This window comes from Beta vulgaris, chromosome 8 (assembly GCF_026745355.1).
Source record: "Beta vulgaris subsp. vulgaris cultivar EL10 chromosome 8, EL10.2, whole genome shotgun sequence".
NCBI classification, from domain to species: domain Eukaryota; kingdom Viridiplantae; phylum Streptophyta; class Magnoliopsida; order Caryophyllales; family Amaranthaceae; genus Beta; species Beta vulgaris.
This window is the reverse complement of record NC_079209.1, coordinates 10,249,312-10,312,103: the sequence shown is the minus strand read 5'-3', so window position 1 is coordinate 10,312,103 and position 62,792 is coordinate 10,249,312. Positions and strand designations below refer to the sequence as shown.

At 35.9% G+C, this 62,792-nt stretch overlaps 2 protein-coding genes and 1 non-coding gene across 4 annotated transcripts; 1 reads left to right on the top strand and 2 right to left on the bottom strand.

The window, feature by feature from the left end:
- Positions 1–18,132: 18,132 nt before the first annotated feature.
- LOC130589826 (uncharacterized mitochondrial protein AtMg00810-like) lies at positions 18,133–19,274 on the bottom strand. Its single transcript, XM_057391419.1, has 3 exons — positions 19,053–19,274; positions 18,807–18,996; positions 18,133–18,722 (listed from the first exon to the last, which is right to left on the bottom strand). The coding sequence occupies exons 1-3, from the start codon at positions 19,272–19,274 to the stop codon at positions 18,133–18,135; spliced, it is 1,002 nt and encodes a 333-aa protein (XP_057247402.1).
- Positions 19,275–38,000: 18,726 nt separating this feature from the next.
- LOC104900993 (starch synthase 3, chloroplastic/amyloplastic) lies at positions 38,001–55,202 on the top strand. 2 transcript variants are annotated; one of them, XM_010688535.4, is made up of 16 exons: positions 38,001–38,302; positions 39,058–39,121; positions 39,226–40,956; positions 44,564–44,778; positions 45,971–46,241; positions 46,873–47,048; positions 48,744–48,851; positions 48,996–49,105; positions 50,183–50,288; positions 51,209–51,379; positions 51,608–51,736; positions 52,797–52,979; positions 53,071–53,202; positions 53,304–53,415; positions 54,009–54,132; positions 54,831–55,202. In XM_010688535.4, the coding sequence occupies exons 1-16, from the start codon at positions 38,177–38,179 to the stop codon at positions 54,958–54,960; spliced, it is 3,888 nt and encodes a 1,295-aa protein (XP_010686837.1). In that variant the 5' UTR covers positions 38,001–38,176; the 3' UTR covers positions 54,961–55,202. The 2 variants fall into 2 exon arrangements, with proteins under 2 accessions (XP_010686837.1, XP_048490909.1); XM_048634952.2 differs by having other exon boundaries at positions 38,161–38,302; positions 39,204–40,956.
- Positions 55,203–55,937: 735 nt separating this feature from the next.
- Positions 55,938–56,011, bottom strand: TRNAI-AAU (transfer RNA isoleucine (anticodon AAU)). Its single transcript has one exon. It is a non-coding gene; the product is annotated as a tRNA-Ile (tRNA).
- Between the last annotated feature and the right edge of the window lie 6,781 nt (positions 56,012–62,792).

Here is a 62,792-nt window from a genome sequence, read left to right as displayed (position 1 = left end):
CCTGGCTTGATGACCTCGGTAACCCTGTAAGGGCCGTCCCAATTTGCCCCAACTTCCCTTTGAGATGGGAAAGTCCGGTGGCTTCGACCTTTCGACGACCCAGTCGCCAGATGATTGGCCGAGGCTTTACTCGCCTGTTAAAGTGCCTTGTGATTCTTTGCTTGTACCGGATGGCTTGTAGCAAAGCATTGCCTCGGGTTTCTGGCAACAGGTCTAAGTTGACGGGTTTTTCTTCTTATTTTGGTCGAACTCATAGAATGTCATCCGAGGGGAGGGTTCCCACCTCGACCGGAAGGACAGCTTCGCTTCCATAGACCAAGCCGAAAGGGAGTGCCCCGTGGCTTCTTTCACGTTGTTCGAGCCGACCAGAGTACTCCGGGTAGGTCGTCTACCCATGCCCTTTAGCTGCATCAAGGGATTTCTTGATACCCTTTAGGACAATTTTATTGGCGACTCGGCTTGCCCGTTGGTCTGAGGGCGGGAGACTGCCGAGAACCTTGTTTGAATGCCGAACCGGGCACAATACTCTCGAGTCGGCCCGCTGTTGAACTGTCGGCCATTGTCTGATACCAAGGCTCTTGGAATTCCGAACCGGGTAATGATATTCCTCCATATGAACAGCTGGACCTGTTTGTCAGTAATTGAGTGGCTCGGCTTCGGTCCACTTGGTGAAGTAATCAATAGCCACAATTAGGAACTTCCTTTGCCCGGAAGCTGGGGGAAAAGGTCCGAGCAGGTCCATGCCCCACTTGTCGAAGGGCAGGACTGCTTGAATGGTGGTGAGGGGAGTGGCAGGCGCCCTTGGTATGTCCGAGTGAATCTGGCAGGAGGGACACCGCGGACTAAGTCCGAGGCGTCAGCTTTCAAGTAGGCCAATAGTATCCTGCCCTTAGTGCCTTTCCGGCTATCGTTCGACCCCCTTGATGGCTTCCGCAGGCTCCTTGGTGTATTTCCCGGAGGACATAATTTCCTTCCTCGGGAGTTATACATTTAGGAGGGGATGAGTGAAGGACTTTTTATAGAGCTGCCTTTCATGCCAAAGGAACCAACCTGACTTATGCTTAATCCGGTCGGCTTCTTTGGATCACTGGGTAAGGTCCCGTCTCGCAAGTACTCACAATTTCACCCATCCAGTTTGAGGATCGATTGAGTACGAGCTGCTCTTTGGCATTTATGCTAGGCTCCTTCAATACTTCCCAAGTTATGGTTCTGGGGCCGACCCTTCAGCAGAACTAGCCATCCGAGCCAGTGCATCAGCTTGCTGATTTTCCGAGCGAGGAATGTGGTAATCCGGAATCCGGACAACCTTGCAATGACAGCTCGGGCTTTGGCCAAGTACATCCTCATGTTTCCTCTTTGGCCTCATAGTCTCCGGAAATCTGACCCACTATTAGCTGTGAGTCAGACTTGGCTATGATCGATGTTGCCCCGGCTAGGATGCAGAGCTGTATTCCGAGGATGAGGGCCTCATACTCGGCTTCATTGTTAGATCCGAGAAATTCGAACTTAACAGCATACAATTTTTTCTCCGACCGGGGTTTATGACCAGCCCGCTCCACAACCACTCTTTGTGGATGATCCATCAACAAGCAACTCCCACTCCTCTTGCGAACCGACCGGGGGTCGAGTTGCGCATTCAGTGATGAAGTCAGCGAGTGCTTGGGCCTTGATGGCTCTTCGGGGCTCGAACTCGAGCCCAAAATCTGCTAACTGGTCTGCCCAATCGCTCATCGACTCGAGTGATTTCTATTCTCAATAAGCTTTCGGAGCGGTTGTCCGGTAAGGACTTTGATGGGATGTGCTTGAAAATAGGGCTTGAGCTTCCGGCTCGCCATTACCAAGGCAAAGACCATTTTCTCAACATCGCTGTACTTCGCTTCGGCCCCCTATAGGCGTGGCTGATGAAGTAACAGGATGTTGCTTTCCTTCTCGCTCGGCTATTAGGACGGCGCTAAGAGCGTAGTCCGAGACAGCCAAGTAGATAAACAGGGGTTCCCCCGGCAAGGGGGAGATCAGTTTGGGCAAAGATGCCAAGTGATTCTTGAGGTCAGTGAAGGCTTGCTCGGCTTCGTCATCCCATGCGAACTCTTTTCGCTTCAGGGCCTTGAAGAACAACAAGCTCTTATCGGCCGACCGGGAGAGGAACCGACCGAGGGCCGCTAAGCAGCCGGTTAGGCGCTGTACTTCCCGAACTTCCGAGGCGATTTCATTTCTAAGACCGCTTTGATTTTGTCCGGGTTGGCCTCTATACCTCTCTCATCTACTAGAAATCCGAGGCACTTTCCCCTTTAACTCCGAAGACGCTTTTTTAGGGTTGAGCATCATTCGGTATTTCCTTAGGGTGCTCAGCGTTTCTTTCAGATCTGCAGGGTGATCCGACTGGGCCTTGCTTTTGACTATCATATCGTCAGATACCTCAATGTTCCGACCCAATTGGTCGCTGAAGATTTTGTTGACGTTGCTATATATGTTGCCCCGGCATTTTTGAGGCCGAACGGCATCATTTTGTAGCAGTAGACACCCTGAGGAGTGATGAATGCTGTATGAACCCTATCCTTCTCGGCCATGGGAATTTGATGATAGCCGGCATTTGCATCCATGAAGCTGAGAAGGGCGTGCCCTGCCGTTGAATCAGCTATCGATCTTTGGCAAGGGTGATTGTCTTTTGGGCAGGCTTTGTTTAAGTCGGTGAAGTCGACACACATTCGCCATGCCCCACTCGGCTTTTTGACCAAGTTGGCCAGCCACTCCGAGTATTGACATCTTCTATGAAACCCGCTTCGAGCAGCTTCTTGACTTCGCTGCTGCCGCGGCATTTCTTTCGGGACCTTGGTGCTGAGCTTGCTTGATTGGTCTGAACCCCTCTTTGATGTTAAGCTCATGACACATGATTTTCGGGTCGAGCCCCGGCATTTCTGTGGCCTCATAGGCGAAGACATCTTGGTACTCCGTGAGCACTTGGATGATATCTTGCCTTGTTTGGGGTCCATGGCCTTGCCACCCTGACAGTCCGACCGGGTCTATCGCGACTTCTTCGTCATCCTCGGCTGGCTGAGGACGCTGTATGCTTGGGGTTTTCAGTTATGTAACCCGAGGCTGGTTGAGGGCTGACCCCCTTCGTATTTTCTTTTTTTCGAGTCCTTTTGGACGTCGTTGTCCGAGTCCTTTTGGACGTCGTTATTTTTGAGGCTATTCACATAGCACTCTCTTGCGGCCTGTTGGTCGCCTTGAATTTTTCCTACCTTCCCGTCATCAGTCTCAAACTGCAAGAGGAGCTGGTAGGTGGAGATGGCGGCCTTGGCTTTTTTAGCATGGGCCTCCCCTTATTATGTTGTAAGGCAAAGGGATGTCTACCACCAAGAAGTCGATCGGTAGGCTTCTCCCCTTACCCTTTTCACCCATCCGAGTGGGTAATTTTATTGATCCGACCGGGTGGACAGAGTTGCCCCCGAAGCCTATGAGCGGCTGAGCCATGGGGGTAACATCCCGTTCGGTGTACTTCAACTTTTTGAGGCAGTCAGGGTGATTATATCAGCGGATGACCCACTATCCACCAATACCCTCTTCACCTTTGTATTGGCTACTTTGAGCTCGATGACTAGGGGGTCGTCGTGCGGAACGTGCAACGTCCGACTGGGTTCCCCGAAGTCATGACGGGGCCACTAGCTCGGGGAGCTGGACATCAAGCACCTGATGTTTAAGGTTTGAGGTGAGCTTGCGGCGCTCGGCCGGTTAGGCCTCCCGACGCGAATCCCCAGCGATGACACCAATGAATCCTTCGTGTCCCCACTGTTCGACTGACCCACCTTTTGCTTCCCTTTTCTTCGCTCGAACGCTTTAGGTAGGGTTGAGCTTCCCTGGTCGGCCAAACGTTCAAGGATTTCTTGAGCTCCGACATGTTGGTGGTGTGTCCACATTCCTTGTGGTAGTCACACCATAAACTCTTATCCCTCCGAGACGATGATGTCCGGATGGGCGTTGGCCTGGGAAGCCAATTTTTGTTCCGGATGTCAAAGTAGATTTCCTTCCGGTTTTTATTGAATCGGGGGTCGTTGCCATTATCGGTGAGCCGATCCCCTCGGCCCCCCTTCTTTGATGTTAGGCTGACCCAGTGACCTCCTTCATCCTTTCTTCTTCTTGCCACCCTCATCCGAGTAACGGCAGATGTCCGTTGCCTGGATGAATCTTTGGGCCCGAGCCATGGCTTCCGAGTAAGTTTTACTTCATTCTCGGCCAATGACCATCTGAGCCGACCCGGTTGGAGCCCGGACATAGGGCAGCGAAGCTACAGCGTCCTGTAGGTCGGTTATTTTGAGGATCCTCTTGAACCTCTTTATGTAGTCCGACAAGGATTCATTCTTGTCTTGCTTCACCCCCATGAGTGAAGGCTGGTTTTTCTTTGCCTCTTTCCAGCTACGAACTGGTGGATGAAGAGGTGTTCCAGTATGGCGAAGTCAGTGATGACCCCCGCCGGTAGTTCTTGGAACCAATTGAGAGCCAGACCTTTGAGAGTGGTAGGGAAGAAGCGGCACCAAGTGGCCTCGCAACTTGTCTGCACGCTCATTTGAGCCTTGTAACTAGCCATATGATCATCTGGGTCGGTTAGGCCCGCAAATGGCTCGATCAGGGGGGTTTTGATTTTCCCTGGGGGTTGGGTCCCTAGGATTTCTGCTGAAGGGGATCAGGAACTTGAGCCCTCCTCCAGTTAGCCTAGAGGCTGAGAATGAGCCGAGTCCCCTTGGCCCTCTCGGTCATTTGCTTCTTCCTGAGGAACTCCCGAGCGTCATAGCCTTGGCTGAGGCGCTTCTTGTTGTTAAGGAATTCTCGGGCATCTTGGGGTTTCCGACCCGCACCCCCCTTGGGGATTTAGATATATGGGTTCTCTGCATGCTGACGGGCCGACCCCTGTGCGCGACTTTCTCTTTCCCGGTGGCTCGGGTCTCTCGCATCGGACCGTGGCCGGCTAGGCTGCGGTCTCATTAGAACGAGAGTTGTCCCTCTGGAGCGGACGACCGTGCGCTCCCTGGGCTCATGCTGATTGAGCGGGACGACTTGTTGCGGCTGCCTCTGCTGGAGCATGGCCATCATGTCCATCATACCCTTTTGGAAAGTTTCCTGGAGCTGAGCCGTGATAAGGGCCAGGTCAGACGCAAAGAGCGGCTGAGGCTCCACATGCTGAATATGCTGGGAACCGACCGAGGGTCCAGAGTTTGGACGGTAGGTGACCTCGAGCCGGTGAGGGGTCCGCTCGGCTCTCCGGTTATGCGCAGGTGAGTGACCTCGCTCCGGTCGAGGGTTCGGGGGTCCCTATTGTGCGCGGGGAGTGGCCTCTTTCTGGCCGAGCCGACTGGTCAGAGGCTTGCTTACGCGAGTGTTTTTGTTGGTGCCATTGTCAATTGGCGTTCTGAGCTGAGTAGCTGAGTGAGTAAATCTGAGTGAGTGGTGGCGAAGTAACTTTTTGTACATCCCCACAGACGGCGCCAAACTGTTTCTGTCTAGAAATTAAGGGTCCGATTCCTTTGCTTAGGGAATACCGGGTCAGATTCGAATGTCCTGAGTCCAAAGTCCGTACGCCGGAATCCTGCAAAAGTAATGGTTAGACTGCCCCGGGGGTTGTTCCGGGATCGCCTCTCCGACGCTCAAGTCAGTATCAAGCTTAGAGAGATAAAGTCTAGAGAGAGATGCTCTGGTTTGTTAGGTAAGAATTCAATACCTTCTCATTGATGAGGGGGTTGAGTATTTATAGTGCTGGGGGTATCCCAACTGTAGGCCAGCTGGAGGGCACTGACAGCTGGGAGGCATTATCACAGGTGGGGCCCTCTGAAGGTTTAAGGCTTCATTGGGCTTAATTATCCCTGGTAGGCCTAACCCAGGAAATAAGCCCAAACAGGTATCTCAAATCGGAACTTAATTTTTTCTTTCTAAATTCATGAAGCTTAAGTAGTATAGTAAATGAACACATATTGAGTTGATCACTTGACCAAAACTAGCATGTTCTTCTCAAAAGTTGCAATAATGATTCTTAAGCTTATTCTTCTAGCACAAATATGAGTATTTGAGTAGTAAATTTGAAGCATATATTTCCCCTTCTAAGTACATACATTCATTCATTCTTCAATTTAGTTATATACTTATATGTTCATTCTTCTAGTATTCACGTGTTTAATTACTCAACTTAGAAGATCGGTTAATCAATCTATTTCCCATGACGGACTAATGGTTAACACAATGAGAAAAATCTAACTATAATATTAGCTCATCACAAGATTCACAACCCAAAACAAAATCTTTATTGCAGGTTTTAGTATGATTTTTGAGTAGTAAACTAGTATTTTGGCTCGGACAATACCCCGCGTCAGTTACAATTATCAAATATATTATTATTCAAAATTTTCATAATTGATTTTATTAGTTTTTCGTAATTTTCAATCTAGTGAAAATTGAAAATTGGACGTTATGGCATGATAATGTTTTTTAAAATAAGCGTCTTTTGAAGGGGATATAAAAACCAATTTCAATAGAATTAGGGTAAGAGCAGTGGTGGATCCACCTTAGAAGTAGGGGGCACTTGCACCCACTTGGCCGGAAAAAATCTCTAAAGCTTAATGAAAATAAATAAATCAATTAAAAATATCTGACATAGCAATATCTATAATGTTTGTCAGCAATATAAGTGACACAGCTATACGATCCAGATCCGTTATTTGTTAAGAGAATGTTATTACCTTAATAAAAGTATTCGAGATCAAAAACCTTGTGTATGTCTTAATAGTTTCATATAATTATAAAACTTTATTATGTTTTACTTTGAAAGATTAAACATTGAAATTGTAGTAATTTGGTGGTTAAACTCTGACATTCCATTTCAAAGGTCATGGGTTCGATTCTTAGTAGCTACACATTGTTAATATTTTTAATAAGATCATACATATGTGATATGTGGTACATAAGTTGGAGAGTGTCATGTGTCACTGTTCCTATGATAGAAACACCTTTTAATATATTTGTATAGATTTGAAGTATTGGTATCTATTTCTAAACACATAAGTTCATTGTCATACTCCCTTTGTTTCTTTTTAATTGTTACACATACACTTTTTACACACGTCAATACAAAATTTTGAGAATATATATCTCTAGTTTTGTACTTGTAAAAATTATAAAAAGTATATATATTAAAAATTAGGCCTGGCAAAAGCTGACCCAACCCGACAACCCGACCCGAACCCGACCTGAAAATAGTGGGTTTGGGTTGAGGTTTTCAACCCGATTAGTTAAATGGGTCGACCTGAACCCGACCTGAAAGTTAAATGGGTCAGGTTCAGGTCGAATTTTCTGACCTGAAAATGACCTGCCTGACCCGAATAATTGAACTAAGAAAAAAAATATTAATGTTTTGGCACTTTGCCCAGCCCAAAATATTTCCCCAGCCCAAATGATTTCCCTAGCCCAAAAACTAAATTTCTAACCCTAACTCTTTCACTCTCTCTAAGTCTCATAACCGGCTAACCCTAACTCCCTAAGTCTTTCACGCCTCTCACTCTCCTACCCTAATTTTCACGCCTCTCACTCTCTCTCTCTTCTCTGAGAGTGAAATCTCTCAATCTTTCACTCTCTCTCTCTCACAGTCTTCTTCTTCGGTGTTTTTCTTCAATATTTGATGTTCTTCGTCTCGCAAAGTCTCGCAATTTGGTCTCGCAAAGTCGCAAATTTGTTTCGCTTCTTCAACATTTGCTCTTCTTTGTCTCGGAAAGTCTAGCAATTTCGTCTTCGGCCATGCAATATCATAATATATTTTGCTCTTCTTCTACATCAGGTATTCTTCTTTTGTCATTTTTTTTTCTTCTTTTGTCCTTTATTTTCTTATTTTCTCATTTATTTGCTTTCGTTTTTTTCTCCTATTTTCTGTTACTTATGGGATTTTTGTATTTTGACCTTTTTTTCTTATTTTGTCATTTATTTTATGTTATTTATGTGATTTTCGTATTTTGTCATTTATTTTCTATTTTCTATGTTATTTTCTGTTTAATGTTTTGTTTTTTATTTGTTTAATTTTCTGTTTTTTTTTTTGGTTAATTTTCTATTTAATGTTATGTTATTTATTTTCTGTTTAATTTTTCTATGTTATTTTTCTGTTTGATTTTCTGATTAATGTTCTGTCATTTATTTTTTGTTTAAGATGTCTATGCTATTTTTCTGTTTAATGTTATTTTTCTCTATGTTATTTTCTATTTTTCCTACGAATTAGTATTAATATTTTGTCTTTTTTTCCTGTTTTCCTATCTTTTCTTGTTCTAGCAGATTGAGCTCTCATCAAGAGGAGAAGATTGACTTCACAAATGCTGTGAAACCAAAAAAAAGGAGAAAGTTGATCTTAATAAGCCTAGGGTGCTACATTAATGTTGTTTTGTAATTATTTTATAAAACTTTGTTGATTTGTTTTGTAATATTGCCAAGTATTAACTTGTTTAGCTAGAACTTTGTTGAAATTTCAAGGCCCAAGTGCCAATTATAGACTATGCAACTGTTTTGTAAAAAAAAAATCAGGTTATATGGGTCGGGTCAACCTGAAAAAATCGAGTTAAACAGGTTCAGGTTGACCCATTTATAACCCGTTTAAAAAAAATTCAGGTCAAACAGATCAGGTCAGGTTGACCCGATAACTTTCAGATCAGGTTAGGGTTGATGATATTGACCTGAAAATTTAAACAGATCAGGTTCAGGTTGGGGGTTTTCAACCCGATTTAACTTGACCCGAACACGAACCCGACCCAACCCGACCTGATTGACAGGCCTATTAAAAATGCATACTAAGACAATTCTAACAAGATTGCACATGATTGTGTTTTTATTCACGTATAACTTACAAACAATGGTCAAAGTGCAATTTGTGAATAGTGTAAAATGTCAAAGTGTAACAATTAAAATGAAATCGTGGTAATATTAACTAATTTTATAGTAAACATCTTTTAATTTAATTGAATGCTCAAGCTTATAGTGGTTGTTTAACTACCCAACCTAAAGATAGATTAGACGAAGTGTTATTTTCGTTATGGGACACAAATCAATACAAGGTCACAAAAAACTAACTGAAAATATATGCTCATCCCCAAAATGGAACAAGTCATAGTAAATTCTTCGATTATCACATAAAATACAAATTACTAAAGACCAATTACAAAGTCCATTGATTAAACCTTATATGACTTGAGGGGGAAAATGCATAATAAACACTAAATTAACAATTACTTCCACAATCTATCCCATTTCTCCGCCAAAATATGGTTATCCAGTGAAACTAAGAACAGTTTTTACTGATCATAATCTAAAGTGGAACTAATAAGTAGTAATAAGCACTCCATCTGTTTCTAAATTGGAGGTTGAATTTTGACTTCGCACTATTCATATATTCTACTTTGATCATATTTCTACACGTGTATAATCTCAATGTCAAGATGTTACTAAATTTGTGAATTAACAAAAGTGCAAGCCAAAATAGAACATCCATTTATAAACAAAGGGAGTAAGTAAATTCTTCATCTACGATGTATTCTAAGAGTAATTAGTAACAAAAAATACTTTTTATTAAGTGTAAATACTAAAGTCCATTGATTAGATCTATTATGACCTAAGAAAATACTAATGCACAATTAACATTTAAACACTAGATTTGCAACTACTCCGCAATCAATCCCATTTCTCAACCACATAAAATCTCAAAAATAACCAAAATTACAAGAAAGCTAAAAAAACCCTCAATTGCTACCATTTCATTATTATTATTCAACTCAAAATGAAACAGTTTAACAATCGATATAAAAAAATTACACCAATTCCATTATTGTAAACTCAAAGTCAACCAATTCTACTACATCAATGAACATTTCCCGTTGTACAATCTTCTTTCTCTAAACCCAAAATTCAGCCAAATTAAACAAAAAAAAAAACCCTAATAAAAAAATAATCAAGATTGAGAGGGGGTGAAAATAGGGGCAACAGCAGAAAGGTGTTTACGGCGAAGACAGCGAGTGCGATGAGGAGAGAGAGGGAAAAAAGGGGGAGCCACTTCCATCATCGCCATAGAAGGGTTAGAATCAAGTGTGGTTGTTTGTATGTGTGAGTTACTTAGTAGGAGGAGAGAGAAACAGATCTGTGACCTTCTCATGTTTGTTAGCTTTGAATCTCTCATCTGAGCTAGAGCTCCTGGTCTTAGATATCTACTGTATGATGTTGATGTTGATGTTGTTGATGATGATGGGGGTGATGATGATGATGTTGAATGGAAGAAGGTTCTGGATTTCATGTTGGGAAAGAGTGAGGAGAGAGACTAGAGAGAGAGAGAGATGGGGTGGGTGAGATTTGGGAGGAAGGAAAGAGGGGGTTTAAAGGTAGAAGAAGGAGGAGGAGGCGGGAAAATGGAGTGAAGAAAACAAAGGCGGGATTAGGGTTTTTAAGATTTAACTTTTGGTTATGGTTTTGGATTTATATGATTTTTAGTGTTTAATTAAGAGGTAAGATTCATGATGTATTCATAAGTGTTACAACTCATATTGTTATTTGCATGTGAGAGGAGGAATGGAGGATGATGGGTTCAAATCTTGATAGAAGCAAATTTTAATATTGTTGGGGTTGGGGGAGGGGAGTCTGGAGCTTGTTGGGTCTCTGGGAGAGTGGCCCTGTGTGAGGACAGTTTAGAGAAAATTCATTTTACCTTTTGAAATGAGTGTTCAAAAAAAAAATGTAAGAGGAGGAGTAGAGGACTTATATTTATGGCTTTTTTGTTTTTCTTTTGGGAAATAAAAATTATTAATTTAAGTGAGTTTAAAATGTATCCGTCTTTTCTTTTTAACTTATGTCTACCTCACGACCTGTTTGATTGTTAGTTGGTTATAAATGGTGGTAGTGGCAATGAATTTGTATGTAAAATTGTCAAGAAAATCATTGTTCATTCCCATGGTAATGCCTTGAATTTTCATTTCCATCCAATACCACCTTGTAGGTGGTAATGAGTGGTAATGAAAATTGTTTCCACTTGGAGAAAAAAATTCAAGCTTAGGGGTGAATTTGTTTTTCCATGTAGACAAAAACACAAATTTGGGGGTTGAAATTGTCTCTCATGGAGATATTAAAGGTATTTCCTTATAACATCACTTAAAATCCATTCACATATTGCTTCATTTATTAACGATTATCAAGCGAGTCGTTATTGTAGCAAGTCTAGCAAGTAGCAATAGTAAGAGATATCAAGGTAAGGAAGGGAGAGTGCGTGCAAGTGGATCCTTTTTGTTTATATAAAAAGGAGAAATAATATGGTTGTAAGAAAGTGTAGAATTATGTGGCTCCAACAAGTAAATAAAGTTGTGTGAATACCAAACAAAACTTTAGCAAATAAATAAAGAAGAAAGCAAAAGTGAGAAGAAATTAAAAGAGCGGGTGTAAACTAACAAGATTATGTATTATAATATATATATGTTCCTTTTGTATTTCTCTTTCAAAAAAATATATATGTTTTTTGTTTTGTAGTATTTGATGTACAATATTGACCTTTGATATCTATTAGAAGTTGATTTTGAGTTTTAGAAAATACATATTCAAATGGAAGATTATGTATCTCATACCAGTTAGTATTTCCTTCGTCCCACAATGTTGTTCCCCGTTTACTATTACCCAAAACCAAGGAATACAATTAAATAAATAAATTAAATAAGACCGAGTTACATGGCTATTTTATGAAGGAGAGAGATATAGAGAATGAGTATAAAGTATAAACTATAAAGTGGGACCAAATAATGGGGTAAGGAGGAGTAATAAGGGAACAAACCTTTGCCAACAATAAAGTAGAAATGAGAAGAATTCTATGGAACACCTTTTAACGGAAGGGAGAATTTGGTGGATAAAGGGTTTTCAAACACAAGCAAACAAGCAAAGACAACAACTGTTGAGGGTCTCATTTTTAAGGGGCCGCACCTATATATTTAATTTCTATGAGTTTATTAAATAGAAAAAAGTTTCTACATTTCTTATTTCATTGTTGCCCCGATCTATGTACTTATATATATATATATATATATATATATATATATATATATATATATATATATATATATATATATATATATATATATATATATATATATAATATATATATATATATATATATATATATATATATAATTTAATAATTTTTTCAACCATTTATAATTAAAAATTAAATTTAGCTATTAAATACATGGGATTGTGGATTATTTTTATATATTCCAGTAGGGCTCATGCTTAATGCCTAGTACAGAGCTCCGAAATTATCTGAGACGATTTCGTTTGTGGAACGAAAGGAATATGATTTAGTATGTCTATTAAAATTTTCTTAAATAAGAATAAATAAATCTCATGTGATAACATCTTTGTGTATTATACTGATAAAAAAATTTGGTTAACTATTGCTATATATATAACTCGCATGAGATCACCTCAAAAAAAAAAAATATAACTCGCATGAGATATTAATTAACAAAATTAATAGCTTACTATTTAGTAAAAATTTGACCATATTGAAAAAAAGGTGTGGATATTTAAAAGCAAAGGAATATTATTATATGCCATTTATCCCCACAAATGACAAAATAAAATTCATTCCTATTAAAAAAAAATCTTAAAGCTCACTAAACATGGCCTACAATGCCATGCAATGAGCACCCCCAAATCCCTCATTACCTAAAAACATGATCAAAAGGATATATTTCAGCAAAATCGATCCTTCTACAACTAGAATATTCCACTAGAAGCATTGGGGCTTCCATTTGAAATGGACACAAATTTTGGGAAAAAACAAACTTTTCATTTATACTCTATATACAAATAATTGGTATTTTTACTCATGCTGGCCTCGGGTCTATTATAATAAACGTCAATTGCAATAAGCAAATATGTTATTTTTCGTTTTTTTTTTTTGTCCAGTGAGAAATTGGAAAATTGACGTCATCACGTGATAAATAAAAAACCTTAAAGGTTTGGGTTTGAAAATAATTGCATAAAAGGAATTGGGGCAAAAGAATATGTCATCGCCAGTCTCTTTGAAGTACCGTATAAGAGTGTTAGATATCTAAATACTTGTTTAAGTCTTTTTAATTGAATGTAATTATTATAAGACTTTATCACATTTTATTTGAAACATTAGCAATAAAGTTTATAGTATATATATTAATGGTTAAATTCTCATTTTTTATTTCAAAGTTCATGTGTTCGATACCTTGTTGTTACACAATATGTATATTTTAAAATTGAGTAGTACACATGTACATAAAGCATTTGCATTATAAGTTTGAGTAGAGTATATATGTTTCCTTTGGAACTCCTTTTAATATATTTGTTTAGATATTAGGATGGTTGGTCATTGAGGTGGACGTCAGGTCGAGTAAACCCAAGCCATCTGATCCGGGACCAATAATTGGGTAGGCTTGGTGTCAAAGCGAATGACCCAACCCAATAAACCTAGTATGTGGAATATTGGATAATGTTTGAATCCACTTATTAGATCCAAACTAATGAGAGAGCTACAAAATCTTTATCCCCTGTAATTTTTGGCCATTACAAAAGATGTGTTCATTGGCAATATTGAATCAAACTAATAAAACTTATTGGCTTTCAACTCCTTCGAGACTGTTGAACCCATTGGCTTCTCGGGCAGCATCCTCATGTTATGGAATGAAGTCCTCCATTCTTTCACCTCCATAACCAAGGAATCGCGAGCAATTCACGGAATTATTGAGGTCCATAACTCTCCTCCTCTCTTTTTTTTCAACTCTTTATGCTAATGCTAAATATAATGGTAGAAAAATTATATGGGATAATCTCATTAATCATTCTAAAAATATTAACCTGCCATGGCTAGTGGTAGGCGATTTTAACGAAATTACGCAAGCTCGTGAAAAAATTGGGGGACCCCCCCCCCCCAAAGAATACAAGATGAGACACTACTGTGAGACTATGGAAACTTGTAATTTGTATGGTATAGGGTTTATTGGCAGCAAGTTCACTTGGTTTAACAAAAGAAAAGCGAATCTGATTTTTGTAAGATTAGATTGGTGTTGCGAATCTGACCCCCACAACTCCTTTCTCTTTGATCTCGAATTAGAACTCCAACACCTTTAAATACTATATTAGATCAAGAAGAAGTCTATTGGAAAATAAGAGTCGGAACTGATTGGATCTACAATGGAGATAGAAATACTAAAAATTTCCACCTAACTACTCTCCTCATAAGAAAAGTTAATAGAATTCTAATGCTACAAGACTAGGTGGGTAATGATTAATGAATCACTACGGAGGAGGGGATTGAAGCTAACATCCTCGAATATTTCAATTCTCTGCTCTCTATTCACCTTAGACCAACTTCCCCTTCCCCTTCCCCTTCCCCTTCCCCCCTAATATCTCTTCCCTCCAAAGCATTGATTGTAATGACATACCAACTATAATCGAGATTAAAGAAGCAACCTTTCTATTAGGTCTTCTAAAGCGGCATGGGATGATGAGTTCCATGCAATGTTTTACCATCATTTTTGGGAGTCCATCAAAGAAGATTGCTATTACTTCGTAAGAAATGTGTTTGAGTCTAAATTAAATGTGTTCACCCCAAACTTAACACCACTCTTATCGCCCTAATCCCAAAAATAGTTAATCCTCTTAGAGTCCAAAATTTCAGACCTATTATCTTAGTTAACACTAATTATAAAACCATCTCTAAAATCATTGTTCAAAGAATCAGACTCCACCTTCCTTCCATTATCTCCCCGAATCAGATTAACTTCATCACGGGGAGAGGCTCTGAAGAAAACTTTATCATTGCTTCGGAGATCTTACATTTTATGCATAAAAAAAGAGGAAAAAAGAGCTTTTTTACTCTAAAACTATATCTTGGGAAAGCCTATGAAAGGTTGGAGTTGCTTTTCACTGAATACTGCCTTCAATTCTTTAACTACAGTGATGACTTCATCTCTTCAATTATGTCGTGTGTCAAATCGTCCTCCTCGATTATCAGCTACAATGGCAAAGGTTCGAGACCTTTCATCCCAACTATAGGGATCCATCAAGGGGTGCCCCTATCCCCAAATATCTTCATAATTTGCCTGGAACATCTATCTTGACAAATTCATGAACCTTGTCAGTCAAAACATTGGCACCCTTTTAAGATAAGAAGTGGCTCGACTGAAATCTCCCACCTCTTCTTCACTGACGAAATACTCCTCTTTGAGGAAGCTAAGCATGCTACCCTAGCCTCCCTTAAATCCACACTTAATTCTTTCTTCCACTTGTCAGGTCAAAAAGCTAATGAAGAAAAGAGTATGTTTTGCTTTTCACCCAACACCAACCTTAGACATTATATATATGTTTGAGCAGGACCTAAATATACTTAGCAGGACCTAAATATACTTAGTAATCATGAGCTAGGTATCTACCTAGGCTTCCCACTCTACCACACAAAGCCTTCCAAAAATAAGCTAAACTTCATCATAGATGAAGTGGCAAAGAAAACGTTAGTATGTGATTAACAAGGATTAAGAAAAATAACAACTTAAACTTTACCTTGCTAGCTCTATGATGCACTTCCTTTTCGCAAATTTTTCTACCCCTTTTTTTGTGATTTTCTTAATTTTTAAGTGATTTTCTAAATTTATTTAATCACTAACTTAAACCCTTTTTGTGTTTCTCTTTTGATAAAATTCTTTACTTACTAATTATAACTGTTTCTTAGATGGAGAAATTGAAGAGGAGGAGGAGGAGAGTAGTAGAGTTAAGTGAAGCTGTGCGAAATTGTTTTCCTTAAGTGGTTTTTGTGTGTGAGAAATTGTTTTTTGAAAATGAAAACAAAAGGGGGGTATTTATAGGAAAATCAAGTGATGAATTAGGGTTTGAAGGAAGTAGAAAATCATATTTTTTAATCAAAAAATTTGATTTTTTTCCATCCTAAATCACCCTAATGCCATCACTTATTCACTTTAATGACCTCAGCCTAATGACATCATCAAATCTCTTTGAAAACACAGATATTCTTATTTTTTTTGGATTTTCTCATCAATGAGGCAAAATCAAATTTTCAGAAAAAATTCTTCCAAAAATACATTATAATTAGTAGAAATGCATCGTAAATATGAAAAACAAAACTGACTGGATTGCTGCGCCAAACGCAGGAATCTACGCTAAGCACAAATTCGAGCGCTAGGCGCATGGTCCTGCGTCTGGCGCAGGTAACTGTTATACGCTAGGCACACAATCATGCGTCTGGCACATGGTTGTGTGCCTGGCGAACAACTCGAATCCGGTGGAAAAAATCCGAATTCTTGCCTCTTACACATGAGATTTGATTCTTATTCTCACTCCTTTTCATGATTCTTATTCCTTAACTAATGGATAAAGGATGTGATTAGTGGTAAATAATATATTCTTATTCTTCATTCAATGAACAACGACTTTACCATCAAGAAAACTGATTCTTGTCAGTTTGAAAAGACGATTAAAAATTCGGCGCGCAATTGCGACTCGTTTGTTTAGATTTTTAAAAAACTAACTTGAAATAATTAGCAAACATTCGTCAGTTTATTAAAGACAAACATGATCCATCAACAAATCATTTTATTAAAATAGGTGGTGGTAGTCGTTGACTACAATTTTCGAAAGATTATATTTCTAAACCGCGATTGTGTGACAAGCACGTAAAATGAAAAAACCACACGACGGAATGAAACTCGCGTTCCGAGGCGTGACGTGCCTCTGACGGGGGGTGCTCTATGATGTATGACGGTTCTCATAATTTTATTTATTGTTTTTAAAAAAACTTTATTGGGAAATTGTATATATAACAGGGGTTCCAAATTTGGTGTCTACACAGTGGAGCCAATGTATTATTGCTTTGGATTGTACACAAGCTATAGAAGCCATTAATACTGGATGCAAAATCGTTAGTAATGTTATCTACTATCGTTTCTGAATGCAGGGAGTTGCTCCAAGGAATGTTGGGTGTCTCTGTTCTCTTCGAGCATAGAGAAGGCAACTCAGTGGTTGAGTGTTTACCCAAGGGAGCAAGGACCATTGGCTCTTATACCACTGTTAGAAATTTTGGGCTTAAGGTTTTGGTGTATAAGGGTGGAATGTTTTATTTATAAAAGGAAGAGAGAGGATTAATGGAGCATTACAACTTGTATTTCTTCATTGACTTGCAAACTTCACAACTTACATATATATACTTGACTAAGTCGGTGCTTTTCTTCCACCGACATTGAGATAATAATCTCTATGAATCTTCTAGATGCCCCTAAGCTATTCTTCATAGTTCTATTCCTATGTCATCATCTTACTTCCTTTTATTTTTTCTCTAACATTCTAGATAATACTAGGCTAGAATTTCACTAGATTTTTCCAGATTAGTTTTCAACACTCCCCTAATCTGAAAAATTAAATCTTGTACTCCAAGTTGTCTTCTGAACTGTTAGAAATTTTAGGCTTAAGGTTTTGGTGTATAAGAGTGGAATATTTTATTTATAAAAGGAAGAGAGAGGATTAATGAGACATTACAACTTGTATTTCTTCATTGACTTGCAAAGTTCACAACTTACATATATATACTTGAATAAGTCAGTGCTTCTCTTCCACCGATATAGAAATGATAATCTCTATGAATTTTCTAGATGCCCCTAAGCTATTCTTCATAGTTCTATTCCTATGTCATCATCTTGCTTCCTTTTATTTTTTCTCTAACATTCTAGATAATACTAGGCTAGAATTTCACTAGATTTTTCTAGATTAGTTTTCAGCACTCCCCCTAATCTGAAAAATCTTGTACTCCAAGTTTTCTTTAGAACTGAATGAACTTCTCTGTCGGAATTGCTTTAGTGAATATGTCTGCGAGCTGTTCCCTCGTCTTGAAGAATTGTACCTCGATCTCTTGTTTGTCGACCAACTCTCGGATGAAATGATGTCGTATCTCAATGTGCTTCGTGTGGCTGTGACAGACTGGATTCTTTGTCATGGCTATTGCAGACATGTTGTTGTAGTAGATAGTTGTTGGTTCTTTTGATGTCTGTTGTAGATCATCGAGAATTCTTCTAAGCCATACTGCTTCACATGCTGCACTTGTTGCTGCTACATATTCAGAGCTACTGATGCTTGTTTCTTTGATGACCAAGATATGGCCTTGGTTCCCAGTTGGAAGACGTAGCCACTTGTACTCTTTTGATCGTCAATGCTTCCGGACCAATCACTGTCTGTGTATCCTGTAAACTTGTGATTCTCCTCTGTTTCGTACATAATTCCATAACCTTTTGTTCCCTTGACGTACCTGAGAATCCTTTTTGATGCTGCCAAGTGAGCTTTACTTGGCTCACTCATGAATCTAGATACTATGCTAACAGCATGTACTATGTCGGGAATAGTATGTGTGAGGTAGATGAGAGAGCCAACCAGACTTCGATACATTGATGCATCGACCTTTTCTTTGCCATCGTTCTTAGATTGTCTTTCATTAAGTGTCATTGGTGTAGCCAATGGCTTGCATTCACTCATGTTGAACTTCTTAAGTAGGTCGTCTGCATATTTCTCATGTGAGAGAAATATTCTTCCTAGGCTTTGCTTGACTTGCATGCCAAGGAAGTACTTCATGGCTCCAAGGTCAGTTATTTCATATTCCGACATCATCGTCTTCTTAAATTCTTTAATCATTTTCGGATTAGTGCCTGTGTAGATTAGATCATCTACATAAAGCACAATATGAGAAAATCTTGTGATCCTTGGGCCTTGATATTAGAGTGATGGCTCACTTGGGCTTTTTGTAATCCCGTTTTGAAGTAGGTAGCCATCTATTTTGTTATTCCAGGCCCTAGGTGCTTGTTTAAGCCCAGAAAGGGCTTTACGAAGGCGGTATACTTTGTCTTCTTTACCTTCGATGAGATATCCTTGCAGTTTCTCAACATATACTTCTTCTTCGAGCTCCCCATTTAGAAATGCTGACTTGACATCTAATTGAAAGACTGGTAATTTAAGTTGAGCACAAGAGCAAGACTGACCTGATAGTCTCCATGCGGACAACAGGAGCAATAGCTCGTTAAAGTCAATCCCTGGTTGTTGGGAGTAACCTTTTGCAACGAGACGGCCTTGTATTTGATGGAGCCATCTTCGTTATACTTGACCTTGTAGACCCATTTGACAGCGATGACTTCTTTGTCTCCAGGTTTCTCAACAAGCTCCCATGTGTTATTTTTCTCGATCATCTTGATTTCTTCATTCATGGCCTCAACCCATTTATCTTCTCGTGCTGCTTACTGAAAGTTTTGTGGTTCGCTGGTGAAGAGAGCCATGATAGCTTGATTGCACTGGAAATCCTCCAAGTAGCTTGGTGGTCATCGATCTCTTTGTGAACGTTGCACTACTAGAGCTGGACTATGGGAGCTAGTTTGTGTAGTTGGACTCACCGATCTTGAGAATGTTGTTGGAGATCTTGGTGATGATGGACTGGATGATGGTTGCGTTGTTGGATGAGTTGGACCTTCATCTTCACTTGAGCTTGGTTGAAGAAAATCTTCTTCATGTGGTTGATCAGATTCCTTCTCCATCCACGTCCATTGTGCTCCTTCGTCGAAGATGACATCTCTTGAGATGATTAATTTCTTGGATTTAGGCTGAAAGAGACGATGTCCTTTAGATTCGTCACTGTATCCAATAAAGATACATTTTTCTCCTTTTCCATCGAGCTTTTCCCGATTTTCTTTCGGGATGTGGGCATATGCTATGCACCCAAATACTTTGAAGTGCTCCACTCTTGGCTTTCTCTTATGACAAGCTTCGTAGGGTGTCATACCCTTTACTGCTTTCGTGTGAGACCTATTGAGAATATACACTACTGTATGGACAGCTTCGGCCTAAAAATATTTTGGCAATTTCTTTGCTTGCATCATACTACGTGCTATTTCAGCAATTGTTCTATTTTTCCTTTCCACAACACCATTTTGTTGAGGTGTGCGTCTTACTGTTAATTCTCTTTTGATCCCGTTACTTGTAAATTCTCCCCCACAATATGTTTTTAGAATTTTTATAGGGTGCCCACTTTGTTTTTCTGCGAGGGCTTTAAATTGCATGAAGTGGGAAAATGCTTCTGATTTTTGCTCCAAGAAATAAACCACATCATGCGAGTGAAATCATCGACAAATAATAGAAAATATTTTTTCCGCCAAGAGAGGACGTTTCTGGTAGGGCCCATATATCTGCATGAACAAGCTCTAATGGAGCTCTGGCCCTCCGATGAAGTAGGAATGGCAATCTATGCATTTTGCCATATATACACCCTACATATTTTTCTTTCATTAGTTATAGGTGGAAGCCCAATCACCATTTCTTTTTGTTTTAACAGTTTTAAACTGTTAAAATTTAGATGCCCAATCTTAAATGCCACAAGTGGACTCATCCCATAGAACTTAGGGCAACATTATGCTCCAATTGCATTCTTAATGGAAATATTTTATTAGGAGCCATTTGAGTAGTAGTAATTAATGCCTTTTCTCTTATCAAATATGAGGCATTTATTAGCATCAAATTTCACCATATAGCCTCTTTGAATTAGTTGGCCTACACTTAATAAATTTTGTGCAAGCCCGGGACATAGAAAACTCGTAATAAATTTAGAGAGCCGTTTTCATCTAACGACAATTGTCCCATTTCCAGCAACTTCTTAGTTGCTTCCACACCAAGAGTAATTTGTGTTTTTATGTTTTCATCTAGACTGACAAATGAATTTTTGTTGCCAGTCATGTGGTTAGAACAACCACTCTTGGTGAGCAATTAAACACGTATAAAATAATTGATCTCTAGGCTCCTTATTTTCCGTAAAATTGGCCTCTTCTTTTTGTCGGAACCAACAATCTTCTTCAAAATGAGTGTGCTTTTTGCATTTTTTACACTTATACCGGTAATCTTGTATATTATGACCATTTTTCTTACATAAATTGCAATAGGAGCCAGATTGGTTATTTTCTCGAGTTCCTTGATTTTTATAACTTCCTCTCCTCCTGCTACGGTTATATGAAGTACCTCCTTTACCGTAGCCATTTGTACTTTTATTTTCTCCATTATTAGAGAATTTTAATTTTGCTTGAAAAACTTGTTCTAGTGGCTGCTCTATAAATCTACGCATTCTATCTTCATGTACTAGAAGGGATCCTATCAATTCAGTTAAACTTAATTTAGATAAATCTTTGTTAGACTCCTCTATAGCAGCCACTATATGATCATAATTTTTGGGGAGACTCCTTAATATTTTCCGAACAACTTGGACATCTTCTATTTTATCTCCATTCGTTCGGATTTGATTTATAATATTTGTTAATCGACTAAAAAACTCTTGAATTATTTCATTTTCCGCCATTAATAAATTATCAAAGTCTCTCCATAAATATTGGAGTTTGAAGAGTATTACCTTTTCGGAGCCCCTACATTATGTCTTGAGGATACTCTAAGCCTCCTTGGCCGTTGTAGCAGCCATAATAGTAGGGAGGATTGTTTCATCTACTTCCTGATATATTAAGGATAGGGCATAACCATCCCTAATCTGATTTTGTTTATATTGCTTTCGTCGTGTTTCATCCCAAGTAGCTTCTTGGATTAAATCATTTGGTTGTTCATAACCATTTTGTACTAACTCCCACAAACCTTGTGAGATAAATATGGATTTCATTTGGATAGACCATTGTTGATATTTTTCTCCCTTAAATGCGGGTACTCAATTTACTTGGGGGTAGTTAAATGTGTTTGAGGTTGAAGTGTTTGGGGAAGCTAAGTCATTTTAATTTATGCGGTGTTTAGTTTTTTGTGAAAGAAGTTGGATTTTTTTTTGTGTTTGGTGTATAAGTTTTATGGGAGTATAATAATTTGTATAATATAGTGGAGGCTTTGGGATTATATTGGCTCGGACGTCACTGTTAGAAATTTTGGGCTTAAGGTTTTGGTGTATAAAAGTGGAATGTTTTATTTATAAAAGGAAGAGAGAGGATTATTGGAACATTACAACTTGTATTTTTTTATTGACTTATGCAAACTTCACAACTTACATATATATACTTGACTAAGTCGATGCTTTTCTTCCACCGACATTGAGATGATAATCTTTATGAATTTTCTAGATGCCCCTAAGCTATTCTTCATAGTTCTATTCCTATGTCATCATCGTACTTCCTTTTATTTTTTCTCTAACATTCTAAATAATACTAGGCTAGAATTTCACTAGATTTTTCTAGATTAGTTTTCGACCGTCCCCCCATGATCCTTGTATTTTCAATTCCCCCCACCGGCTTGTACTAAACTTTTAGTGCTTGATAAACAAGCTGCTACTCCTCAAAACTTTCTGTTATTTCTCGATCATGATGATGGAATAGTTTGTAAAGACTGTAGTTAATAAATCTATTTCTTGCTTCTACAAAAAAAAAAAAAACTGCTAAAACCTATTTGATTGTAACAATATGAAACTAAAATTTTGAATCTGCCACATTCAAGTCTCATGCGACCCTCTTGACTCGACACAACTAGGGTCGAGCAAAGCTATATGAAAATCCAATTTGAATAATTGGATATCCAAACCATAAAAATTATCGGGACCGGCATCCGATCCGAAATATAAGTCATTGAATTGAATAGGGGTTCTCGTTAATAATATTGGGTATTCGAATAATCCAATAATCAAATACAACGCAACAAATATGAGGACATTTTAAGTACATGAAAATTTAACTATGTTTTTTCGTCTTTTGAGTACGAAATCACTTCATAATTGAGCATGTAGTAATTATGCTAGAAATGCAATGAGAAATGGGAATCATATAGGGGTGTTCATTTCAGGTATCCAACCTGATCTGAAATTTCGAATAAGGAAAATGTGATCTGAATCCGATCCAAAATTTTTCGGGTTGCATCGGGTCGGATAGCCAGAATTTCGTATTTGGTATCCTAAAACTAAAAGAAATAATTTTTTTTCCAAAGAGAAATTTCATAAAATAAGTTATGGATCATGCCTTGAAAACGGATATTTCATACCGGATATCCAAAAATATTCGAAAATTTTCTATGTTTTAGATATTTTCAGATACACGAAAATGAAATTCTCGTTTTGTACCTGGTCCGAAAATTTTCGTATATCCGATCCGAATTATGCGAAACTTAAAAATCAGACCGGATATCCGAAAAGTCGGATGGTCAATCAGTTCGGATATTTATGAACACCCATAAAATTATATAGTAATGTTGGTATATAGTGTTGAATAATTTTATAACTACTAAGGTTGTGTTGTTTAGGATTAAATTGAACTTAATTTGTCTATTCTAAATTGATTTTACTTTACTTGAACTCTACTGAATTGAATTAAAATTGTGAGTGGAATTCAGCTAAATTGAACAAAATTTGCTTCAACTGAACCGAACTTAGTTAAATTTTTCTGAATTGAACTGAATTTACATTAATTTAATCCAAAAGAACATAGTATATCAGATACGGGTCGTACGGGTCAGGTCATAATCGGTTCAACTTTGCGTTATGTTTGCATTTGGGCGCGGGTCAGGTCCGTTCGGGTGCGGCCATGATATTTCGGGTCATATCAAGTCGTGTTAAATCGGGTTTTTCAATCTCGCAAATAAATAAAACACATATAAGACTAATGCGAGTAATTTAAATAATTAATGGACAGTGAATAAATCATATATAGTATTGCATTATTAATTTTTCCTTAAATTTGTTTAAAAAGTAACTAATATGGAAACTTTTTGAGTCGGGTTCGGGTTCGAGCCATCATTATCGGTCAATTTCGGGTTGTGTCAATTCCAGATCGCGTAGTTTCGGGTTCGAGTCATATTCAGAGATTATTTTACTTCCGAGTCGGGTTATTTCGAGTTTAAGTTCTATTTTGGGTGAAAAATGGGTCATGTGTTGGATATTTTAGGCCGGATAAATCGATACATATCTATTTGCCGGCTATAAGTATATTCGTAGGAGTGTTAAAAAATACTTGACCCGCTTGCACAACCAGTTAAATTGCTATCCCTCTTCAAAACGCCAGAAATTTTACTGAAATTTTATGAGTATTTGGGGCTGGTATCCGAACCGGGAGAAGATGCGGATATCCGGGTCGGGTCGGGTCGTGGGCCTGTTTTGAGGGGTAAACGGTTACCCAACTACTCTCAAATAAAACAAAATTTCTCGATGGATTTGGCTTTCACGGTAGAGGTGATCATGGGTCGGGCCGGGCCGCGGCTAAAAAATTTCGCCCATTGGTGGGGGCAGGCGGGGCCTAAATTCGGGCCGAATTTTTGTGTCCAAAGCCCGCTATTTCGGGCCTAAATTAGCGGGCTTTTGCGGGCCAAAAAATATACTAAAAAGTCGTTTTTGGCTTGCCCAAAGCCCGCCCAAAGCCAAAAAAATACGGGCGGGCCGAAAAATTCTGCCCAAAAATGGTCAGACCGGGCCAAAATGATCACCTCTATTTCACGGGTAGACTCACACTTTCGTACTTTCCTCTCTTTCCTCTCGTCTTCCCCAAGCTCTCCTCTCTCTCCTCTCTGACTCTAAGCAAACTCATCTATCTTCTCATCTCATCTCTGTTGATAGTCTTTATTTTCTCTCTCCTCCACTTACAAGTCAACACCAAGAAACACCACCAAAGTCGAGCATAGAATGTCCCCAAGATGGCAACCGTTGCCACGACTCACTACAACTTACCCCTTTCGGATCCAATATTGATATCATCTTCTTTGAAGTTTGTATGCTTTGTTAAAAAAAAATCCTATGTACCCTAAAATTGGACTAATTTGCTCCATAAGATTGCAAATTGCATCTTTTTCAATTGTAAGTTCCTTATTTTTTTCTCTTGGTCAAAGTATGTACATTTATGTCCTTAATACTAGGGCGGTTCATTCAAAATCGAAAAACAAAAAAAAAGTTTTAACGGTACAATTACGGTTATGATTTTTGAGTCAACGGTTACCGAAAAATCGAAATGTTTTTTTTCCTCTATCTCAATATTGTGAAATATTTTTCAACAATTACATTAATTTTAATAATTGTTACTAAGTAACAACAATTAGAGAAACTATGCAATTGTTTGAAAACGTTAGTACTAATATAAATACTATTATAAAGGAATGGAGTGAATTATTTGTTTTAGTTTTGTTTTTTAATGGATTTATTATCCACTTTATAAGACATTTTATAATAATTATATATAATACTATATTATATAAAAAATAGAAAAAAAATATACTTGAAGTAAAATATAATAGGATAACTTGAATAACACGTAATGGTTAATTGAAAAATCCGAAACCGTATCAAAATAACGGTTAACTGCTGAGGATCTAACCATTTTAAACGGTTACGGTTCACGAAAAGAGCGGATCGAAATTTTTGGTCAATGAACCGGAATGTCATTTCATGATGGTTAACTACCCATGAACACCCCCACTTAGGCTATGTTTAGCTCACCTGAAATTTTCTGATCTGAACTTATCTGATTTGATCTGATCTGATCTAAACTTATTTTTTCTGATCTGATCTGATCTGATTACAATATCTTATCTTTTAGATTTTTCTCAATATATAAGAAAAAATATAGTCATGTGGGGTCTTGTTTGATTCGTCTCAATGAGTACTTTATTAATATTCAATTACTATAATTTTTACTAATATGTAATGAAAGATATTTAATAATAATAATGATTTTTAAATATAAGCATGATCTGAACTGATCTGATCTGAACTTATTTTTTCTGATCTGATCTGATCTGATTAGATCTGAAATAAGCAAAAATAAGGTGAACTGAACATTGCCTTAGGGCCTGTTCTCTTCGGCATAAAACAGCTGAACTGAACTGAACTGAACTTATTGAAGCTGAACTGAACTGAACTGAACTTATTGGAGCTGAACTGAACTGAACTGAACTGAACTGAATTGAACTGAACTGAACTGAACTGAATTGAATTGAATTGAATTGAATTGAATTGAATTGAATTGAATTGAATTGAATTAAATTAAATTGAATTAAACTGAATGTTATAAATATACAAATAATATTTTAAACAACAATAATATAAATATTAAATAATAATTATAATGATAAGTAAAATAATGAATAATAATAATAATAATAGTATTTTGGATATTTTTAAATGAGAGTTATAAATAAATAATATTAATAATCATAAATTATTAATAATAATAATTAATGATAATAATGATAATTAATAATAATTATTTTCTATTATTTGTATTAATATATTAATACTTGATGATGATATATGATAACAATAATATCTAATAAGTAAATTAATATTACTATTTTAATAATTAGATTTAATAACATAAAAATATTTAGTAATAAAAATAATGATTGGGTCGGACTGCGAAAATTACATCATAAACTGTCTTGATGAGATTTGATTGGTTTATGGGCTAAAAAAAGTGGGTTTATTTGTGCTTTGAGCTAAACCATGTTCCTCCTAATAATAATAGTAATAATAATGAGTAAAGCTATAATAAACAAAATAATATATAGAAACAACAATAATAATAATACTACTTAATAGTAATGACAGATATTTAAATAATAATAATAATAATAATAATAATAATGATGATAATAATAATAATAATAATAATAATAATAATAATAATAATAATAATAATAATAATAATAGTAATTAGTAAAATAAATTATACCAACATAATAATAATATTTAACAAAATGATTATAAAAGAATGGAGCTGAACTGAACTGAACTGAACTGAACTGAACTGGTTGGAGCTGAACTGAACTGAACTTATTGGAGCTGAACTGAACTGAACTGAACTGAACTGAACTGAAAATAAGTTGGAGAGAACAGGCTCTTAGTACTGCTAGTAAATGATTACGCTTGTATTTTAATGATTGTGGTTTTTTTTTCATTTCACGTTACTACACCTGAAAAGTTCAAAAGAGTGTTTTTTAAAGTTTTGGAAGGATTGTGTTTGATTCGGGTCATGGGCCGCTTTCCACGTCTTTGCTGGTACCTGCATGTTCGGTACTCAAAAAACCGGGTTACTGATAATGAACACCCCTGTGATATCTTGTACTCGATATTCGATCTAAAAATGTAAGTATATGAAGTCTCCGAACCTTATTGGTTCGATTGATGGGTATTATTTATAGTGGTATTGGTTACTGAATACTCGATTCGCTAATGGTATTGATTTAGATACCCAACCCATGCTCAACTGTAGACGCAAGCCCACCCTCCATTTCAACCCTCTATATTCCGCAACCAATACCTCTAGGCTCTAGCTAGCCAAATCTTAGTCTAATAACTTCTTCTTTTTTTTGTTGAGATTGAAACTTATTTGAACGTATTAGAGTACTTATTTTATACTCTTTCCGTTTCTTTTTAATTGCTACAAAGATTGGGCATGTATTTCAAGATGTTTTTATACGCTTGATATCTCTTATTCCTTTTAAGTAAAAATTATAAAAATTTGACACTATAAATCTACACATCGAGACGAATATAACAAGACCACACATGACTATATTTGTCCTTTTAAAAATCACAATAATTGGTCAAAATTCGTAGTTTGATTTCCTAAAATGGAAATGTAGAGAATAAAAAAAAGGGAGAGTATTCATAAAAAATAGTGATGTGTTTATAACTTCTAAAAACATATTTGAAATTTATCCAAATTCATCTAACACAGAGGAACTCATTGGAAGTAATTTGAACTTGTTTATTTCAACTTGTTTTCTTAGATGAAGAAAAGACATCCTTATGAGATTTTTTTTTTCTCCTAAGCATGATCTCCTAATCTAAAGTTTACTTTTCTGAAAGTATATTCTCTAAAATCAAAGAAAAAAAAAAATCAAAGCTCAGTCTCTGCAGCTTATACAATTAGTTTTGCTTTTTCTAAATTTGCTTAATTATACTGATCAAATAAAATGTTGATAATGCTTTTTCTTTCCTTGGTAAAAAAAATAAAGAAAAATAAAATGTTGATTGTTATCAACAAGAGGGTTACTTACTAAAAAAAACATAAGTTGCTGAACAATTTCCCTCAAAAAACCTCTTGATTACGAGTTACGATTTACTTAGGTATTGTTCTTTTGGATTTTTTTTTCAATTCAATTATTATTATTATTGTTATTATTATTATTATTTTACTATTATTTTTTTTTTGGAGGAGATTTTACTATTATTATTATTTTAGTTGATCATTTCAATTTAATTTAGTTCAGTCCAATTCAGTGCAAAATAACTGGGTTTTATTTATCTAAAAAAACATAATTTACATAAAAGTTCTGTTTCGAACTTTTCACTTCATAGGGCCCATTGTTTAATTTGACAACATAGTTATCGACCAAAAAGTTTAAAGAAAATTTAAGCCCACAAGTTACCTAACTAATCAGAATCACAGGTCGCAAGAATAACATTTGCCAAGTACTATGTCACGTGGCCTCAGTCTGATTGAGCTATCATCATCACAATCTAACCTGCCACATGTCATGTTCTAATTAGACATGTCAAACCCCTAAATTTTGAAACTGATACTCCCCCGTGAACTTATAATAATCACATATTTTAGTTCTCATACCCTAACCAATTACTCCTGTGATATTAACTCTGACCCATATAAACTCGAATCTATTATCAGCCATGCGCAGCCAATATCAATAACTGTCCTTAATAATCAACAAGTTCTTCCGGCACATTTACGCTTAATTATGGAGTAACTAAGAAAATGAGTTTTCTACCATAAAGATGCATCTTGTTTTTTAACGAGTAGTATGCTATATCCCTTTAAAACAATCATGAGGGGTAGTAGAAGTTTACAACTCCCACTCTTTAATTTGTACTACCTCTATCTCTTACGGCCCGTTTGGTAGTTGGTTATAAATAGTGGTAATGAGAATGAATTTGTGTGTAAATTTGTGAAGAATATCATTATTTATTCCCATGGTAATACTAATTTATCCTAAAGTGTCCACTTTCCTTCTTGAATTTTCATTCACATCCAATACCACCTTGTAGGTGGTAATGAAAATTGCTTCCCCTTAGAGATAAAAACACAAGTTTAAAGGTGAGATGACTTGCCCACGGAGAAAAAATGTCGCCCCATGGAGATTTTAAGGGTACTTTTCTAGTAAAATTACACTTAAAATTCATTCCCATTACAACAATTTATTAACGACTACCAAACGGGCCATTAATGTTTTTCCTATATTTTGTCTTCTTTTTTCCTTATTGCAACATATGGCTCTTTTGGTAGTTTCACATCTATCGCAAAATTATTTTGGTAAAAATAGCTAGTAAGCTACCCACTTGGACTATATTGTCCTTTAAGTCGACCTAAAAAATGTTCTCAAACCATACCTTGCAATTAAAAAAAAACAGAGTAAATATTATTATACTAAATCTTTTTTAAGAAGTTGTAGTAAGTAGATAAGTAGTATTGTGGTTCTATGTGTATGGTTAGAGAAGCTTATTGAGTTTATGGGTAGCATGTGACGAAGAAAGGAAATAGGGCAATTTCTTAGGAATAAACCAAATAAAAATTATTCAGAGACGGAGATATCAGAGTATAATAATAGAGTCATATTAACTGAAATGTCTTTTACTGGAAAAGTCTTTATTGAATAGAACATGTATTGGATATGAGCAATATAAGACTTAATCGTGGGCCAATTTTGTTGCTAATCAGAAATGATAAAGGTAAAATAAGTATCCAAAACCATGGTAAAAATTGGAGATGCACGAGTATTTGATCGACTTCTGTCATAACTTCTTGGGTCGTGATGTACCCTCATTCTCCAACAGGGGTTTAACTAGTAGGGATTTTTCATTAAGAAGATTGAGTGTTGATTAGCTCTCATCTAGGTTACCAATATGAATGGTCTTATAGATACACTATTAAATTGAGAAAGAAAAGAAATTATCTCCTAAGAATCTATTGTGGAATGTCAAAACTATGACCTCGAATTACAAACTTCAATTGATTAAAATTAAAATCAGAATCAGAATTATTAAACTTAAAGTTTGATTTAGTTAACATACTTAACTGTTTGACTCACCATTGTATGATTATTTATAATTTCTTTTTTGGTGTTAGAGAATGATTAAGAGTAGTATATAAATGGGATTTGATCTCAAATTTTGGGTACCACCGCAACAAGATATGACTAATTAAGTAAGACGACATCCACTAAAGTTACCGACATGTTAATACTAAAATTACTGACCGAAGAGTATCGTTACTTAAGTATACCAGGTCAGCACATTCATGCGTGTAGCTCACGCACCAAGCACATATTCGAGTATTTTATCAGATAAAACCTAATAACCTAGTAGCCATATTCTTCTGAGCACAATTTCAGTTGAGTTCAGTTCATTTCACTTCAATTGAGTTTACTTCAGGTACATTAGGGTTGTTTGGCAATCAGGCATCAACTGTTGGCTATTGGCTTTTTTAGTTGGCTTGTTTGAATATTTGGAAACATTGGTTGTATATATCAATTTTTTAAATTGGCTGTTTAAGTCAACTATTTGTAAAAGTGTTTGGTAAATTGTTGGTTGTTTATTAGAGTTTGTGGGCCAAACCAAAAATATATCCAAAAAGTTACTCTAGTAAACCTTTTCAGCCAATCAAAAAATCAATAACCAAATACTTTTTTTAGCTATTTGACCAAATTAAAAAGACAAAAGGCAAAAGTCAATGAAAAAACCATTACAAAAGGGACCTTTATGTTTACAATTTCAACTTAATTCAATTCAACTCAACTCACTTCAATTTATTTATGGAGAAGTTATTTCTAAATGGACCCCATCCCATATAATTTCAATAACATAATGTGTCGTTCCTTGAAAACCTCTTTTACCAACATTTTATCCTTGTGAAGTTGGGTGACCCCACAAATCACAAGGTTGGACAACTCTCATCCGTCAATTTGTCAATCATACGGTAGCAGCCAGAAACATTGACGGTGGTAATAAATCACACTTCACAGTCATCACACCCTCTTCTGTTTGTTTAAAACTCTCCAACATATGGCTCAAATTCTAAGGCCATGACTGATGATTCCACTGACCAAGAGAATACAATTACAAATGGGGTTACTACTAGCCAAATTTGGCCTGTCTTGTTATCTTGATATTATCCAATTTGGTAGTATTATAAAAATTCTCAAAATGTTGTGAAAACAGTGGAATGACCAATTCCACTGTTGAGCACAATGAATTCCACTGCCATGCATTCAATGCATGGTAGGTTTTTCTCGCCGTATTTGTTGATTTATGCAAATACACAGTAAGTTTTTGTGCCTATAAATACTACCATTTGTGAATACACCGAACATCAATGCAATATACAATACTCTCTGATATATTTGCATAACTTCTCTCTCTATTTTCTCACAACACGTTATCAGCACGAGTGTTCTACCGGAAATTTTATTTAAGGTATCTTTAAAATTTTTACATCCATTTTGTTTTTAAGTTTAAATTCTTTTTTCCAAGCCCAACCCTTTTACCACCCGAACATGGACCAACAAAGTAACGGGATTAACATTGTTTTACACAATGTCTCTGTCTCGGGTATTTATTTTTGGATAGAGCGAAACAATGTGCCATTCACTACCAACCCAGCGAGGGAACTGTAATACAGCCCCGACCCAGTAACCGTAACAATGGTACAAATACTCATACCAGAGAAAACCCACAAACCCCTGTTCCCAACACCAATAATAACCCTCCTATACAACCAGCTGAAAATCAACCTCCACCCAGTAATAAAAGAGATAGAGATGAACAGGAAGAAACTAGTAGTAAACGTCACCATACTACTAACGCAGAAACAAATAATTTTAACGCCACCTTCATGGAGGGCAAGGACATTTTATTTACGTTATTTTATTTTATCTGCTCTTAAACCGCCTATATGGACAGGTTAATTTTTTTTATTGCCCCTATATGGACGGCCTAGTGAAGTGATAGCATTATTATGTCTTATATGTGCAATAATGTCGTATATGTATGCAGGGAACAAGCATTCAGAACATATTATTATATATTATTGTCTCTAATCTTCTACTTTTTTTGCATTTATAGTTACATATATTATATTACCAATTTACTAGCATGCTCAATATATATTTGTCAATATTAGAATTTTATTGCGTTGTATATTTTTTAACTGTATATGAACTGCACAGTTAGGGATAACCCTCTATAAAAGCGGATTACCATCCCCATTTTCACCACATATCCCTTATCTTCTTCCGATTTTTTTTCTCTAAACCCACAAATTTTTTTCTTCTTCCTCAACCTTCCGGCCACCATGTTTAACGCCGACGACAACCGTCCTCCACCCTCATCTTCCTCTTTTGAAGAGGATTTTAGGAAAATAAAACTCTACTTATTTCTTATAGCCGGTTTCTTTTTCCTCCTCATGGCATTAATGATATATCTCCTAATACATAAATAGGAGACAAAAAAAAAATTTCCCCCGGAAGAATGGCGAAAAATGCACATGAATATCAATTTTTTTTGTCTTTAAGTGCATTTTAGGAAGTTTTTTTTGTTTATTCACTTGTTGTATTTTGTTTCTATTTTTGGTATTTTCTTGTTTTTTTTTGCTTAGCTTCATTATTGTTGTATCGCTATTTTAGTTTTTTTTTGTTTGTATTATTTATTTATAATAATAATGATATAAATCAGGGGGAGATAATATATATATGTGATTTATCATCATTACTAATTTCAAATATTTACCTATTTGTAGTCAAAAGAATGGGAGATCTAGTGAAAAGACAATTTAACATACTAGATCTATCTGGGCAAAAGTTTTTAGAATGGACGGTGGACGCCCAAATGAATTTAAAGGCCCAAGGACTGGAACATACAATTAAAGATGTGACAACCTACAAGGGGATGCAACTACAACAGCCGCATCAGTTAAAATTGCGACTGTACAAGAAAAGGCAAAAGCCTTAGTCCTCCTAAGACATCATTTACATGAAAGTTTAAAAAGTGAATATCTACTTGTGGATGATCCAAAAGAACTATGGGATAGCCTAAATGAAAGATATGGGCATCACAAAAATGTGCTTCTCCCAAAGGCACATTATGACTGGACCAATCTGAGGTTCCAGGATTTTAAAACGGTCAGTGATTACAATTCAACATTGTTTAGAATTGTATCATTGTTAAGATATTGTGATCATCCCATCACAGAAGAGCAAATGATAAACAAAACGCTCTCCACTTTCCACGCCTCTAATATCATATTGGCAGAACAATACAGGTTCAGAGCTTTCAAAAAGTACTCTGAGCTAATCTCAGTACTACTTGTGGCTGAACAAAATAATGATCTTTTGCTGAAAAATCATAATCTTAGACCTACGGGGTCTTCAGCCACTCATGAGATAAATGCATAGAAAGCTCTAATCCACCAGAAGCAAATGCTATACATAGTGGTGAGGACGCGTAATTACAACGGTCGTGGGAGAGGACGTGGTAATTACCGTGGCCGAGGGCGTGGACGTGGAAGAGGCCGATTTTCCCCAAGAAATAATAATTTTAAACATTCTGATAAAAATTGGGGACAATCATCTGGAAATCAGAGGCAGACGTCCTATAAAGGAAATGATACTTGCCATAGATGTGGCATGACTGGGCACTGGGGCCGCACATGTCGTACTGCCAAACATTTGGTAGATCTATATCAAGCTTCAATAAAAAACAAAGGAAAAAATGCTGAAGCAAACTTTGTTAATGAAGCCACTACATCCATGCCCAGCCTTGATGTTTCAGATTTTTTTATGGATGATGCTGAAGTTGAAAATAAGTTTGTTTAGATCACAATCGATTAATGTGCTTAGTTTATTTCAACTGCTTCAATATCCACTTTCATGTATTTGTTCCTTTATTATTAATAAAAATACGTATTTTTCTTATACTAATCATCGTATTTATTATTTATGAAGATATGAATTCATCAGAAGTTGGAATTAAAGAACAATGTCTCCTGGACAGTGGGACAACACACACCATATTGAAAAATAAAGAGTATTTTTCAAAACTTACAATATTCCAAGCAAATGTTAGTACAATTTCTGGGACAGCCAAGCTAATTGAAGGCTCTGGAAAAGCTTGCATTATATTTCCAAATGGGACAAAATTGATAATTAATGACGCATTATATTCGAGTAAATCTCGAAGGAACCTCATAAGTTTCAAAGATGTACGTCAGAATGGTTACCATTTGGAAACAATGACGGTGAACAAAGAGGAATTCATATGCCTAACGGCAAGAGAAAAACGGCAAGAAATACATCTATGAAAAATTGCCAGCAATTTCCTCGGGACTATATCGCATAGATATACGTCCGATTGAAATTAATATGATATCTAACCAGAAGTTAGATAATAGAAAATCATTTACTCTATGGCATGACCGATTAGGCCATCCTGGCACAGGAATGATGCATAGAATCATTGAAAACTCAAATGGACACTCTATAAAGAATGTCAAAATTCCTCGGTCAAATGAATTAACATGCTCTGCATGCTCACTTGGCAAATTGATAATCAGCCATCTATAAATAAGATTGCCACTGAATCTCCAATGTTTTTAGAAAGAATTCAAGGAGATATTTGTGGGCCTATTCATCCTGCATGTGGACCATTTCGTTATTTCATGGTATTAATTGATGCCTCTACTCGATGGTCACATGTGAGCCTTCTGTCAAGCAGAAATGTTGCATTTGCAAAACTTTTGGCTCAAATAATTCGATTAAGAACTCAATTCCCAGATCATACAATAAAGAAAATAAGATTAGACAATGCTGGGGAATTTACATCCCAAACATTTAATGACTATTGCATGTCTATTGGGATTATTGTTGAGCACCCTGTACCTCATGTACATACACAAAATGGTCTTGCTGAATCATTAATCAAAAGACTACAATTAATTGCAAGACCATTAATAATGAGGTCAAAATTGCCATCTACTACTTGGGGTCATGCTATATTACATGCGGCAACATTGATAAGATTAAGGCCGACAGCCTATCACAAATTCTCACCATTACAATTAGTATCTGGTCGAGAACCGAATATCTCACATTTGAGAATTTTTGGGTGCGCTGTACATGTACCTATTGCTCCGCCCCAACGTACTAAAATGGGTCCACAAAGAAGGATGGGAATATATGTTGGATTTGAATCTCCATCAATTATCAAATATTTAGAGCCAACAACTGGTGATCTATTTACGGCTCGATTTGCCGACTGTCATTTTAATGAGTCGGTATTCCCATCCTTAGGGGGAGAGAAAGTGGACCCACAAAATATAAAATCGGAAATTACATGGAACGCATCGCAAATGTCGTTTCTGGACCCGAGAACAAATTCATGTGAACAAGAAGTCAAGAAAATTGTTCATCTGCAAAGTATTGCAAACCAATTGCCAGATGCATTCACAGATTCTAAGAAAGTGACAAAGTCACATGTACCTGCTGCGAATGCTCCGGAACGGATTGAAATTCCTAATGACAATAAGGCAATTGAAAATGAGTCAATAGCACGTCGAAAACGTGGCAGACCACCCGGTTCTAAAGATTTAAAACAAAGAAAAATGAAAAGGCAAGGGGAGACAACGAACGAAATTAATATAAATCTCCCAACAGAGCATGATGAAAACAAAAATGAAGAGAAACGTGTTCCAGAAGAAAAGGAACATGAAAGCTAGACAACAATGAAACTTCAATTAATTATGTTTCTACAAAGAGACAATGGAATCGAAAAGATGTTGTCTTGAATGAAATTTTTGCTTACTCGATAGCGGTTGAAATGACATACGATGAAAATGATGTAGAGCCAAATACAGTTGATGAATGTCGCCGTAGAAAAGATTGGCCAAAATGGAAAGAGGCAATTCAAGCAGAATTGAGATCACTTGAAAAACGTGAAGTATTCGGTCAAATAACCCAAATACCAAAAGGTGTAAAACCAGTTGGGTACAAATGGGTATTCGTGAGAAAACGAAATGAGAAAAATGAGGTTACTAGATATAAGGCAAGATTAGTAGCCCAAGGCTTCTCGCAAATGCCAGGGATTGATTATGATGAGACATATTCTCCAGTAGTCGATGCAACTACACTAAGATTTCTGGTAAGTTTATCAGTTTCGAAAGGATTGCAAATGAGATTGATGGATGTAGTGACCGCATATTTGTATGGCTCACTTGACACAGATATTTATATGAAAGTTCCTGAAGGACTAAAACTACCAGAAAATTGCATGCCCAAAGAGATGTTCTCAATAAAATTGAGAAAATCACTCTATGGGTTAAAACAATCTGGAAGAATGTGGTATAATCGTCTTAGTGAATACCTATTGAAAGAAGGATTCAAAAATAATCAAATCAGTCCCTGTGTTTTCATTAAGCGATCTAAATCAGGATTCGCGATCATTGCTGTATATGTCGATGATTTGAACATTATCGGAACTCCTAGAGAACTTGAAGCGACTGCAAAATACTTGATGAAAGAATTTGAGATGAAAGATCTCGGGAAGACAAAATTTTGCCTTGGCCTGCAAATGGAACATCTAAGAAATGGGATTTTTGTCCATCAATCAAACTATACAGAAAAAATCCTGAAACGTTTTTTCATGGACAAAGCCCACCCAATAAGTTCTCCAATGGTAGTGCGTTCCCTGAATGAGAAAGATGATCCATTCAGACCACGAGAAGAGAACGAGGAGATTCTTGGTCCTGAAGTACCATATCTAAGTGCAATTGGGGCTTTAATGTACTTGGCTAACAATACTCGACCTGACATAGCTTTTTCAGTAAACTTGTTAGCTAGATACAGCAATGCACCAACCAAGAGACATTGGAATGGAGTCAGACACTTATTACGTTATCTTCGAGGAACACAAGATCTCGGATTATTCTATCAGTCAAGACCCAATGCGTCACTCATTGGATATGCAGATGCTGGCTACCTCTCAGACCCACAAAAGGCTAAGTCTCAATCCGGATATGTATTCACTTATGGAGGTACTGCAATATCTTGGAAATCTACAAAGCAGACTTTGACGGCCACATCATCAAATCATGCGAGAATTAATTGCTCTTTATGAAGCTGGAAGGGAATGTGTATGGCTAAGGTCAATGATCAAGAATATCCAAGAAGAATGCGGGATGGAAACAATAACAACAAATCCAACTATCATCTACGAAGACAATACTGCATGCATCACCCAAGTAAGCGAAGGGTACATCAAAGGAGACAGAACTAAACATTTATCACCAAAGCTCTTCTTCACTCATGACCTCCAAAAGGAAGGGACGATCAACATCGACAAATCCAATCATGTGAGAATCTTGCAGATTTATTCACCAAATCCCTTCCGGCGAAGAAATTTGAAGAATTAGTCCGAAAAATTGGAATGCGTCATCTTCATGATATATGCTAGATTCAGGGGAGTATTATATGCGCTGCACTCTTTTTCCCTTCGATCAGGTTTTTATCCCACTGGGTTTTTCCTGACAAGGTTTTTAATGAGGCAGTTAATTTTAAGCATATAAGGTATTTATAGTTATACTCCTTTCCCTAGTTATGGATTTTTCCCACAGGATTTTCCTAACAGCATTCTAAATAGACAACATCTGTTATGAGTTATCAGTGGACATTCAAGGGGGAGTGTTGTGAAAACAGTGGAATGACCAATTCCACTGTTGAGCACAATGAATTCCACTGCCATGCATTCAATGCATGGTAGGTTTTTCTCGCCGTATTTGTTGATTTATGCAAATACACAGTAAGTTTTGTGCCTATAAATACTACCATTTGTGAATACACCGAACATCAATGCAATATACAATACTCTCTGATATATTTGCATAACTTCTCTCTCTATTTTCTCACAACACAAAACAAATAGTGAATTAATAAATTATTGAATTTTTTTTATATATGAAAAAAAAATAATATTTTTTTAATATTTGGTTATTGCAAATTTAGAAAATCAAGGACTGATCACTGAATGTGGGGGATGTTGGGGTGTTGAATGCAGAAGAAGAAACTTTGGGAAGAGGGAGTGTGATAGAGGAGAGAGAAAAGAGCAGCCATGGAAATTTCTTTACAATCTCAAAGACCTGTTTGGTGCAGGGAAAGTATTAGGCAAAATGCCCACTTAAATTTTAGACCTTTTACTGGTTTTTTCCCTAGAAAATCTTTCAGAAGATCCTCTCAAGTAAGTTTTTTTCTTTTGATGATTTTTATTTTATTTTATGCTTAGGTTATGAATTTTGAAGTCTTATGTGATGTTAGTATTTCTGGTTGTTTCAATGTTTTTGTGCTTTGGCTATGAAATTTAAAGGTGCCATTTTGATATGTTATTGATATGCATGTTAGAAATTGTATGCAATTTAAAGAATTTCTTCTGATTTATTCCCATTTGTTGGTCTTTGTTTGTTTTTGTCCATTTCATGTGCTCTGTACACTGTACTTCTAAAGCTTGTTCTTGTTTCAATGGCTTCTTCTTCTTCAGATAGTAAAATTTTTGGACTTGCCCATTTGATGTAAAATTGCTGAAGGTTTAAGTTATATCCACAAAAGAGATGATTTCTTGTGGGTTCATCTCAATTTTTATGGTTGTGCTGTGGCCTAAGCAATGAAGTTTTGGACTTGCACGTTGATTATTGTTATTAATTATTTGTAATTCTGTTTGTTTCATTTGTATATGGAGTCTTCTTTTGTGGGTTTTGAGTTGCCATGAAACTTTTAAACTTGTCCATTTGATAATTGTTGTTTTACATGTTCATATTATTCGGATTTTCAACCCCTTTTATGTAGGTAATTGGTATTGATCTCTGCCATGAGGGTTTGAAGAAATAATTCTTCAAAAAGAAGTGCAATATTTTTGTCAATTAGGTTTTTCTTGCTGTGATGTTGTTTTTATCGATCCTTAACTAAGTTTTTTGGTTTCTTTACACATTTTTGTCGTAGTCTTATTCTTGGCATTTAGAATACCCGAGTAATGGGATTTTCCGTCCCTATTCTGCCGCTGGAGGTTAGTGGATCTTCGCTGTCCCTTCTCATCTCAGTTTAATTATAGCATTACTTACTGTCTGATCCTCTGACAAATGCCTTAGCAATGCTCATTAATCTTATTAGACTCTTCAAAGAAGAAACAGAAAAGATGGTCAGCATCAAGGTCCAAAGGTTCTGCTCCCAAAGGATTTGTACCGAAGGCTCCTGTTGGAACTAGCTCACCGAAGAGGGAACAAAGAAACGAAGAAGACAGTGAAAATTCATTTACTTCGTCCGAGCCTGATAGGAGAGTATCTGATGTAGGATCTAGTGGTGCTGAGGAAAGAGAGATATTAGAGGTTTCTCAAGTAGATAGAATTGAAGAACAAAAGGAGGATGCAACAAATGGAAAAGTTGGAAATCCATCTCCAGTCAACATAGCAGTAGCTGTTGCTAGTAAAAATCTGCTGAAGGAAGTAGAAAATGTTAAAGGGTTTATTGGGGAAAGAAAAACCAGTGCTGGTGCTGTTATTGATGAAACTAGATTAGAAGCTGAGAATTTAGAGGCTGATCAAGGAAATGCTACTGAAAGCAAAGTGTTTGTTTCTGAAAGAATGAATTCTGGCACGCTAATCAGTGATGTGGAAGAAAAGGATGAATTGAAGACGAGTCAGGAAAATATTGAAACTGACAATTATCAGACAGAAATTCAAGCATTAGGTCTAGATAGAGGAGGTTCTGATATTGCTCAGGAGGAGTTGTCTTCAGAAAACAAGCAAACCAATGAAAAGGGTTATAGGGCTGATACTAAAATCTTGGTACCAGAGAAAAGGGTTTCTGATATAACCCCTTACGCGAAAAAATGGAAGGATATAGTTGTTGTTAAGGAAAATCTGCCTTTGAGTGTTACTGACACTAAAGAGCTTGGATCTATCCCTGGCGATGAGAAGGGAACCGTTGATATAGATAGTAAGAAATCTGATGATGGGAATGTTCCAGAAACTGAGGTTTTGGGTTCAGACACGAAGGATGCTATAGCCATCGCGGAGAAGGAATTGGAGGAATCTTTGAGAAAATTGAAATTGGAGAGGGACGCGCTTTTGCGGAAACAAGTGATCGAGGAAATGGCTGAGGATAATTTCTCCAAAGGCCACAAAATTTTTATTTATCCTGGGACAGCGAAGCCTGATCAGGATATCGAGCTATTCCTTAATCGAAGCCTTTCCACTCTGAACAATGAACCAGATGTGATGGTCATGGGAGCGTTTAATGATTGGAGGTGGAAATCATTTACCACAAAACTTCAAAAGACCCAATTTAAAGGTGATTGGTGGTCCTGTCAGATTCATGTTCCCAGAGAAGCATATAAGATAGAATTCATATTCTTCAATGGAAAAGATGTTTATGAAAATAATGGGAAGAAAGATTTTCACATAATTGTTGAAGGGGGCATGGACGTGGATACTTTTGAAGATTTTTTGCTTGAGGAGAAGCATAGAGAGCAAGAGAAACTGGCAAAGATAGAAGCTGAGAGGGAGAGACAAGCCGAGGAGCAGAGGCAAAGGGAGGAAGCAAGGGCTGCAAGTGAAGCTGATCGAGCACAAGCAAAGACAGAAGTGGAGAAAAGAAGAGAAAAACTGAGAGAACTGATGAGCAGAGCTTCGTCGTCCTTGGACAATGTCTGTTTTTTTCAACCTTGTGAGTTTAAAGATGGTGATTTGGTTCGTTTGTATTATAACAAAAGCGCCGGTCCTCTTGCTCATGCCAATGATGTTTGGATCCACGGGGGTCATAATAATTGGAGTTATGGGCTATCAGTTGTTGCAAGGCTAGTGAAATCTGAGGAGAAAGGTGCTGACTGGTGGTATACTGAAGGTATGAGTACGATAATGCTAGCATTTAATTCTTGCTTGACTGGAATCACATTTTAGTAATTTTTCTACCTTGTTTCTTTGTTTTAGTGACGGCAAATTTGTAGGTTAAAGAATATGAATTTTGCACTAAATTTGTTCAGTGGGTTCTTTTTGTTGTCATCTGAAGTTTGAGGATACTCCGTTAATCTCTTAGCCTGGCCATTGCGACCTATAAATCAGTAAAAATAGAAGTAATCTCTTAGTCTTACTAACATGTCGACCTGATGAGCAAGGAATTTGAAACTGAAATAGTTCTGGAACCAGATGGGTGTTTCTTGTTCCTCCTTGCCTAGAAGTTTTGGGCTTCTCTCATGCGAGGATATCTTTAACTTGATTGCTGATACTTCAATGGAACACGTACAAGAAGGGGGTGAATTGTATTTGGAACTTTTAGCAAAGTTTCTCGCTGAATTTTAAAGCTATAAAGGAACAGCGATACGAGAGAGAGAAATATAAAATTGAGGAAATTTCTTTAACCTTATTAAGAAAGGAAAACCTCAAAACCTTATATTATTGTAACAACTCTGTTACAATCACTCTCTACAACTTGAGTTCCTCACAATAATCCCCTTTGATTACTGGAACCCTTCTCTCTCTTGCTTCTACTCTAAAGCCTACACTCACAGACTTAGCTCTAAGTCCTACAAGGATCACTCAACCCTTGAACTCCAAATTACAACTCAATTTTGTGAAACACATTACTATATATATTGAACTTAGATATTAAGGAACTTAGGAACACTTATAGAATGCAACTGACTCTTTTGAAAAAACTCTTATGATTCAGAAATAGACAATGTGTTTTCAGTTGGTGGTTTGTAAGGAGAAAGACTCCTCCTCTAATAGTGAAGCCTTCCTAAGTTAGTTACACTTATTGCTCCACTAAGTGTGAAGCAGTAACCTACGTAGGATTATTTTTCCCACGTTCACACTACTTGAGGAACAAGCAAAACCTTCTTCAAACAAACTAACATTAAGTGGTTTAGTGGTTGAGAAATATAAGGAGAGAAATTAGAAAATTCTTTTTTACTTGATGAGCACTCAAATAAGTTTTTTATTAAAAATAAAAACTATTTTATTTATTTACAATATTTTCCTAAAAACTGCGAGTTAAATAATTTCAAAAACCACTTGTTGCATTAATAAGTTCCTTCTAGTTCCCTAATATTAAGCAATATAAAATACTTGCATAAATCCTAAGTACAAACTCTTGAACTTAGTCGTCATGTTTTCTCTTGTGAAGTCTTTAATTCTGAAGCTTCATGAGTCCAACTCAGCAAGGAACGGTTGATCAGGAGCTTTAATCATAAACCATCATTTAGTGAATTAAGTCTTGTTGTTGTTCTTATATTAATTTGCCTTGATTAATAAGTGCCACGCCATCCAATTTCCAACTCTGGAGCTCGCTTAGACAACCATGTTCCTACTCCGGAACTAAAGCACTGTTTCTCAAAACAATCCAATGTGTCAGAAAATTTGCAAAGTCATCATCCAAAACTAAGGGTCAACAAAATTGCATTCTTTGTTACTATAATTATCTATTCCGTTGTCTATTTGTAGCTTTCTTTCTTTGTTTCCAGTAGTTTGAAGCTTGATTCTCATCATACTCTCTGTATGCTCACAATAATTAATGTGAAGTTCGGGAATTATTAAAATTCTTAGTACGATGGAGCAAGCTTCATTGTCTAGTGGGTGAAGTAAGAACAAGAAAGCTGATTAAAATATAAGAGAGATATAGTTTGTGGAAGGTCTCACATCATATGGCATATTGGGAGAATGTGGGAGGGAAAGAGCCGGTTGTGGGGGGGGGGGGGTTCAATATCATAGGGTGGGTGGTTACGAGTTCTATCTTATTTGACAAGGTCATTTTCAGCAGACATCTTAAAAGCAAAGCAAGAATTGTTATAGTGTGCGAAGGGAGTATTAAACAATTGCGTTGGTTTTCCCACCAAAGGGAAGCTCATTACAGCAGAATTAAAGTGCATTTCTTATGAGCTTATCATAGGTATATGACGTCCATCGATAATGTAGTGGACCTAGAGGTGCACAATTATTTTGTGATGTGGAATGCTCTTCTGTTATTTTTAATTGTGATATGCTAGCATGAGATTATTGATGGGAAGAACTAGGAGGAGGAGAGAAAAGCCCACCAACAAAACCCCAAGTAAGGTTCCATACTAAATCCAATAGGCAATAGTAAGAGCTTACTTGGCTTATACACACCAAGCTAACAAATTCTACTTTAATTGTTGGACAAACCAACTGTTGCACTTGCAGTCGACAATCTCCTAGAAGGCACGCCGAGGAAGAAAGCCAAAAGTTTAGGTAATAAGTTTACATATATGAGGAAGGACACCCGAGCATGGGTAAGAACACTTGGACACTTCATATCGGGCCAAAGTTATGAAATATTCGTAAAGAAGCCGAGTGAGACTCTTAGACACATACCCATGTCCGACATGAGTACCCGAGTTTGAGTAACATAGACAACAATAACTGGCCCCTAAATCACAAACCCAATACAAATGGCTTCCGAAAAGTTGCATAAGGCCAGCCGAGTCATCTGATAACACAAGTTGGGAGGAACCACAAGGAGGGAAGTGAACCTCACTATTAAAACCCCAGTGAGATTCTACCCTAAAATCAATTGGCAATAGGAGTACCTTCCTTGGCTCGTAAACTAGAAGCTCACCACTTCTACTTCCATTGTAGTCTCACAATCACAGTTGTACCCAACAATTAGAGCTATTTAAAATGAATGAAATGGCTAAAATGATGTCAGTAATGGATATGTGAAGAACTTTGTTGCTGATTGTGGCATGAATGAAAATTTTGGACCCGTGGGTTTTTGCAAATCCCTGCTGCGGTCTTCTGGAAGACTATGTTGCAGTCTGAAAATGGGAACTGACTTTATACTTTTGACATCTTATTGTTTCTTTTGGACCTCTTCTACCAAATGTATATTCTGAGTCTTAATTTGTTTCCAGAACACTCCTTATTTAGAATATGTTAAGACACCTGGGACATGTAAGATTGGAGGAATAGGAAACGAATCATACAACGATGGTCGATTCATGTTTTCTTGTTTATTATCCTCAAGTGAGCATGAGGGGGGATGATTATTGGTCAATTGACCAAGAATTAGGATGATTATTGTTATCTGGGCATGTGGTAGTAAGTAGTAACCTCATGGTCAGATTCAGGCAAGATAATAAATTTCAAATTGGTGAGGTTTCTTTTCGTCGTTTAAATTTGGTCGCCTGAGAAAGTAACTTAAGGTGGAGATAATTAACATTTAAGAAATTAGTTTGTTTTCTCTGTCACTTTCTGTGCTCATATGTGATATGCTCAACGAACTGGTTAGATGCCTAGATCCAACAAGATGGAGAACATTGTGGGAAGAGAAAAGAAGTGTTGTTTCCACTTGCAAAGATCTGCAAATGACAGCATAGAATCCTTGGAATGAACCACAAGGATTATCGAAACTCTGTTAGGAATATAGATGTCATGTTTTTCTAAAATGTTTCCTATTTAGATATACTAATGCATTTGAGTGCATCTTTGTCTAGTTACTGTTCCTGATCAGGCAGTTATCTTGGACTGGGTTTTTGCTGATGGGCCACCACAGAAAGCTTCCATCTATGATAACAATAAGCGCCACGATTTCCATGCTCTTGTTCCCATGTCCATTCCTGAAGAAGTCTACTGGGTTGAGGAAGAACTCCGGATATACCAGAAACTTCAGGAGGAAAGGAGATTAAGAGAGGAGGCCATACGTGCCAAGGTGATCACTTTGTTATTCAGTATCATCGTAGTGGTAACTTTTTGCCATTGAGTTCCAGATATACTGTTACTGCCACTGCCACTGCCACTGCCACTTGTGTTGTCTACTTCACTCTGATCACTTCCACCCTGAGAAAACTTTGAGGAATGCTGTAGTAGACAGTAGATATTGCACTTGTTAACTGATGGCCTTTAAATAGCTAGTCATTGTTACTCCTCAGTCCCATTATAAACTTGTTGCTTGCTTCTTCAAGGTCAAAGTTCACAAAGTTTAACTGTGTATCTTTTAGTTGAAGACAATTAAAATTCAGAACTGTGATCTTAGATATATACAATGTATATATCTAAGAATAATAACATCTAATAGCTCCTATTAGTACATAATTGGAGATGGTACAGGTCAAAGCGTGATCTTAGAGACCGTGAAAAAAAGAAGCAAGTTCAAAGTAAAGTTTGGTACGGAGGAAGTATTATGTTACCGTACAAACTACAAAATGCTATAAAATAAATTGAATGGACAGTTTTTTATGTGAGTGGCAATTAATCTTCCTTCCCATCTTACCCCTGAAGTATCCTTCACCAACAAGAGCTTATTAGGTTCACACATAAATAGTATGAATATCTTGAAAAAGGCATTGCCAATGAAGTATTACAAACTTGCTTGGGAAGTGCAAACTTGAGCTTTTATGATCTTTGCATACAAGTTCATTTGGAGGATTATACTTGGCCCTATTTCTTCAGCTTTTGGTAATTAAGGTTTAATGAAGAGTTGAAATTATTATGCTGGGACTCTGGAGTCTTGTCCGATGATGTTGGGGGTCTTTCTGGTTGGTGGAATTGAAATTTTGGACTTTGGAGCATGTTTCAAACATAAATCTAAATACATGTCTTGTTTTGCTTGTTTCTTCCTCTGTCCGTCTCTTCCTTTGCTTTCGTGTAGTGGTATTGTCAACAAGGGAAAACTAGAGGGTCGTAAAGGATTTTTTGCTCATGCATGCTACCTTGTTACTAGTGAACAGTCAGTTTATTACAAGCAATAGTGAACTTGACTGCACAGTCTTAGAGACTCTTATCTTGCTCACTCTATCCCATCAGCTCTCTTTGTTGTGGAAAACTGGTTCCTTTTTTGGACTTCACATGGCCTAGTTCACTAACATGTATATGCATCATTACTGTGTTGTTCCATGGCACAGGTCGAAAGAACAGCCCGCATGAAAGCTGAAACTAAAGAAAAAACTCTAAAGACGTTCTTGCTATCACAAAGGCACATTGTTTACACTGATCCTGTGGATGTACAAGCAGGGCAAGATGTTAATGTGTATTACAATCCCTCTAACACTGTACTGCATGGGAAACCGGAGGTTTGGTTTAGATGTTCCTTTAATCGATGGACTCATCGTAGAGGTCCATTGCCCCCTCAGAAAATGTTTCCTGCCGATAATGGGTCTCATGTAGAGACAACTGGTAAGCCTAATCAACTCCTAAGTGATATGATTGATTGCAGTTAATGGATGCATTTGCTGCTTCCATGCTTCTTTGTTTGTCCAGTCATTTTATGAGGATGTCATTGTTTTGGGAAAGTTCTAGCCTTGGCTTTTGCGTCCTTTTCATCTTAGCTTTGCTGAGACTAGAAAGTGACTCACATTTCAGGAGAATAAATGTATCTTGATTTGATGAAGTGCATTATGTGGCAGCCATGAATTTTGAAATGTCGACTACATATCCCGCACAGTGAACATTGTTGTGGTTTTGATTCTTGCAAATTTAATTGTTCATTGTGTCGCTTTGTTTGTTAAAATCTCTTGGACAACTGTTTTTGTATTATTCACTTCCTAACATTTAACGGGTAATGATGATTGATGAGTGATGCTCTAATTGATATTAGATGTAAATCTATTGTGAACTACATTTGTGTGCTCTGCAACTGGTCTGGTATAAGTTAGTTTTCAGAAGATACATAGCTAATATTGCATTTATTCATTGATTTAATTACTTAGATTTATAAAACCAAATACAAATCTAAGCACGAAGCAGTGCAGTTGCTTCTTCATGAGTTATTAGCACTTGGTGTTACCTAATGCATTTGTCTTTGTAGTCAAGGTACCATTGGATGCTTACATGATGGATTTTGTTTTCTCGGAGTGGGAAGATGGTGGAATTTTTGACAATAAAAATGGTATAGATTACCATGTACCCGTCTTTGGTGGGATAGCCAAAGAGCCCCCAATGCATATTGTTCATATAGCTGTTGAAATGGCTCCTATTGCTAAGGTAAAATGTTTACTGAGCTATTTCTTCCTCTGATGCTCAATTTCTGCACTTGTCTTTACAGTGAGTAAAGTATTTTTTTGGCCCATTAATCTGCCTTGTATCTTCACTAGCATGTTCGTCGTCTAACACCTAATGAAATAGTCAAAATGTGAGTTTTATCTTTCTCTTTCCTTACCACACATGGCCACATCAATCTGCATTTTACTTACATTAAGGAAAATTTTGTCAGTTCACGAGGTGTTAGATAGCAAACATGTTAGCTGTTTACAGTGTTTCTATGATAATGGTGGTAAATAAGGTTACATTCCAATAAAACTTTTACTGTTACTAACACTTTTTTATGGTCTGACCTGGGGTCTTTATGAGGAAGTAATCAGATAATACTTGTTAGTTGTTAAGTGTAATCTGAAACTTATTGTGCTGTAGAATCGTTCACTATTTTTGGACTTGGGTTCTTATAGTATATCTACATTACCCTTTGATCATAAATTACAGTTGAAGGATTAAGTAGATCTTTTCTTATTCCATTCTGGTGAGATGAGACAACTACAACTTCTTTTCTTGTTAAGTCGAAAAGGTTAGCGTTTTTAGATTCTATTAGGAATATTATGGTATCTTAGGGAAATATTATTATCATATCTTTAAGTTAAATTATTATCTTAGGAATATTTCCAATAAGGATTAGATTAGTATATGAATAAGATATCTTTTAGAGATAGCTTCCTAGTAGGAGTCCCTTTGTACTCATATATATATTGTACTCAGTTCATTATTGAACACACATTAATATAATATAAACTCTTATTATTTCCCCCCTTAACACATTCCAACCTCATCAATTTTCTTGATGGTTGAACACTTAAACTTAATCTGCTCTTTTGGATGTGCGATAATACCGAGATCACATATAGCAGATCCAGCTATTAGCTAGTGTTCAAGACCAGCCGTGAGGATTTTCCTCCAATATCCATAGGAAAATCCATCTTTGAGGAAGAAACCTAGTGTTACACAACCGAGTTGGAGAAATATAATGTAGTTAAGTAGGAACACTATATTTAGTATAGTAAATGAACATTTTCAGCAAGTAAATTGATCTTTTATTTCCCTTCTTTACTAATTGATTACTTTCCGCAAATAAGGTTGAAGTTTCATTTGCAAACAAAAGTGAACAAAGAATTAAGCCTCTAATTATCAATAAATAGCAAAGGTGCTAACCCAGTTATAGATGTGGGTCTTCACACAGACCGACCAGTGACCACAAGCCCAAAAGGTTCCATTCTAAACCAATTGGTAATAGGAGGAATTGCTTACTAGACTTATAAAATAGTCACCTCACCCTACTACTACCAATGTGGGACAATACTTTGCATACACTTGAGAAATATTCAACAATAGAGATACTACATGTAAATGAGTTGTGTGATAATGGTAGATCAAAATTTGCTATAAGCGCAAGTTGCCCCGTCATTTGATAGGAGGGGTAAAACATAAAGAAGCATCAGCTGTCAACCTGCTCATAGATTGTATCCAACAAGTAATTCACTTTTGGTGCTTCTTTTTCCTCTTCCTCACAAATCTATGTTGTGGAAGAATTCACCTAAGATAAGAGAAGATTCTATTTTTAGATATTGACTTGTGTATGCTATATAACTCCAAGTCGCTTACAAAGATAAGAATTTGTATTTTGTGCTTCAGGTCGGTGGCCTTGGAGATGTTGTTACTAGCTTATCTCGTGCTGTTCAAGAGTTAAACCACCATGTTGATGTAGTGTTTCCAAAATACGATTGCCTGAACCTTACCCATGTAAGCCACTTTCCAATTCACTTTATGCTTGTTTCTACTTTCTGAACCATAACAGCTTCATATGACATTAAAACTTCAAAATGCTTTACAGATGCTCAGATGATTTTGTTCTGAGTATGAATTTTTATCAATGGATTGGAACAGGTGAAGGACTTCCATTACAAAAAGAGCTACTCATGGGGTGGTACTGAGATAAAAGTTTGGTTTGGGAAGGTTGAAGGCCTTTCTGTCCACTTTTTGGAGCCGCTAAATGGGTAATTGCTAAAATTTTATATTCGCAAACCGTTCTATGTCACTACTAGAATGTCAGGAATTCACTAGCTAGTGCTTGCAAACAAAAAAAACAAACAGAAGCCCAGTGTGAAACCTGAAGGTTTGTGGTCGGGATATATGAAGTGTTACTTTGATCAGTCAAAGCCAGCAAAGGGACTACTCTTGAACACCTATAGAAAAGCATCATGTAGAGAGGAAGTCTGGAGATTGAAATGTGGTGAATATAGAAGTAGGGGCATGGATCCGTACCAGCAATAATGTGTCACTGGAGACTTAGCTAGTTCCTATTTCCTAGGGTTATTATTTTTTAATGGCACTAGTCACTAAGACCAGTCCATATGCCATAGCTTTTCATATTGAGACCTAATTTCCACTCCTCCTGGGTACATATTTCTATCCTTGCTAATGATTTATTATAATATTTCTCTGGAATATCTCAAGTATGAATTCTGTCATGAAATCGTTTTACTCTTCTACCATTGGAATTCTGAAAGGCAAAGTGTAAATCTAGACATCATGATCTCATTCATTGCACATACAAGTAAGTGACGGAGTGTTTAAAGTACATTTCATGGATGTAACGTTTTGAAATGGGCAATTTTTTCTTTGTGGTCCTTATCCAGCATAGTGTCAGTGCAGCACTTATTTTCTCACATAAGTTGAATATCTGGTCCTTTTCTTGTAAATGCATAATCATTTATGTTCCACATGTCCAAGTTTGTGGTGCTTGGCTACTTTTTGTTGTCTCTTTCCGACATACACTATTTGGATTGTAAAAAAAATTGAATGGACCCGGTGCACAATAAGTTACTGTGCACCAGGTGTAGTAAAATATAGTCAGTTTTTGTATGATATGGAGTAATAACCTTCTGTATAGTCAGCCTTTGTATGATATAACCAGTTTTTTATATAGTTAATTTTTGTATGATATAGTCAGTCTTATTTATTGTAGTCAGTTTGGGTTCACAATAGATAATTGTGAACCCGGTCCACCCAAGATCCGCTGTTGTAATTGTGCTTGATTTGGTCCTTTGCTAAATTTTGCTTGTTTTGGACAGATTATTCCGCACTGGTTCTGTCTATATTGGCAAAAATGATGGTGAGAGATTTGGCTTCTTTTGCCACGCTGCACTCGAGTATCTCCTCCAAAGTGGATTCCACCCTGTAAGATCCAATCAATTTCTGTTTAATTAAATTGCCATTGCTGATTCTTGAATCTCTAAGTAGTCAATTCACTGTCCACAAGTTTTTATCTCCTTGCTAATAGCCTTCATCATTAGTTTACTATCGCATTGACTTTGGCCGAAAAAAATGATATTGGCCACAGTTTTTAGGTAGATGTGCAATATCACAACAGTGAATTGATCAAATTCTATATGTTCCATAGGCTTTATAGGCGGTATTACTGATTAAGTTTCAGCTGGCCTTATACTTGCATTTTGTCATCTTGTATTCCCGAAGTCACTTCTATTAAAATTTTTGAGGGGAAGGGGCATGGGTAATTACTTAATTCTACATATTCCGTCACAAGAAAATCTTCCTGTTAGGGAAGAAGTATTGAATGTAAATAACAAATAAAAGTAGCAAGAGAAAGTGTCAGAGTTTTAAGGGAGACAATATGGTTGACTTGATGGACAGAGAAACAGTAGCAAGAATACGTGTTACCCAAAGTGTACAAGTTACAGGAAGCACTTTTTATGACGTCCATAATTGATCACAAGAAGATTATTTATAATTTATTTGGATAGGGAAATTTGGAGGTTAAGGGTGGGATACATTTCACCATTTTTGGATACAACATGAGGGAAGGGAAATGTAAACATTCACTTGGAAAATGCAAGATCACTTTTCTTTCCCTTTCCTCTCCTTCCCAGCCCTACCTTTCCATCCATCATTCATCAGGGATCGAGGAAGTCGTCATACCACTGCTCTTCATTATTGTTTGATAAACACAATTTCAGGCCCATATAAGCGTCAAATACATTCCATGTTATTCCTAGTGAGGTGCATTACTTATTTACTTGTTACAACTTCTTTTGCTTTGTCTTACATACAATATTCTAATCGTCCAAAATTTTGTGCAGGATATAATCCATTGCCATGATTGGTCAAGTGCTCCAGTGGCATGGCTGTACAAAGAGCATTATGGGCAGTATGGTCTTACTAATGCTCGTGTTGTCTTCACTATTCATAATCTTGAGTTTGGGGCATACTTCATTGGAAGAGCGATGGCGTATGCAGACAAGGCTACAACTGTGAGTATACATTTGATTGTTCGACTTATCTGAGTATCAGTTATTTGGAAAATGTAGGTGACACTATCACGGTCAGTCCCATGTTAGATCCCTGAGATCAAGGGATCGAGCTTCAATATTTTTGTCTTTTCTTTAAGGAGGGGGGTTCTATATGGTGAATATATGGTGTTGCTATGGGGTACTTATTCATAGGTGAATAATTATTTCTTTAATTATGTTTGCTATCAGGTTTCTAATACTTATGCAAAGGAGGTTGCTGGAAATTCTGCAATTGCTCCTCACCTGTACAAATTTCATGGTATATTGAATGGGATCGATCCAGATATTTGGGATCCATTCAATGATAATTTTATTCCTGTAAGTAATTCATTCTTATTTAGGCTAATCTTACTTGGAAAACTTGAGTCTGGTTTTATTTGTTTTAATTGTTATTTTTCTTTTCTCTTGAGTTTCCGTGGTAATGATGCTGGAGATCTTAGCTTAGAATAGTCTTCGTCAAAGTGGATTATGAAGCGTCTTTGATTAGGGTGTTCAACAGATGTAGCAAGATCTGCTGCTCTTCAATTTAACTATGATTTGTTATTCTATCCCACTTTGCTGCTTTATGCCTATAGATAGGTTTTACTGAAAAAGGCTATCACTGTTTTAGGTCAATGAAGTAAATTCTACTTCTGTTGAGGTTCTTCTTTAAAGTTCCGACCCATATCGATTCATCCTACCTTTTCTCTCTCCTTAATCTTTGTCGTAAACTGATGCTAACTTTTAAGTTGGGACAGAGGTTCTATATTGTGGTTTGCTCTGATTACCATATTTTGCCTCTCTAGTTGTTACTCCCTCGCTCTCTTCCACAAAGAAGCAGCCACTTTTATCTTCTTCCGTTCCATGAAGAAGTACCCACCTTATTTTGGCAAATGATGAAAGGATATATAAAATGTTGCTCTTTTTTGAGTCAGACACTCTCTCTCTCTTCCATCCTTTCTTACTTCCTTAAAAAATCTTAAGCCCAAACTCTCTCTCCTCAAAGTAAACTTGAGTAAAGCATGTGAACCAGATTCTTGGACACTCTCTCCTCTTGTATAAAACTGTGTGTGTGCATGAAATGGTAGTTCTTTGCAAAATGGAGGTAGTATATGGTGGAATTGCCAGATGGCAAAATCGCAAGGATACAATCAAACTCAATAGAATTTCTAATTAAAAGAATCTTGATTCTCTAGAGTGATACGGACACTATTTCAGTAAGCCTTATTGCAATCTGTAACTTGCTTTCATGGTTTTGTTTTACGAATTCTAAAGCTTGAAACAGAGAATACCTCATGGCTCACATGTAACACTATTTTTTCCTATTCCACTGTAACATTATATTCAAGCATAGCAGCTTCTTATTCTGATGTAATTTGCATATTGCATATAATTTCAGGTATCATACACATCGGAAAATGTTGTAGAAGGCAAAAGAGCAGCTAAGGAAACCTTACAACAAAGGCTTACCATAAAGAAAGGTGATTTCCCATTAGTGGGAATAATTACTCGCTTAACTCATCAGAAAGGAATCCATCTCATCAAGCATGCCATTTGGCGAACTATAGAGCGTGGAGGACAGGTCCCCCTCCTATTCTTCTCAATACCTTTTTTCTAAAAATCATGTTGCTTCTTTGTAGCAGCCAGTCATTTTTTGTGTTCCGCAATTGCAGGTTGTGTTGCTCGGTTCTGCCCCAGACCCACGCATACAGCAAGAATTTGTTGATCTTGCAAATCAATTGCATAATATGCATCATGACCGCGCTCGCCTTTGTTTGACTTATGATGAACCTCTTTCACACTTGGTATTTGATCATATATTGCAAATGCATGGATTTTTATTTTGGTTTGTCATAATTGAAAATTTTATTATGCGATTTACTATTTCCATTAATGTATTCCGCAGATATATGCAGGCGCAGATCTGATTCTTGTCCCCTCAATATTTGAGCCGTGTGGCCTAACACAGCTTGTTGCTATGAGATATGGTTCAATACCAGTTGTTCGTAAAACTGGAGGTATGGTGTATTCTCATATCTGATTGTCATACTCATCAGGATAAATAGTCTATCAATAGCATAGTTTATCCACCACATCATCTAAGGCTCTGTTCTCTTACTTTAAATTATAATATTCTGTAAAATTGTAAAAATCAGTTTCAATCAGAAAAAGTCAGTTTAATTTAGTAAAGAAGTTTCAATTCAGAGAAAAATAGGTTGAAGAGAAGAGGGCCTAATTAAGTAATCTTGTTGCATATTCTACATCAACTCTCTATTCATCAATATGAACATTTTATATGATCCAAAATCCAATAGAGTAATTATAGTGTCAACTCATTGCATACTGTTCATTGACTCTCATGAGATTGTTTATCATTCTCCTAGGTTATTTTCTCCCCTATTAGCTCTTAGATTCCTCCTTATTTGAGTATTTTATGCAAATTTGACATTATGTGTCCTTGCTTTTGTTAGTTCTAAACATTTATGCATGACTTGTTGTGCTAAATGTGTGAGATGTTCAGTCTTGGGATGCTTGGCTTTCTCATATTTATAAAGGACCACAACTATGCCTGATTATGTCAAATTCTTAATATTTGCTTTTGTTTTTACAGGACTTTATGATACAGTATTTGATGTTGACCATGATGTAGAGAGAGCAAAAGCTCAGGGTCTGGAACCAAATGGATTCAATTTTGAAGGAGCTGATTCTGCGGGTGTGGATTATGCACTCAATAGGTGAGTATATTTGTATATTTGCCAACACAGATTTTCTTCATTTTGCATCTCTTGTTCTAAAGATCACAAGCCATCTAAGAGCCTTTAAGTGACATGTACTGATTAATAGAGCAATATCCTTGTTTGAATCTACTTCGTTGGTTCACATATAAGGGCAACACTTGCTATTTCAGTCTTCATTGCACACATTGGATCATTATAGTTTTTAAAAAACACTATCTTAGTAGTAAGTATGAAAAGTTGATATCATGAATATACACGTTGAAATAAATCTAGCAATATCGCACATGACAATGTTATTATCAATTATTGAGAAATTTGACTAGCAATATTTTGTGAAGGTGGAAGTAAAATTAACCCAAAAAGAGAGTCCATTTATTCCCCCTTTAATATATTAAATTTGTGTTTTATCCAAGAATATTTTACTTAAAACTCCAAACTATGTTGCTTGGATTCGCTAGTAGCTATGGCTGGGTATTTGCACGTCTAAGTTCTAGAAAAGTTTGAGGCTGTTCTTCAAATTTATAGGCTTTTAGTCTAATTGAGCATCATTTTCTAATCTTCCACTCCAACGGCAATATGTGCTTTATGTCAACCTATCTTGTTAGTTGTTAGCTGTACCTTGGTGCATCAGCATTCTAAATGGTTCTATAAAAGGATATGCTTAAAGGACGCTTACTTCCTAGCAAATTTTTCAGGGCTATATCAGCTTGGTATGACGCGAAGGAATGGTTTGACGCATTGCGCGAACGTGTGATGGAACAAGATTGGTCTTGGAATCGGCCAGCGCTCGAATACATGGAACTGTATCATGCAGCTCGCAAGTAATGAGGAGCAAGACAACATTTCCACAGATTGTACAGATTCAGCAAATGATTGCTGACAAGTTTTTGTTCACTTAGAATCTTACCTTATTCTAGTTATGCATATTGCTCGATATCATATATATTATATAGATAGTCATAATAATGTGAAGTAGCAAAGTTCTAGGCCTACACTTTTAGCATACCATAAACAATGTCCCAACTCTCATCATATCAATAAATTGATTCATTAATTTTTAAATTCAACTTGACTGAATTTTCTTATAACTTTTCCCCTTCATACTAGTACACTAATACTATCGTGTTTAATCTCATCATAAATCCCATGTCGAACGTGTCAAATTTCTATCAATTGGTCAATGTTAATTTTCGGATTACAAGTGTATTTCTGTACCTTTTGATGGTTGGGCTGTTGTAATCTTCACGCTAATTTTGTTAATTTTTTTTTTCCAATCTAGTTGGTTTAGGTTGATTATGCTCATAATTTGTATTTAGAGTACATTATAAAGCTATTTTTCCCGAGTTATAAAGACAAATTACTTTTGATCGAGGTTTTTTGTGTTCTGAGTTTTGGGTTAATTGAACTTTTGACAAGATTGTCCACCATTTTTCTCGCTATTTTATTTTCAACGCATGGTAATCCATAGTACTAGTAACCATGACTAATGCTTCAAAATGATTCAGAATCCACTAAGCACCAACAACATAGATTCTAGAAATTATATCGTCTCTCAAATGAAACATGCAAGTACTATATGTCGAAAACCTTGTAGTTGCCGTAATCTTCTTTCAAGGCGTTGAATTGAAAATAGTGTTATAAGTAAAGTGACAATCTCCCCTTTCAAAAGGAAAAGAAAGTGACTACCAAGATTACTCTGGAATCAAAAGAACTAATAAATAACCTCAGCTACTAAATTAGTAGCATACAAGTTGGGAGTTTTTCCCCTAACTAAAAATGGAATTTAAAACCAAAATTATAATTGGCCCATGCAGGTCTCGAACCTGCGACCTTCGCGTTATTAGCACAACGCTCTAACCAGCTGAGCTAATAGGCCATCTGATAATTTAATCCAAATAGTTCCCCATAACTAATTTCACTCCTGCATAATTATTGTACATGCCATGCATGTCCGAGAATAATTCTATAGTATAGATAAAAATGGAATCCACACAAGTAAACAAACAATATGCTGATTTTACACTAGGATGTGGGATGATAAAGGGTTATATTGGATTAGATTTACTAAATTTATTCATTTCTTTTCGGAGTTGGATGCTATTTTTGCATTATAATCAAATTTTTTTCTTCTATTGAGGTTATAATTTGACTTTGTTATCACTTAAAATAATAAAGACCATAGTTTTTGAAAACAATTATCTATATAATTACTTGTTTTTTTATTAATGAAAATATAATGACTATATTGGAGTGACAATTATCAATCAGTTAATGAGATGACATTAATAGTCATAATTTGGGGTTTGAATTCGAGTCAAATTTTACATATATAAATATACACTCCAACTTTTATGGGATTTTGATCATAGCTTCATTTACTTAGGTTCATTTGGAATTTTATTTGTTCGAGTTAGTAATGGCCATTGGTGCGGGCTGGGCGGGTCAGACCGTGGGTCGTAGTGGGCTGGGATGAGATTTCACGGCCCAGGACCGGACCGTGAAATTCATGGGTTGGGCGGGCTGCTCCGCGGGCTGAAAAATCTTGGCCCACACCGATCTGTTACCGTTTTTCACGGTTCGTGGGTCTGGTGGGCTGGACCGAGCTGACGGGCCGGCATGAAATTTTTTTTTCAAAATTATTTAATCATTAAAATTATTCATTATTTTTACATAAAATCTTTAAAATGAATTAAAAATATATACTAATATTAATATTAATGAATAATTAAATTTGATTGAATTATAATATATGCAAATTGATTAGAATATATACAATTTGATTAAAATATACACAATTTGGTTCAATATTTACTTGGATTGGGCTGGTCTGGTTCATGGGTCGGGTTGGACCGGTTTTATGGTCCGAGCTGGGTGGTTTTAGTAGTGGGTTTTAGTGGGCTGGGGTCAAGAAATCTGGCCCACGACCCACCCACCAATTTCACAGTTTGAGCTGGGCTGGACTGGGCTTTTTGCTGGCCTGGCCCACATGGCCCACAAGATGGGCTGGGCTAGATGGGCTGGATTGGTCCGCACTGTTGGCCATATCTAGTTCAAGTTGTACTTGGATCCGTTTTGGATTAATTACATATTTCACATTTTACTACTCTGACCATGTGCTCTGGACCTAAGTCTTGGATGTTCATCTGTTACAATATACTACAGCAAAAATCAAAGATTACACATGTTACTTTCATATTTAAATATTTTCTCACCTAAATCATTTATAAGATATTATAAGAATTAAAATCTTCGATATGAAAAACACTTTAACATGTTATTTTAGATAATAATCTTCTTTAATTGATAAACTAATTTTATGAAAAATTAATTAATTCAGAATATCCAATTTAATATATCATTTTTTCTATATATTATACATGCCGAGCAGTCAAAAACTAGTTGGAAATAAGGCTTATATTCATGACCACATATGGAACATTTTTTATTCACTTAAGTTTCAATTACCTAAACTTATTAATTCATTTAAATTTATTGGACTTTAATTAATCCCTCATTAACAACTCTCTTATCTGAATTCATATGTAACTTAGGGTCTGTTCTCTTTGGCATAAAACAGTTGAACTGAACTGAACTGAATTGAATTGAATTAAATTAAATGTAAGAAATATAATTGAATGTAATAAATATATAAATAATATTTAAACAATTATAATATGAATATTAAATAATAATTATGATAAGTAATAATAATGAATAATAATAATAGTATTTTGGATATTTTTAAATGATAGTTATAAATAAATAATATTAATAATCATAAATTAATAATAATAATAATTAATGATAATAATGATAATTAATAATAATTATTTTATATTATTTGTATTAATATATTAATACTTGATGATGATTATATAATAACAATAATATCTAAGAAGTAAATTAATATTACTATTTTAATAATTAGATTTAATAATATAATAATATTTAGTAATAAAAATAATGATTGGATCGGACCGCGAATATTGCATCATAAACCGTTTTGACGCGATTTGATTGGTTTATGGGCTAAAAAACGTGGGTTTATTTGTGTTTTGACCTAAACCATGTTCCTCCTAATAATAATAGTAATAATAATGAGTAAAGCTATAATAAACAAAATAATATAGAAATAATAATAATAATTATAGTAATAATAATAATAATAATAATAATAATAATAATAATAATAATAATAATGATAATACTTAATAGTAATGATATAAAAATAAATAATAATAATAATAATAATAATAATAATGATAATAATAATAATAATGATAATACTTAATAGTAATGATATAAAAATAAATAATAATAATAATAATAATAATAATAATAATAATAATAACAATAATAATAATAATAATAATAATAATAATAAGAGTAATTAATAAAATAAAGTATACCAACATAATAATAATATTTAACAAAATGGTTATAAAAGGATTGAGCTGAACTGAATTGAACTGAACTGAGTTGAACTGAACTGAACTGAAAATAAGCCGGGGAGAACAGACCCTTATATGAATAAATAACAATATAATTTTGAGGCTGATAATACATATTGTTATTTTAGTATGAACACTAGACCAACTACAAGAGGGGGTGGGGGTGAATTGTAGTTGAGGGGAAATTTCCGACTTTAAATTGCGGAATATTAATAAGGTTTTTACACGGAAAACTTCCTAGGTCCAATAGGAAAGAAAACCTTAACCTCAAGATATTTTGACTCAATACTTCTATCAATATAATAAGCTAAAAGACTCTTTTACAACCTATTACTGGACCCTTCTCTGTTCCTCTAGGAACTTGTTCCCAGTCACTCAGTTCCCCTTGAACTGATGACACTCACTTGACTTCATTCGAAGTCTTCTCTTTTCTCTCTTTTGGTCTCTCTCTTGATTACAAGAATTTTCTCAGAATTTTCTTGATAAGTCATATTTATATATAGTTTTTAGGTGCATTTAGGTTGCATTTTAGAGCATTTAGTTTCATATTTAGGTTCATTGATGCATTATATTCTTAAGTTATATTTTTCTACTCCTATTCGGTATGTTTTCTTGTTTTTGATGAATTTCAGGCATTGAGACATATTTGGAGCATGATTAGTTAAGCTTGAGGATTAGGAGCACTTGGAAGGAAGCTACAATGCATAAGGATCGTCATAGATATTTTATAGTACGAATTTGAGCGAAAACGAAGCGGAAAATCATTAGAAGAAATGTGAAAAAGGAGTCATGTCTACTCTTCTGATCATAACTTTTGATGTGATTCTTAGAATCGAGTAATTCCAACATATTTGGAAACTAGACTTGAAGATCTTTCCAACGATAGGTGGCACGCCCCGAGGAGACTTCTAGTCAAGGAGTTATGCCTTTCGGAAGATTGCACTGTTTCTGCTGGAATCTGCCACGCGTACGCGCGGATCACTAATCCGCCTATTAATGATTTATTTAAGACTTTCCTTATCTTGTAAATTACTTTCCAAGTCATATTAGGTTATTGAATATTTATTTAGATAGGTTTTCATTCTTTCTCTCCTCCCCTCTCACGTTATTTTCTTAGGTTTAGGTTTTAGTTTTCTCTTCTCTTTTTCTCTCTAGTTTTTAGTGTAAACCCTAATTTTTATTTTTCTTCATTAATTCATGAGTTTCATTAGTTTCTTTAATTTATTTCTTTAATTATGTTTTCTTTTATAGTTTTAGATTTCATTATTTATTTCATGATAGAGTAGTTTCTTTTATCTATGGTTAAGTTAAACCCTAGTATGATTTAATTCATGATTGTTTCTTTAAATTCTCATATTAATTGTTAATGTTCTTGTTAATTATTGATGTGCATATTCCAATACTAGATTAGGGATAACTAGTATTGTTTGATTCCATTGTCTTGATCACAACGGGAGTTGGATTTTGACGGATTTGAGTATTTCAATTAAGGGATGAAGTTCTCCACGGGAGTAGGTAGAATGGATTGTTAGGAAGTTAAAGTGCCGTGTTTAATGTCTTTAATTTGCATGATTCCACGGGAGTAGGCTTGAATGCATATTAGAGAAGCCATAGATACTCGGGAGAGGTTTATGGTACTTTATAGGGAGTACTTTTCCTTGTGAACATTTAATTGATTAGTTTGGGATAGAAATTATTTTGTATTACTTCGTGCCAGTGGGGATACTTAACTGTAGAGTCTTTTATTTATATATTGATTATTATAGTTATTTCGACGATCATTGATATTAATCTCCTTTAGTCTTACCATTATTTAAGAGCTAATCATAGAACAACTTTCTCTCTGTGGGATCGACTTTGACTTACCCTACTACATAGTTAGGAGGATTAGTTAGGTTATTTATTTTTGTTAGGTGCGCGACACGCCTATCATTTCTCTCACACAAGCACTAAGAGTATTACAATGTTATGTGATTAAAGAATAAAAAAAAATACAGAAAAACTTTCTTAGTAAAGATAAACTTTATACGCTTGAAAATTATTGTTTTTCGAACAAGTATATTCTTCCTTAAATAGCTGCATTGGCTTCTTACATTTTACTCCACGATCTCCATGTTGTGTGTTTGCTAAAACCTAGGGATAGTGTCCCTATACATGCTGCACAAACTCCATGACGATTCTTGCAACAGTTTTAAACCGATCTCCACTAGCCGTTGTGCGCCAACAATTGCCGAATTTGTTAGAGAAAATCTCGCCCCAACTCCTTCATTGTAGCCATGATTTATTCAACCTATTACACGCACCACACAAATAAAATAACAGAAAATCTTTTTCAAAAAAGATTCTCAATTACTAGATTTATTAATTATAACATACAAATCAAAGTTTTGTAAATGAAATATCTTGACTAGATTAATAATTAATCTTTCCCCACAAGATATAATCCACTTGACAATATTTTTGGAATTTTATATTTTTCAAAATAAAAAATATACACGACCTATTTATTTGGTATCATCACAACATGGAATACAACACACACGTAAGTTAGTGCGGTTGTCAATTCGTGACTAGGAATTACTCATGAGGCTAAGGATTTGAAGATTGATAAATCTACCCACTATATATAGATTCATAAAAAAGAGTAATGTGTTGAGTAGGACTTCTACTATTTTTAATGTCTATCTCTAGTGGGTACATTATCAATTAAGCGAACAAATTTTATCTCGCTAATTCTCTATGTGCAACAGTGCAAGAATGGAAAAAGACAAAATAATCATTTTTAATAAAATTATATATGCACCCCTAATATAAGAAGGTAAAAATAAAAATATCAAATAATAAAAATAAGCATCTTTCTATTTTTAATATTTAATATATTTAAAACCTTCTTAAGCAAGTCTACATGCCACATATCTCTCTCTCTTTAGTTGATTCATTCCATGTCATTAACATACATTAAAAAATTAGAAACATACTCCATATAAGATTCGACCACATGACATCAAGCTAATATACCAAAGTTCTAACCAATAAACTATGCAATATTGGATTTTATTATTTTAACTCGGAAATATTAATAACACGGGACACCTCACGGGCCTAAAATCTAGTTAAATACATGAACTTATGGGTGATATATCATAAATTCCTAATCTAATACTCCCTCCGTCCCATTAATTTAGTTATCATACATACTTTGGGAAGTATATGACAAAAAATAAGGGAACTTTATATATATATATATATATATATATATTACTTTTGAACAATAAGAATTGAGTTTATTGACACATTAAATGTTTTTGTTGTTAAATAATGGAAACTCGACAACTTTTATTCGACTTGATTCCTAAAAGGAAATGTTGACAATTAAAATGGGACGGAAAGCAATCCGTAGATGGTGCACACGTCTATATGGTGAGGAAGGTGCGTACTTGTACACGAATAACAAGTCAAATGAATACATGTACATAGCTAACAAGCGAAATGAACATATATATGTACATCTCTGTTAGTATATGTTCATTCGTATTGGTCTTATGTTCGTAACCTAGGGCTTGATGTTCATTGTACGCACCTTCCTCACCATATAGACGTCTGCACCTACTAATTTGCACATGAAAATAGAATTATTCTAGAATGTATTTAATGTTTATTGAATTTGCAGCCCTAATAAGTGTATATATCAAAACCTTACTTTAAAAGGTGACGAATTTTCACTTAATAAATTTTTTTTTTTTTTTGGTAATTCACTTCATCATTATTGGTTATAATGTATACTTGGTCAAGGTTATTCTATTTTCATCATCCAATTAAGTATACTAAATTTATAACTGCTAGACAAATCACCACCATGCACCAACTCTCCTGTGAAAGCTATTATTGGCATCATTATATGCCTAAGCTGATACAGTGATACTGATATTCATTGATAGTATTGTACGTTGTTTATCATAATATGAATTATGAAAGTCATATAAGATCCTATAGATGCTTGGACTTTGTCTACACTCTACAATAATGATTTGATATTGAATATGTTATACATCAATTTTAATAATTTAAAAATTAATATTAATGCTCTTCTTAGTTAAACATTAACAAATGATGATACTTTATTCTATATATTCTGAATTTTGACATATTTCATTGGAACTTTTTTATGTCTTCTTTCTTTAATAGTATTTCATATTTTTAGGGGGT

Excerpts from the sequence above, each read along its gene's own strand:
- LOC130589826 (XM_057391419.1), bottom strand. The coding sequence starts at position 19,274 with ATGAATGAAGAAATCAAGATGATCGAGAAAAATAACACATGGGAGCTT. Across the intron at positions 18,997-19,052 it reads GTCCGCATGGAGACTATCAG|TCAGCATTTCTAAATGGGGA; the intron begins GTCAGTCTTGCT and ends TTAGATGTCAAG. Across the intron at positions 18,723-18,806 it reads CGGGATTACAAAAAGCCCAA|GCACTAATCCGAAAATGATT; the intron begins GTGAGCCATCAC and ends TAATCTACACAG.
- LOC104900993 (XM_010688535.4), top strand. The coding sequence starts at position 38,177 with ATGGAAATTTCTTTACAATCTCAAAGACCTGTTTGGTGCAGGGAAAGT. Across the intron at positions 44,779-45,970 it reads AGGAGGCCATACGTGCCAAG|GTCGAAAGAACAGCCCGCAT; the intron begins GTGATCACTTTG and ends TCCATGGCACAG. Across the intron at positions 54,133-54,830 it reads GTGGATTATGCACTCAATAG|GGCTATATCAGCTTGGTATG; the intron begins GTGAGTATATTT and ends CAAATTTTTCAG.